This window comes from Gigantopelta aegis, chromosome 10 (genome assembly GCF_016097555.1).
Source record: "Gigantopelta aegis isolate Gae_Host chromosome 10, Gae_host_genome, whole genome shotgun sequence".
In the NCBI taxonomy this organism is placed as follows: Eukaryota; Metazoa; Mollusca; class Gastropoda; order Neomphalida; family Peltospiridae; genus Gigantopelta; species Gigantopelta aegis.
Window position 1 is genome coordinate 69,144,633 of NC_054708.1, and position 72,089 is coordinate 69,216,721.

The 72,089-nt window shown below is 37.2% G+C and overlaps 6 protein-coding genes across 6 annotated transcripts; all 6 read right to left on the reverse strand.

Annotated features, from left to right (window-relative positions):
• Nucleotides 1-195: 195 nt before the first annotated feature.
• LOC121382829 (neuropeptide-like protein 31) lies at nucleotides 196-1,970 on the reverse strand. Its single transcript, XM_041512455.1, has 2 exons — nucleotides 1,927-1,970; nucleotides 196-544 (listed from the first exon to the last, which is right to left on the reverse strand). Exon 2 carries the CDS (start codon nucleotides 534-536, stop codon nucleotides 207-209), a length of 330 nt encoding a protein of 109 aa, XP_041368389.1. The 5' UTR covers nucleotides 537-544; nucleotides 1,927-1,970; the 3' UTR covers nucleotides 196-206.
• Nucleotides 1,971-13,411: 11,441 nt separating this feature from the next.
• LOC121383775 (keratin-associated protein 19-2-like) lies at nucleotides 13,412-20,226 on the reverse strand. Its single transcript, XM_041513871.1, has 4 exons — nucleotides 20,159-20,226; nucleotides 16,527-16,594; nucleotides 14,451-14,824; nucleotides 13,412-13,513 (listed from the first exon to the last, which is right to left on the reverse strand). The coding sequence occupies exons 1-3, from the start codon at nucleotides 20,224-20,226 to the stop codon at nucleotides 14,472-14,474; spliced, it is 489 nt and encodes a 162-aa protein (XP_041369805.1). The 3' UTR covers nucleotides 13,412-13,513; nucleotides 14,451-14,471.
• A 19,787-nt stretch (nucleotides 20,227-40,013) lies between these two features.
• On the reverse strand, nucleotides 40,014-40,304 carry LOC121383776 (keratin-associated protein 19-2-like). The gene has a single exon (XM_041513872.1). The coding sequence runs from the start codon at nucleotides 40,302-40,304 to the stop codon at nucleotides 40,014-40,016; it is 291 nt and encodes a 96-aa protein (XP_041369806.1).
• Nucleotides 40,305-45,595: 5,291 nt separating this feature from the next.
• LOC121383067 (keratin-associated protein 19-2-like) lies at nucleotides 45,596-47,086 on the reverse strand. The gene is made up of 2 exons (XM_041512834.1): nucleotides 46,766-47,086; nucleotides 45,596-45,679 (listed from the first exon to the last, which is right to left on the reverse strand). Coding segments are annotated over exons 1-2 (318 nt in total). The 5' UTR covers nucleotides 47,083-47,086; the 3' UTR covers nucleotides 45,596-45,678.
• An 8,760-nt stretch (nucleotides 47,087-55,846) lies between these two features.
• LOC121382994 (keratin-associated protein 21-1-like) lies at nucleotides 55,847-57,788 on the reverse strand. The gene is made up of 3 exons (XM_041512716.1): nucleotides 57,767-57,788; nucleotides 56,841-57,156; nucleotides 55,847-55,977 (listed from the first exon to the last, which is right to left on the reverse strand). Coding segments are annotated over exons 2-3 (309 nt in total). The 5' UTR covers nucleotides 57,149-57,156; nucleotides 57,767-57,788; the 3' UTR covers nucleotides 55,847-55,976.
• A 7,652-nt stretch (nucleotides 57,789-65,440) lies between these two features.
• LOC121382547 (neuropeptide-like protein 30) lies at nucleotides 65,441-68,963 on the reverse strand. The gene is made up of 3 exons (XM_041512003.1): nucleotides 68,817-68,963; nucleotides 66,545-66,843; nucleotides 65,441-65,557 (listed from the first exon to the last, which is right to left on the reverse strand). Exon 2 carries the CDS (start codon nucleotides 66,833-66,835, stop codon nucleotides 66,545-66,547), a length of 291 nt encoding a protein of 96 aa, XP_041367937.1. The 5' UTR covers nucleotides 66,836-66,843; nucleotides 68,817-68,963; the 3' UTR covers nucleotides 65,441-65,557.
• Nucleotides 68,964-72,089: the final 3,126 nt, after the last annotated feature.

Below are 72,089 nucleotides of genomic sequence, written 5' to 3' on the forward strand. Positions count from 1 at the left end.
TTATATTTACACAGCAATGCATGCTTTAATGGTAGATCATGTTTATATTTAATAATATCTCGTTTTCATTTACCTAGTTGTACATCATTTTGTATTTACCTAATAGTACATCGCTTTTATATTTATCTAGTAGCAGTTCATTTTTATCTTAACCTAGAAATACATATTTGTATATATATATTTACCTAGTAGTACATCATCACTTTTCATTTGCCGTAACCGTAGCCCTTGCCGAATCCGCCTTTGCCGAAGCCCATTCCGTATCCACCATAGCCCATGCCGTATCCACCATAGCCCATATCCAATCCACCATAGCCCATGCCGTAACCGCCAAATCCGCCGAGTCCGCCATATCCCATCTCCATCCCATATCTGCCATATCCACCAAGACCGCCATATCCGAATCCGCCGTATCCCATGCCCATGCTATATCCACCGAAGCTCATACCGAGACCGCCATATTTGCCATACTTCATCATGGGAACGGCAGTTGCCAAGGCAAGACAAGCCAAAGCGAGGATTACGACTTTCATCATGTTGAAGGCTGAAATGGAAATTAATAGTCTGGCATCACTGTTACTATTAACATTCTTATAAATTTGGATACAACAAAGACCACCGTCGTGAAAACAATGTGCACTTTCATATGTAGGCAAATCAGTTAATATTTTAAAAACAATTCTGTCCATTTATGACACGAAATGTTTATGCTTGCACTACAAATCTAGCATGATCAATGCGTTCAAACAGAAGTTGCATAATTAGACCACAAATGTCCATGTATTTTATTAAACGAAGGAATGTAGTTATGTTTTTATAGGTTTTTATAGGTTAAATAAAGGACAGAGTCGTCTTTGTATAATATGGTTTTAACAGGCCTGAAACAGAGATCGCAGGGGTCATGGCCCCTACCCCTCCGGCACTCACGCACACACATATACAAACTGTCGACTGTCACTGTGCTTATAAGGTTGGAAATGCTGTATTTTTAAAACATGAAATTCGACATTTTCTCAGGAAAGCATACTCTGAAACCTCTAACCGGTATGAACCTTTAAATACATACATATCCATACCCCCACCCACCGCACCCCACCCTTCAAATACATTCCGCGGGCCGTTAGGGGTGGTATAGTAATTTCCAAAACCTCTGGTGAGGGCACTCTGATTGGAAAATATAAATTGATTCACATATAATATTTTTTTTGCCTAATATAGTTCCACTTTCATATTTTGTTTATTTGCAAGTCAACTTTAAGTTTAAATATCACATTACATTGATATAATACCGTTGCAGGTGCAATATCAAGCTTGCATAATGGCCCCTCCTCGCCACAATTAATTATTAATAAAAAAATATTACAACCATTTGCTCTCTAATGTGAAATCGCTCCTTCAACTATACGCCCTAAAATAAAAACATTTAACCAAATATTTTAATTCACTAGTATTATTTCAATATCCCGAGTGATTTATGCCACGATTGTGTGTGAGACTGAATAATTTGTAGTCTTTTGTCATAAACAGATAAAAAAAAATAGCGAAACTCAATGTAACAAAACTTTACGATCTTCAGTTCACTTGATTATATTGTTTTAAAAGTATGAACCGTAACGCTACTTCGCCACTTGCATAATCGTATGATGTTTCTGTCTAAAGTGTACTTTCTTTATTAAAATAGTAAACTATTCACGTCTACTACTAAAATGAATATTTTAAACACGAATAATACGATTAGAAGCGAAGTAAATACTATTTTCGCGATTAATAAATTTAAAACATAGTGAATACAATTTGCAATAATAATAAATTTAGAACAGCAGTAAAATACAATTCGAACGAACAGAACAGATGTACACCACAATGTTTTTGCTAACTTAATAATGTTATGTATCTTTATGAATGTTCTACAAATATTCCACTTACCTGGGAAGCTGTTACTGAAGCTACGGTAGGTGCTGAGATGTGGTGAATGGACACACACTCGGAGCAGGTTTTATATAAAATAATAAACTTTGATGGATAAGTCTTCCGGTTTGTAATTTAGAATATCACTAGTCGCACGCACCCTGTAGTTTCTGCTTTCATGTTATTTTTTCAATCCTGGGGCATTCTGATGACCAATTAATTAAATAACCGGTCGGGAATGTGTGGGTTGTGTTCATTAGGTAACACCTGTATTTAAATATATAGAGGTTGTTACCAGAGTGTTTTTCGGTATCGTCAATATCATATATTAGGAATACAAATCGTATTATGTGAGCCCTTGGCTCAAAATTAGATACATTAGTTAGTACACACGAATTTCGCATGATCCATACATTTGTATTGGCTATTAATATTTGCATGGCTGTATCTAGCATGGGTAATAGGAGCAGTAGCAAATCCTATTTAGTTTGATGACTATAAATACATACGTCAATAATGGCGTGTCACCCTAGTATGTTTGCTTAAATGTCAATAAAGGTAGTGCGGTGACCTCGATTAAACGTAGGGGCGGGACGTAGCGTAGTGGTAAAGTGTCCACTTGATGTGTGGTCCATTGGGCTATTTCTCGTTCCATCCAGTGCACCATGACCATGGTATATCAAAGGCCGTGGTATGTTGTATCCTGTCTTTGGGATGGTGCATATAACAGATCCCGTTCTGCTAATGGAAATATGTAGCGGGTTTCCTGCCTAAGACTATATATGTCAAAATTACCAAATGTTTGACATCCAATAGCTGATGATAGCGGTGTCGTTAAACGAAACAAACAACATAGATTAAACGTAGTGCAGTGACACCGATCAATTTGAAAGTTATCAAATTCTGAAAGTATTAGTCCAGGAACATTAGGTCAAATTAGTGTTTAGTGTTTAACCTGGAAATAAATAGTACAGAGCGGACTTTTTCAGAATAGTTACAGAATATCATTAGCAATAACATATCAAAAGTACCCAAGTTTCCGAGGTGTGCTTTACTACAGACCAAATGTATAATTATCGCACCGTAACCTGATTACGTCAATAACCTATTTTCGTCTTCACCCATTGAGAGCCCGTAATATTCCATAGGACCCCTATGGCACGCATATTTTAAACATTTGTGAGTTAAAACAAAAATAAAAATAAAAGTCTCTATTCCTATAAAATTCAGAAAAATAAGATTAAGAACATAAATGTTATTGTAAGGATGTCTATTTTTGCTGTTTGTTATGTCGAATTACGACGACAGTTTAAATTAATTAAATAATGTGTATTTAATTATTAAGATAAATCATTTAACAAAATATTTACGGACCTAAATGTGAAAAATACTTTAGCTGTTTTGAATGAAGACAACTAGGCTACGTTTGGTTAAAACTGACAATTGTTTTCATAAATCAAAACTGTTTTGTCAACTTTGACAGTAACATGATCTGTAAGTCATTGATAACATCATGTGCTATGGATATTGTTCATATATGTAGTCAAATAAGTTTTAATGGAAGTGTATATTTTTTGGACTGGGAAGGAAGCTGACGCAGTAATTATCACAATCAGATACTTTAGTTAGTACACACGGATTTCACATGATCCATACATTTGTATTGGCCATTAATATTTACATGGCTGTATCTAGCATGGGTAATAGGAACTGTTGCAAACCCTGAATGTACAAAAACCAAGTACCCTGTTTAGGTTTTTAAAAAAGTCGTTTTTGCCACTCTTTTTTGTCTACTTCAGGCTTTCAGTAAGAAAATAATTAGAGGTTACGTAATAAAAGCAAAACAGACTACCTCTACTAAGTTGTTATGAACTTAAAATGTTTTGAAACTGGATACTTTATTCCATGTACGTTTACAAATTTTAAAGAGAAGTTCCCTAGCAATATTCTTTCTAAAATATATATATATATCAATTTATTTCCATGATTTTAGGGTGCGTAATTTCAGCCTTCGTACCCTCAACTCAACACATCTGTAAATATGGGTGATGTGATGAGACATAAAGAACCAAGGCACAGTTCAGCTTGTAACTAACTGTCACAAGTCAAATGTATTTTGTAAATTATTATTATTATTTTTTGTATTGAGCTACATTGTCACTGTTCACTTTGTCAGTATGTTTTATGTAACTGAGGCAATGTAGCATTAGAAGTCAGAAATAGCTTGGTGTATAATTATTGACAGCCTTGTGCGTTACTATTAATGCAATAGAACAATAGAGCTGTAGCTTGGCTTGTAGTTGTTGAGAATGACTGTAGAGTGTGGGTATGAAATACTGTGTGGTGCATGCTTTGGGAGCTTGGGTGTGAGTAGTTTTGGTGAATAAAAGCAGTGTGGTGTAGTGTACTGGTCACTGGTAACACATTCTTTGGTAGAGACGTTTGGAAAAATATATTGGAACGAGATATGTGGGTGTACATTAAAAGCTGGTATAAGAGCGTGAGTAGAATCATGTGTATATGTTTTACATTAAGCTTAAATGTTAAAGCTTGTAAAATATGTGATATGAGATAAATGTTGGTTTGTGGATCTTTATGTATTTAAACATTGTATGCATATTATGAGTTTGTGTAAACGAAGAAAGGAATGGATTATTAATTGAATGTATTAATAACTGAACTAGTTTATGAGCGTGTAATACATGTATGTATGTATGTGAACTAGTACTGGGTATGTGGTTAAATATGGATGTGGTACAATGTAGTGATTTCAATAATCTTTTGTTGTAGTTTTTATGCTACGTGAGATGTGCCCCAGGTGCGGTGGAAGTTATAACAAGAGGTGCGTTACGGAGTCAGGGCTGTCTTTCGTGATGTTGAGGGGTCTCTTAGTTCGTAAGAGATGATGCAATGGAAAACTGGATGGAGAACTGAGAGAGGTGGTGAATTCGGTGTTTGGTGTATCTAAGTAGATACTATGTGCTCCGTGGACTGAGAACTGGTTACTTGTGTAATAACATGACTTTGCAACTTGTGTGATTCATTGATAGTTTGTTGGTGGACTATTATGCAATATTATGTGACGACATAATATAGTAAACTATTGTTGTGAATTGGGTGTGAATGGTATGCGGGAATGAATGATTGTGTTAAATATGAAATCGATGGGTGGTATGAAAGGGTATGGTGTGTTATATTTGTGAATATTTATGAGATTATAGTAAATTAAAATTATTGTTTATATCCTGAATTATGTTGTTCTTCATAGTTGCTAGTACGTGACACTAACAATATCATGTTGAGATACTGGCATCCTATACATATCCTTATTTTAAACACTATTGGTTGCGGTGGACTTGTAGTTAGGAAGAGCCTAGCACCTAACATTCATCTTAGTGGTCAGACTCAGTTTTGTCCATTAGCAGATGGACCATTTTCTGTTAATATAGCACAAACATGGTGCATGCAATCTCATCTATTTGACGTAATATTGGATAACATTAAGGGGGCGAGACTACCACATGATCATCATTCCAATGGGGAAGCTCTTGGTGTCCAGGCAATACAGACTTGAACACTGTACACAGATATAAATACCTATGTAGAGATAGACTGTTGAAGATAGGTGAAAACGAATTGCAGTAAAAAGGTCTATATTTTGTTATTGACATGGTACGTGCTTTGGACAATAATGTAGATATTAATATAAAGTGCACTCCGTTTCATATCAACATAATCAAATTATACTTTAGTAGATCTGATATTATTTGCTCATATACAGGTATACTTTTCGTCAACAATTTAGTGATTATTTAGTTCTTGGAGAATGACATTTCATCTTGTCCTAACAATTATACAAACAGAAATTATTTATGATGTACAGGTAGGTTAAGTGTAGAACGCAAAGCATGCATGTAGCCAACAACGAACAGTTACACAGCTTCTAAAGTAAATTCTAAAACCTTTAATGATACACGGACTTGATAATTCCTGAACTTTAGCCTAAGCCTAGGCAAGAAACTGTTATTAGTGTTGGGAAGTGCTCAAGACCACAAGAAGCCGAACCATATAATTTGTATATGATTTTACAACCTGGAATAATCAGGTAATTTGGTATGTCAAACTAGATTGTGACTTGCAGACAGTCAAAGGTATTAACTGGTACTACAACCAAATGTTTCAGGCCTTGTAAAATTATAATAAAATAGTATCTGTATGTATGTATGTATTTGTGTATGTATGTATGTGTATGTATGTATGTATGTATGTATGTATGTATGTATGTATGTATGTATGTATGTATGTATATGTGTATGTATATATATATATATATATATATATATATATATATATATATATATATATATATATGTGTGTGTGTGTGTGTGTGTGTGTGTGTGTGTGTGTGTGTGTGTGTGTGTGTGCGCGCGCGAACTTCAAAGGGACGACGAAATAGTTTTGTGTATGCTTTAAATATATGTAAAAAAACCAAAACAAATCTCACTTGAAAGTTAGCGGAACGTCACTAACAAATTAAAATACTGAATGCCGAATAGAATTAAGTACATATATATATATATAAATATATAAAAACAAACCACAATTGAAATTTGTTTAACACGATCCACTCGTTTGAGAGCAAAACCAGCGTTAACCATTATTACTACTATTCTTTGCTGGTAACCAGACTGCGTCTGTAATTATGTATTAAGTTACGAATCCCTCCGCCATGTACAAGCATCGACAACAAAACACATAGTCTTTGTTCCACTTAGACGGGGACCTATTATTCTGTAATTAACACATGAATCTTAGACAGCGAAGATCATCCACCCTTTAAGATACTATCAGCAACGATAGCTTGATCGATTCACATACTTCAAGTTTTGTAATTGCAATATATATTACATATCTGTGGTGGGACCAACAATTTACTTTTAGGGATCGAGTGTTCGAAGTTTGAATTTTCGAAGTCTGTTATTACTAGTTTATATATCAATTCGGTCGGGAACGTCGCTTCAGTTTGAGAGATCGAAGTTTTCGATAGGTCGAAGTTTGGGTTATCGTAGATTGACTATATATATAATAGGTAGCGTGTCCAATGCAATAAAGGTGTGTGACATTTTTCGAATAGCATACTTTCAGAATTTGATAATTATGCAAATTAGATTTAAATTAATCAGGTCAGATGACGGCACTACGGTTTTTGACATGTAAGCAAACGTACTATGACATCTCTGTATTTCAAACCAAGATGATTTAATATCATTAGCAAGGCCATGTCATTGCCAAGGCTATAGAAAGAAAGTACAGTGTCAATAAAAGACCAGGAAATGTAATCGAATATGTTTTTCAAATTCAACTAAATAAATTCATATAGTAATCTAATATTGTCGCTAATATAAGTCTTAGACAAAAAAACAGTTTGGTCACAGTTAATCAGTTTTGGAAGCACTTGCTTCATCCGTTCCGCAGTGGTGGAATATAGAATGTGACATGGACATCAGTGAAGGAGGATAGACGTTTAAGTGAACAACATTGATGGAAGATAGACGTTTTAACTGTGTAAGTGAACAGCAATGGTGGAAGATATAAGTATAAGTGAATAGCAACGATGGAATATAGATGTTTAAGTGAACAGCAATGATGTAATATAGCCGTTTAAGTGAACAGCAATGATGGAATATAAACGTTTAAGTGAAAGCAATGATGGAACATAGACGTTTAAGTGAACTGCAACGATGGAATATAGACGTTTAAGTGAACAGCAATGATGGAATATAAACGTTTAAGTGAAAGCAATGATGGAACATAGACGTTTAAGTGAACTGCAACGATGGAATATAGATGTTTAAGTGAACAGCAATGATGGAATATAGACGTTTAAGTGAACAGCAATGATGGAACATAAAGTAAATAGCAACGATAGAATATAGACGTTTAAGTGAACAGCAGTGATGGAATATAGACGTTTAAGTGAACAGCAATGATGGAATATAGACGTTTAAGTGAACATCAATGATGGAATATAGACGTTTAAGTGAACAGCAACTATGGAATATAGACGTTTAAGTGAACAGCAACGATGGAATATAGACGCCGAGTCACACAGTTTGCGGATGATTTTTTTCTTTGTTCACACCCCGATGACCTTAAAATATATAACAGCCAATCCTCAAGTAAAAATATCCAAAATGACGTCATGCTAAGTTGACGTCATTCCCATTTAAAAGGACACTACATAACAGATGTATCTGTCATTTGAATATCGAGTTATGGCTGACAGAAAGTTGCGAATACAGTTTACAAAAACACGTATTAAGTTTGAGGTTATATAATAAAGATATTATTACTCTCGTGTGATTCAATATCTTCAATATCATATTATATTAGGAATGCAAATAATGTAGTATCCGGCACGGCCGAAGCAAATAGATATAGCGGGGGGGGGGGGGGGGGGGGGGGGGACTGAGATCGTGAGCGTAAAGCAAAGTTTCTAGGGGGTTCGCGGGTATGCTCTCTCGTAAAACTTTGAAAACGGGATGTCCTGAAATGCAATGTTATGCATTCTACAAGTAAAATTGATCTCCGTCTTAAGATTTACTACCAATAATATTTTTGTTTCAGAATTGGACACACACCCCACACACCCCTCTGCTCCTTCGTGCCTGATTATGCTTGCTAGAGGCTCGCATAAATAGGACTACATGACGTCATTTTCTATAGCCTTACATAAATATAAACTAGTACTTTTTTTTTTTTTTTATAACTCACGGCTTTCCATGTAAAATTGCCTTTGAACCTTTTTGTTTGATAATTATGATTGCAATCGTCACTTCTGGAATGTCGACATATTCCTAGTAGGTTTGCTTAAATGTGAATAAACGTAGTGCCGCTGTAAAAGGAACGCATGTCCGTGGGAACCGAGGTCCTACGGACCTCAGTTCCTAGGAACAGTAATGCTATCGGACATCCATAGCTAAGGAACCATAGTCCTACCTGGGCTTTCATACCTGGTTTATTTTAAAGTATTTTGTGTTCCTAGGACTTGTATTGCTACCGGACTTAAATTCCTTCTACAGCAGTGACAGAAATACTACTCCGACAAATTAGATGTCCTTTTGTTATACTCTGCAATTTGCACGAGCTGCCAGAAAGACACGAGCAAAAAGTGAGGTTTTGGCAACCTTCCATCATAGTGTGATGGATAAGTGTATGATTCTCTTAAGATTATAATCTGTTCAAATGTCTATGTCAAACTTTTTTCTAAGTTTGAGTATCAACTTAATTATTTTTGTACGTCATAGACTTGTGGATCAGACATGTGGGTGATTTTTTGTAATCGTCTTACATTTTCCTTAGCATATTGAAAAAGTAAAGTTTGTTTTATTTAACGACGCCACTAGATTTTTTATCTTATCATCGGCTATTGGACGTCAAACATATGGTCATTCTGACACTGTTTTTTTAGAAGAAACCCGCTGTCGCCACATAGGCTACTCTTTTAGGACAGGCAGCAAGGGATCTTTTATTTGCGCTTCTCACAGGCAAGATACAGACCATGGCCTTTGTTGAACCAGTTATGGATAACTGGTCGGTGCCCATTGAGCCTTGCGGAGCACTCACTCAGGGTTTGGAGTCGGTATCTGGATTAAAATCCCATGCCTCGAATGTGATCCGAACCCAGTACCTACCAGCCTGTAGACCGATGGCCTAACCACGACGCCACCGAGGCCGGTCTAGCAGCAAGGGATTTTTATATGTACCATCCCACAGACAGGATAGCACATACTACGTTCTCTTTGTTACACCAGTTGTGGAGCACTGACTGGAACGTAAAATAACTTAATGGAGCTACCGACAGGGATCAATCCTAAACTGACCGCGCAACAAGCGAGCGCTGTACCATTGGGCTACGTCCTGCACCCCCCCCCCCCCCCCAAAAAAAAAAGAAAAAAAAAAGAAAAAAAAGAAAAGGGGAAGTCTGAATGTCTATTATGACCAAACCTGTTAAGTGTAAAAGTGTCATGAGTAGTTAGTCTGTTTAAAAGTATCTTTGTAAATTGTGTGTGCATATTTTTGACAGTAAAATAATTGTTCTGGGGTTACTATTTTGTTTTAGTCGGTGTAGTGACCTATTGAGCTGTTAAAACCCACTCTTAGTCATTGATATTTCTATTAATTGATAAACATTAAATTTAACATATATTTGTTTAGCGATGATATGGTTGGTTCGGACCAAGATATCATAGAGTCTGACATGTAATATGTTAGACCAATTTAATGTTTGAGGTCTAGCCGTGGCAAGTAGAATTTAGAACAGTATTTCTAAGGAATGTAAGTCCTAGGACTTGCATTCCTAGGTATATTAGACCTAGGACCTGCATTCCTAGGAGATTCCCCTGCGCGTGCTGTAACCTCACCGTGGTGCAGGGGTGTAACATTCTCTTTAAGAATGGCCAATACAGCACAAAATTAAAATGTTGAGTAAAATTCAGTATCTGTAAAATTCTGTGATATTTGTGTTTTTGCACTGTTTTTGTTTAAATCTTGAATTTTTATATTGATGTTGATCATCACTTTATTTATTTGCATTACCATAGTTTGGCACCCAATAGCCGATGTATTTTTCGTGCTGGGGTGTCGTTAAACATTCATTCATTCATTCATTACACTGTTTTTATTTATATCTTGAATTTTTCTATTGATGTTGATCATCACCCTATTTGTTTCCATTACCATAGTTTGACACCCAATAGCCGATGTATTTTTCGTGCTGGGGTGTCGTTAAACATTCATTCATTCATTCATTCATTCATTCATTCATTCCTAGGAGATTAAATCTGGGCAGACAACTGTTCCTACGGACTTGCATTCCATTTACACCGTGACCTGATTAATTTACATCTAATTTGCAAAGTTATAAAATTTTGAATGTATGTGATCTAAAAAATATCACATACTTTTATTACATTGAATACGCTATCGAAAAGAAACCCCGTTATATATTCAGCAATGGCTGACTGGAATTATAGTTAAGTATAAAGTATGCAAAAATGACTTATGGAGCTTGAAATCATAATATATGATAAACAAATTATTACCCTCGTGTCTTTCAGTATCGTCCGTTTATTTGTACTAGAAATATCAATGATGTATTATGCTCACCAGGGGCTCGCATACTACTATTTTTTATTCCTAATATACGATATTGACTACACAGAAACACTCTGTCAATAACCGCTATATACATAGATAGCGGCTACTTGTAAGAAGCGGCCATCTGTATAATGTGGTCATCGGCTACCTAAATTGGATCCCAAATCTCTCAACTGCCATATCCTATATTATACAGCACAGTACATTTTTACTGTTCTATAAAAGGGTTATTTTAAACAGTTCATTTTAAACAACAGCGATAAGGTGCAGCATCGGACTTAAGGCTGGTAGTCCAGCCAGTGCACCACGACTGGTAAATCAAAGGTCCTGGTAGGTTCTATCCTGTCTGGTGGATGGTGCATATAAAAGCTGTCTTGATACTAATGGAAACATGTAGCGGGTTTCTTCTCTAAGACTACATGTCAAAATTACCATATTTTTGACATCCAAGAGCCGATGATTAATATATCAATGTGTTCTAGTGGTGTCGTTAAACAAAACAAACTTTAACTTTTTAAGGCTGGTAGGTACTGGGTTCGCACCTCGATACCGGTCTCCATCCAGAACGAGTTTAATAACCCAGTGGGTAGGCGTAAGACCACCATACCGACTCTTCCCTCTCTGACCACTAACCAACTGTCCTGGAAGGACATCCCTAATAGCTGAGGTGTGTGCCTTGGACAGCTTGTTTGACCCTTAATTGGATATAAGCACGAAAATAATAATTATAAACAAACAAGGTCACACCTTTACAGATATTAGTTCCTATTCAGTCGTGACATCTCTACTGTGTATCAATTAAGAACGTATGACTCTGGAATGCATCTAATTGCCTATCCACCTGCGTGTGATGTAACCTCACCGTGGTGCTGGGGTGTTGTTAAACATTCTTTTATTCATTCATTCATTCTAATTGCCTATGGGTAGGCTACGCTTAACATTAGTAGATTCATATCCTACGACAATACACCGCATTAAGTAGTAATTCAATAGTTAACTGGAAAATGAAAACAACCTTGGCCCCGTTCCACAAAGCGATCCTAGCCCTAAGATCACCTTAAGTATATAGCTACATTGTGCACTAGGGTGATCTTAGTGCTAAGATCGCTTCGTGGAACGAGGCCCTGGTGTCTTAAGCAGTTGCATTTGTTTACTGTTTTGTGTGGTCGCTTGACACAGGTTTGCTTGCGTATATGTAGTATTGTTGGTATAAAGTATTCCAACTGGCAGTAGCTAGTAGGAATTTCCCTATTAGCTCAGCTGGTAGATCCCCGGACTCCCATACTGAGAATCTGTGGTTCGAATCCCCACAGTGAAGGTCTGTAACGTTTTGTAACTTTTAGTAGAAAAGTATTTTCTATGTGTACATAGTCACTGTGTAAATTTCTCAGTATCTATGAAAGGATTGTTTTTAATATTTAATCACGTTTTTCCTAACGGTACGGGGCGCAGATCACTTAAAAACGCTGCCTGGGTTGCTCTGTATCGATCGACCTCGTCCCTACTAGTGGCCCAAACTTGGTATATCAAACGTAGTGGTATGTACTGTCCTGCTAAAACTATAGGATTCATCTATTTGGCGGCAGTGGGTTTTCTTTATTTCTACATACTGATGGAAAGAACTAAGGGATCACACAAACTGTAATAGCAAATGGTGTCTGCAACCGACATCACCGGTTCATAGTGACACAATCTGACTATGTTACTGGCAGTCAGTCCGACACCAGTGACAGTCAGACTTACAACTTTATAACAAAGACAGACATTACTATGCTGGTAGCAAATACAAGTTGAAACCTTTACCGAGTAACTCGGAAGTCGTGCCCATGACAGACGTGTTTAAACCTCCAGTGGATGTAAGCACCTTTCAAAGGATTGATTGATTGATTGACAGATTCCATTCATTCATTTATATTTATTTCCATACGTATACCCAATTATGGTTCAAGGACGCTGCCTTGGGCTTACACCTCGGCCTTCTGGGCTGTATGTCCAGGACTGTGGGTTAGTGGTTAATGCAAGAGGGCCAGGTCAGGTGTCGTTCTTAAACCCACCCATTGAGTCGTTAGACTTGCTCTGGGTAACAGCCGCTACCGGGCCAGGTGTAGTTCTTAAACCCACCCACTGAGTCGTTAGACTTGCTCTGGGTAACAGCCGCTACCGGGTTTGTTATTTGTTAAATTCAAAGTGCCACTGCAATGGTAGGGATCTAACGTTCATCTGTTCTGATTTACATAGCACTTCCTGTTTCGTTTTTACACATAATATACAATAACTGTTTGCAACCCGGTAGCCGACATCTGTCGTTCGTGCTGGATTTCGTGTTTAAAATTAACTAACACAGTTTTGTATTGCAAATTTTATTGTGTAAACGCCTACATGAAATGAGGTTTTAAAATTCAGAAATACTGTAGTCTTTGGTGGATTGTCCTTTCAGAGTTAGCACCTGAAAAAAAAAAATGTAATGGAATTAATACAACATAATTAATTTAATAGAAAAAAGGAAATGTTTTATTTAACAACACACTTAGCAAATTTTAAATACTGTTATTTGGTGTTGGACATATGTGTAAGGGTCACAAAAATAGAGAGAATATTCGCTGACCTCTCTCAATGGGCTACTATTTTCGATTAGCAGCGTGGGATATGCATTATCCCAGATACAGGATAGTGCATACATGTACTTCGGCCTTTGTTAGACAAGATGTGGAGCACTGGCTCGAAAAAGAAATAGCCTAATGGGCCCACCGTCAGTGATCGATCCTAGATTGACCGCACATCAGGCGAGCACTTTACCACTGACAATGTCCCGTCCTAATATAACAAAAATACAAGCCTTTGGATAATAAAAAAACTAAACTTGTTTTTATGTTCATTGCTTCAAATTATATTACATGGGTTATTTATTACCTTCATAAATAATTAAATTGAAATATGTTGACAAATTACTCCAAAATCATATTACGTCAATTGTTTTGAAAGTTGCAGACCTGTTTAACGCAAAGTAGGGAAGTTGTATAGTCTAAGAGACAGACTGTCGTCCTAAAAAGGAAGCCCCTCAAAAGACCTCGTGGAAGGAAAGCAATACCGTCACAACCTTATCAAATATTTCGTTGTGTATAAAGATATATTTACTTCCAAATTGTATTCGGTTATATATATATATGCGTATTTACCTAGTAATAAATATTTTTTTTTTTTTTTATATTTACCTAGTTGTAAATCATGTTTATATTTAGCTGGTAATACATTTTTTTTTATGTTTACCTAGTTGTACATCGTTTATTTTTATATATTTACTGCGTTGCACATTGCTTTTATATTTACCTAGTAGTACTTCATGTTTTATCTTAACCTAGAAATACATAATTGTTTATATTTACCTAGTAGTACATCATCATTTTTCATTTGCCGTAACCGTAGCCTTTGCCGAAGCCCATGCCGAATCCGCCTTTGCCGAAGCCCATTCCGTATCCACCATAGCCCATGCCGTATCCACCAAAGCCCATGCCCAATCCACCATAGCCCATGCCGTAACCGCCAACTCCGCCAAATCCGCCGAGTCCGCCATATCCCATGCCCATGCCATATCCGCCATATCCGCCAAATCCGCCGAGTCCGCCGTATCCCATGCCCATGCCATATCCACCGAAGCCCATACCGAGACCGCCATATTTGCCATACTTCATCATGGGAACGGCAGTTGCCAAGGCGAGACAAGCCAAAGCGAGGATTACGACTTTCATCATGTTGAAGGCTGAAATGGAAATTAATATTTTGGCATCACTGTTACTATTAACATCCTCGTAAATTCGGATAAAGGTAGTCCACTATCGTGAAAAAAAAAGTGTACTTTCATTTTTAATTAATTTAATGTTTGTAATATTTTTTCCCTCCAGTTATGAAGCGAAACATTTATGCTTGCTTTACAAAACTGTCATAATCAACGTGGTCAAACAGTTGTTACATAGTTAAACCACTCATGTTCGTTGTTCCCTGTCACAGTGCTTATACGGTTGGTCATGCCGTATTTTAAAACATGGAATTCGAAATGTTTCAGGACAGCATGCGCCGAAACCTTTAAATACATGTTGTACTGACGGTCCCCCCCCCCCCCCCCCCCCCCCCCCCATCAATTTTCAAATACACTCCGCGGGCCGTGTGACATTGTTAGGGGGGTGGTTTAGTAATTTCCAAAACCTCTGGTGAGGGCATTCTGATGGAAAAAATATACATTGATTCACAAATATATATATTTATATATTATTTCGCCAAAAATAGTTCCATTTTCATGTTTTATTTGCAAGTCAACTTTAAGTTTAAACATGACATTACATTGCTATAATAATGTTAAAGGTGCACTGTCAAACTTGCATAATGGCTGCATCCTGCCAAAATTAATTATTAATTCTTGCTTTGAAAATACTCCCAACTATACTCCCATAAAAAAAATTACAACCAAATAACCGAGTTATTTATGCAACGATTGTGTGTAATAATTATTAATTTGTAGTCTTTGTCATTAACAGATGTGTGAGAATTATTAATGTGTAGTATTTTGTCATAAACAGATATAAAAGTAGCAAAAATCAAAATAACAAACGTTTATGATCTTCAGTTCACTTGATTAGATTTGAAAACAAAAGTATGAGTCTTAAAGCTACTTAGCCACTTAAAAACAATCATATGGTGTTTGTCTAAAGCGTACTTCTAGTATTATTCTACTGTTAAAATTAATATTCTACACACGAAAAATAAGATTAGAAGAGAAGTAAATACTATTTTCATGATTATTAAATTTCGAAAATAGTAAATACAATTTGCAATAGTAATGAATTTAGAACAGACGTAATATACAATTTGCACAAATAACACGCTCAGAGCAGAAGTATATCTCAATGTTTTTAGATGACTTAAAGGGACATGCCTGAGTTTGCTGCAATTTTTAAGATGTTGTCGACTAACAGAGACTTTTTAACCATTGTATTTACATATCACATATATTATTCTGCATAAAATATTAGCAGCTGTATATTAAACGTGTTTCTGATCATTCTAATATTTGTACTTGGTAAAATTTCATTTTATTTCCTAAAATATCTTTTTTCGTACATACGAATTTATTTTAAGACAAAATCCAGGTTGGGCTTCTTACAAATATTAAGACGACCAGAAACACATTGAATATACAAACACTGATATTATAAACAAGAAAATATATTTAATATGTAAGTTTAATCGTAGAAATATTTTATTAGTTGTAAAATTTTACAATCAGCCAACTCAGGACTGTCTCTTTAATGTGTCCTGACCTGGACGGAGGAGCCGACAAAAGTCGACACCTGCGCCCATGACAGGCGTGTACAACAGCCTGTTCTGAATGTGCACCTTAAAACCTATATCTTGATCTGACATAACTTAATCTGACTTTTAAAATGTTCTAGTAAGATTCCACTTACCTGGGCTTTTGCAACTGAAGCTATGGTAGGTGCTAAAGATGTGACTACTGGACAGAGACTCGGAGCAGCTTTTATAGAAAATAATAAAGTTTGATGGATAAGTCTTCCGGTTTCTAATTTAGATTAGTACTAGTCGCAACCTGTACCTTTTCCTATCCTGTTATTTGTGTTTTAATCCTGGGGCATTCTGATGACCAATTAATTAAATAACCGGTTGGGAATTTATGTGTATATATAAATATATACTAGTATATCGGTAGGTTGGTAGGTAGGTAGGTAGGTATGTATGTATGTAGGTAGGTAGGTAGGTAGGTAGGTAGGTAGGTAGGTAGACCGATATATAGATAGATAGATAGATAGATAGATAGATAAAATACATTTTTAAATCTCAATATGTAGGTACATATATATGGCAAAGTTTATAATTATTCATTTGCATGAAGGGGGAGAGGACTTAATTGTACAAAATGTTTTTTTTTTTCAAAAGCATTATATCAATACAGGGCTAACCGTCATACTATCATTGTGTGTACACAGGACAGTCAAGCATAAACTGGAATTTCTCTTTGAATAAATTCCATGTAACGCACTTACGATTCTCTGGTACAATTGGGTTAAGTGTCGCCCATCTTCTCGTTTCAATTAATAATCTGTGAGCAGCAATGCCCACAATATAAATTTACATGTCAAATTATATCGATTTAAATATATATATATATATGTGTGTGTATGTATGTGTGTGTGTGTGTGTGTGTGTGTGTGTGTGTGTTGTGTGTGTGTGTGTGTGTGTGTGTGTGTGCGTGCGTGTGTGTATGTGTACTGACAAACTATAAAAACGCAATTTGGTTTTAATGTGACACTAAAAAGTATCTAATGTATATCTATGAATGTATTACTATAATATGCTACGATGTTTTCCCGTATGTAAACATAGCTTCCGAGCTTATAAGGAGGATCTTTTCATGCAATTAACACAAACTGTGAAAACTCCAAATGTGGTGTGAAACTGAAAATGTGTGCAATTGTTGGATTCATTGTTGGATTCATTGTTGGATAAGTCAGTGTGAAACAATGCTACGACGTATCTGTCTGTCCTTTTCTGTCTGCCGTTTGTAACCGGAAGTTAGCCTGATCGGGGACGGTCACGAACACTTCCAGTCAGGTTATATCGCTCATTCAACCTTGAACTTGTTGAAGGATGCACTTGAAAATTACTAACTACCCGTTGTAGCAAAATTTCGCCATTCAGCATTTGTAACGCTTTCAGCATTTATATATATATATTATATATATATATGTATATATCATATATATACACACACATACATACATGCATACGTAGAGAGAGAGAGAGAGAGAGAGAGAGAGAGAGAGAGAGAGAGAGAGAGAGAGAGAGAGAGAGAGCCCTCCCTTTCCCCTATCAAACGATTTTTAATATAAATTCACTCGTAAGAAGCGGTCACCTGTCTAACGCGGTCCGCGGCCACCTTAACTGGATCCCAAATCGCTAATGTACCAGGTCCTGTATTATGCAGTCACAGTAAATGTTTACTGTTCTATGAAATGGTTATTTTAAACAGCATGAATTATATGCAGCAACCGGCCACTGTGGTGTAGTAGTTAAGACATCGGACACGATGCTGGTGGGTACTGGGTTCGCATATCTGTACTGTCTCCGACACAGAGCGAGTTTAACGACTCAGTGGGTAGGTGTAAGGCCACTACACCGACTTCTGTCTCATTAACCACTAACACACTGTCCTGGACATAGCCCAGATAGCTGAGATGAGTTATGTTTTGTTGCCGTGTTGGTCTGGCGTACTTGACATGACGGATGAAGTTTGTTTTGTTTAACGTGTCGTTAAAAAAAACCCACACCTTCATCTGTCATGTCAACTACGCCAGACCAACACGGCAACAAAACGTAACTAACTCACCTCGGTTATCCGGGCTCTGTCCAGGACAGCGAGAATGGAACACATTGATTAATTAATCATCTGCTGTTGGATGTTAGACATTTTGTAATTCTGACTCGTAGTCATTAGAGAAAACCCGGTACATTTTGCCTAACTTGAACTTGAAACCAGTTTTTACATGCCTATATCCACTAGGGTTCAGGCATACCCCCCCCCCCCCGGTCTCACCCCTGGCAAGGCCAGCGATTCGACCAGGGGGAGAGGGGTTGTAAAATAGGGGACTAATTTGGAAACTTACACTAAATCAGGGGCTTTAACATTTTTTAATGTGTCTGCCAAAAAACAAGAGATAGAATGATATTTTAAGTTAGGAATATTTAGTTGACACCATTTTTGATCGGGCTTTCTAAATTTATTTTTACTTATTATTAAATTATATTTAAGCCCTGGAGGAAAGGTTAACGATTGGGCAGGGCATCGCGCTCAATCCAGATTTGCGGTCCAACAACCGGGTGGAGATTTTTACCACCGATCCGGGCCGGACCCCCACGGCGAGTGGCAGGCGAGCAGGGGAGGCCAGACAAACCTAGCCCTAACCCTAACACCCAATCGCCAACGCCCTACCGCCCTATTTCTGGCATACCTGTCCCCCCTCGCTAAAGCCATTGGAGGCCATACCGGCCAGTGGTGAGAGGTTATATAATTGGGAGCTTTTTAGGGCTCAGTTACACACCTAGGTGTGTTTTGGTTATGACAACCATATGTGTAATAAGCCATAAGGTGATGGCTATGTCTTAAACCACAAGGTGGTGGTTGGAATTAGGGTCATAGGAGATGATCCCTTTTGTAGTTTTATTTTCAGCCGCCGAGCCCGTGTGGAGTGGTGAAACATATTCTGGATGAAGTTTTGGATAGGTAGTCCTCAAAGTCCTCCTCACATCCGACGCAGGTACATTTTTTTGTACCAAATGTGTCACTTATACGGATGGCCCAGACAAGCCATTAATGTACAAATACCCTGCGTGCACGACAGTACTATTTAGTACCGCAAGCACACAAGGGAGCGATCTGACCCTATGACCACTTTAATTGTGTAAAATAAAAACATGTTATACATTTAGTTAAAACAAGCAATACAAGGTTTAATACATCTTAAAACAACTAATTAATTATTAAAATTGTCTGTAATAAAAAACATGCAATTAATACAAAAATTAAAAAGGAACATCATACATACAGCCAGGGAACACTTCACATAGTAGTAAAAGATAAAACAGGAGCAAGCCATTCATATTAAGCATATATATAAAAATAGGTCGGCCTCCACCTTACCACTGGCCTTGATTATAATAATAATAAAATGGATTCTGCCAGGAGTCCGTATTATATATATTTATAAAAAGCAAACAAGGTTATTAAACAAGCCAGGCATTAAGAAGGGCCAACTCACAAAGGTCCTTTTGCATAATATAAAATATAACATAAATAATCCAATTTGGATTATATTAAAAGCATTCATGCAAATATAATTAAATTACCATATATCCAGGGAGATCTATTAAAAGAAAGAGAGGGAAACAGAAACCAATTAATAATTATTTGAAAAAAAAGAGAGAAAAGTTGGTCCAACTGCAAGATAAGAAAGATGGAAAAGAGCGTCATTATTATAACCCAAAGGGGAAACAGCTGTGGGTTAAACTAAATGCCCCGTCTAACCTCCGGGACAGCCCTGCCAGAGGCTGGGCCCGGTGTGTCGGTCCAATCCAGCAATGCACCTCTCCCATTTTCCCCATTGGTGACAGCTTGATCGATCCAATTTTCTCCTACATCATTTTGCCTAATGCAGCAAGGGATCTTTTATATGCACATTCCCACAGATAGAGAAGCACATACCACGGCTTTTGTTTAGTTGTGGTGCACTGGATGGAACGAGAGAAAACCAATCAGTTGATTGGCTGCATCAAACTGTCATGGTCCGAGGGCGTTAAGATATCATTACGCTCAGCCGCATGTTGAGGTAGCGCTCAGGCGCTTCATACGCATGTACACCAAACAACCCATAATATTACGAGATGTGCGCCTAGAACAACGTGCTTGAACCTTAATTGGATGTAAGCACGGGAGTAAGTATACACGAACAAACAGGGTGCAGCATATAAGTGATCTTCACACATTCACGAATATTAGTGTCCTTTTAGTCATGACATCTCTACTTCGTATCAGTCAAGAGCCTATGACTCTGGACTGAATCTAATTGCCTCCGGGCATAAGCGTACGAACCCTCAAATTCGGGCACAAATTATACAGATATTCGGACAAAATGTGCTAACCTGATACCTTTTTACCATGTATTTCCATCATTCTACCTTCAGAATTAGTTGTAATCCATGTAAAAATACGTAATGATTCGTTTGTAACCCTATATAGCTGTTTCATAGTAATGCTGATAAGAATAAATGTAGTCATCCAGATTCGTGCATTTTTAGTTTAATTCTGGCAAAACACATCCTGTCTCCCAACAAAAATGGGAGCCCGTACGCCTATGCCTATGGGTAGGCCAATGTTGGCATTAGTAGATACACCGCATGAAGTAATAATTAATTAAATAATTACATGGAAAACGAAAACAACCTTGTGAGAGAATGAATTCCAACTGGTTAAATTAATACATTCTAGTTACATTTCGTTATTTCTAACGTCATGTCTAAAGTTGATTTGTGGTAAACTATATAGAGCATACAATCATTAATTAATTAGCAGTACAGACGGTAAAAGAAAGAAACAAACAGTTTAGAGACTGTACATGTTATACATATGACAGCCTGTAATCAGCAGCTACCTGTCTTAGGGGTTGCATTTGTCTACTACTCTGTGTGACCGTTTAAGACAGGTTTGCATGTGCATATACAACAGAAAATGTTGGTTAACTCTCAGAAGGTAAGTGTTTATTTTATGCACATGTATTTAGTCGCTGTTTTCATATATGTTAGGAGAGAACGTTGTTTTGTGTTGGGGTTTGGGGTTTTGTTGGTGTGTGTGTGTGTTTTGTTTGTTGTTTGTTTTCGTTTGTTTTTGTTGTTGTTGTTTGGTTGTTTTTTGGGGGGAGTACTTTCTATGAAATGAATGTTTTAAACATGAGGTTAGTTTTAACTTTTAACATTACATTACGTATTTGGTAAAGAATGAATGAGTCTTTAACGACATTCCAGCACAAAAACGTAAGTATATAGAAACATTATATACAATAAGAATACAATTTATATAATAATGTAAAACAACAGTGTAAAGAGCTTTTGGGAAAATTTCATTACAACATACAAATATCAAGGTACATATATTGTAAAATTGTGTTCATAAAACAAAGTTTAGTTTTTTTCAAATTAATTAATTCTGGGTGGAATTTAAAACATTCTAAAACATATCTGTTGCCAAACATATCGTTTCTCGTTGGCTTCAGATGATGACACGCTGACAAAATGTGGCGCACTGACAATGTTGACACCGAGGAAGAGGGTCTTTCTTTGAAATAAGTGAATGCGTCAAATATGTATGGCCTATGCGGGCACGACACAATACTACTTCATCCTAACTGCACCACCTGTATATTTACTAAACGTGCGGGATGTAGATCACTAAAGAGCGCTCGCCTGAGGTGCGATGAGTATCTGGATGGATAGCCCTCGTCTCTATCACTGTCCCGAATTGGTGCATCAAAGGTCATGGTAGGTACTGTCCTGTCTATGAATAACATCCTACTATATCTGGAGGATTAGTCTTTGTGGTGACAGTGGGTTTTCTTTCTTTCTGTATAATGATGGAAAGAACGAAGGGTTCACACAAATAGCAACACCAAATAATGACAGCAACCAGAACCCTCAGTTTATTTTATCACAATCTGACCATGTTACTGGTAGTGAGTTCGACACCACTGACATTCAGTCTTGTATGAAAACTAGATATTACTATGCTGGTAGTAAGTAAAATGTGTTCTACAATTTCATGTGTTCCTTACTTCGTTCCATCGGATATTTATCAACCACCATCCTCAGCCCATAGTGTCAGAAGATGACCGTGTTACTGGCAGTCACTTCAACACTACTGACATTTAGTCCTACAAATATGTTTGTACAATCCCGTATTATGTGTGCATGTGGGAATGGCGTAGTGATCAAGTAATATATAGTTCAACCCACACTTTACGCGATGTATTGGTAAATATTTCTACAGTTTTAGTTGTGGGGCTTCTGAGGCAAAGCCGATGTTGTTCTCACGACCAAAACTGTTGGGATATTCACCGACACACCGAGTAAGTGTGGGTATAACTGACTTATTCCCCACTTTAGGTCGCGTTGATTATTATACCAGTTCTATGGCAACACGGTCAATAACTAGAAAGTAATAAATAATGAAACGAAAATAACGTGCACCAAATGTCATGACTCTCATATTTTGTTCTAGAGTATTCAGGGACGTAGTAGTACTTTTTCGGGATAAGAACGGTATGGGGAATTAAGTAGTAAAATCTCATTTCTGAACATACAAAATAGTGTGAAATGCGTTCACTACATGCTCAATCATGCTGCATGCAATGCACGTGAAATGCCAGTATGTGGACACATAAAATCCACGTAAGGGTGTCATATTCCTCGTCACAATAAGAATGCCATCACTCAGAGAAAAACAAATGGAGAGAGCGTTGGGCATGGCTCAAGGGGGGACTTCGCAAAGCCAAGTTGCTAGGACCTTCAGAGTCCATCCATCAACTATTGGACGACTTGTTGAACGTCATCAACAGACCTTGGAGTGTCCGTGATCGACCACGACCTGGTCAACGTCCCGTTACGACCCCACGCCAAGATCGGCAGATTCGACGACACCACATCCGTGACCGGTTCAGAACTACGACGATGACAGCAAGCAACACGATAGGACGTCATGGAAGGCATATCCACCCGATGACGGTTATCCGTCGACTCAGAACGGCTGGACTCAGATGCAGACGCCCGTACAACGGTAACATCATGACATCGCGACATCGTGCTGCGAGACTATAGTTTGATCTCCAGAATGGTAATCATCCACCAGCCTTTTACCGGAGCATTGTTTTCTCAGATGAGTCCCGTTTCTCTGTCTCATTTGCCGAAGGAAGAGCACGTGTGTACAGGAGACTCCATGAACGGTATGCTGACGGATCTGTGAGGGAACGTGATCGGTTTGGCGGCGGTTGTCTGATGGTATTGGGGGGGGGGGGGGGGGGTAATCAACTGTGATTTCAGGAGTGATCTCATCATTGTCCACGATGCCCTTACAGTCCAGCGTTATGTTAACGTTATTCTAAGACCAGTTCTCCAGCCACTTTTGCGCCGTCACCGAAGACCAGGATGTCCCTTTCTGTTTCAACAAGATAATGCCCGTCCACATACTGCAAGAATTACCCAGGCATTCCTGCAACAAGCCGGTATCACCGTTATGAACTGGCCCGCCGTTTCACCGGATTTGAACCCAATTGAATACATGTGAGATGGGTTAGGACGCCGTGTCGTTGAGCTTGTACATGCGTTGCAGGAGGAGTGGAGGAACATTCCTTTAGCTTATTTGAGATGTTTGTGCCAATCCTTTCCCCGTCGTCTTCACGCATGCTCACGGGCCAATGGTGGACACACCAGATATTGACCTTGATATGGGGGATTTACCTTTTCGATTACGAATGCAACTCGATTACTGATGATAACTGGCCATGTTTCCATGTGAATGTATCTCATGAATACCAGTCATTAATGGCATATTACATTATCCATCAATTCATTAATAACTTGTCGTTATTTGCAATGCAAAGTTGATTTTGCGTTTTCATTGTGTGTCAGCCACATATGTTACTATTGTCTTCTGGGGAATTTGATTTGGTAGTATGCACATGTTCAGTAAGCTATGCAGGGGGGAGTGGGTGTAAAGAACATGCCACCCCACCCCACACCCTGTGTACACGCGCCTGCAACATTATTGACAAAAAGGCACAAACTTAAAATTATATAATAACGAGATAATGTATATAAAGCAAATATCACATTTTTATAGTTAAATTATTACTACTACTACTACTACTACTACTACTACTACTACTACTACTACTACTACTACTACTACTACTACTACTACTACTACTACTAATATTATCAAATGTCAGTATATAATGTCTAACAGATAATTGTGTTGGTATGGTATGGGTATTTGCGAGTAGTAATAAGCTTCGAATTATGGAAAATGTTTTTGAGTTACTTTGGTTCTGCTCATGTAATAAGGTCAACTAAATGTGTACAAACTCACTTGTGTACGGACTTGCATTCCGTTTACACCGGTACCTGTGGACACAGCCTGGTGTTCGATGGCTTAACAACGACACCACCGAGCCGGTTTCGAACCACAATGCGTTGCAACCGAACATGGAAAGTGTGAACGTGACAGAATGTGTTAGTAACAGTGGTGCAATCATGCACTTCACTGAATCGTCGCGTGTTCATCAATAAAAGAGAAACAACGGATATACCTTCCAGATTTCAATGTAAGTTATGACAATAAAAAATCATTGTATTATTCATCATAATTTTCTTCTTTTTTTTTCTCTTTTTTTTCTCTTTTTGTTTCTTTAAAAAGTGTCATAATACACTTGCACGTTTTCTTAAAACGTTTAACAAAAGAAATCATGACAATGAGACCGGCGTGAAGTATAATATTTATTTAACACCCCACCAACCCCACCCCACCTACTCTCCAGCCTCATGTTTCAGACGGTTAGGCAGGGCTGTCTATGATACCATGCCCTTCCGAGTTCAAATGAGCATACCAGTGCGGTGTCATAATAAATATGATTGCCCTGTAAGATAAGGTTACAAGTCAGGAAGTATAAGCAATGACACTGCCACTTCTGTTTCAGATCTCACATTTATGTTGGTGTTTCAATGAATGTCGCTCAACTGACTTCTCCAAGAGTTTTACATTTGGTTCTCTTCTCTGCAACCAAGTCCAAATGTTTCTGATAATGTTTTGGACTGCGGTTTATTATTTCTATATTGACTTAGTATAATTTATTATTATGTTTTGTGATAGTAGTATGGTTTTTTCATCTTTTATTGTTTACTTGGTTAAGTATTAAAATTGCAACTTCCATATCCATTCTGTCTCATCATGCATTGGTGGAAACACTTTCTGGGTAACTCGGAAGGCGTGCTTGAACATCTAGTGTATATAAGCATCTGCCAAATGATTGATTGACTGAATGAATGACTGTCAGATTGATTGATGGATGGATGGATTGATGGATTGATCAGGTGTTCAAAATCGAAAATACCACAGCCATTTGTTTGCAAAATCGCAGTATGGTGGCGATCTTACATGTTATTTGTTACATTCAAAGTACCACTGCACTGGTACCACTGCAATGGATCTGTTAATCTGTTGTAGATTACATAGTACAGACATGATTGACTCACATCCATTTATACACATAGTATATCATAATTGTTTGCCACACAGTAGCCGAAGTTCGTCGTTCGTGCTAGGGTGTGGTTATGAAACGTAACTAACACAGGTTTGTATTGCAAATTTTATTGTGTAAACGTCTACATGATGTGAGGTCTTAGAGTCCAAAAATGCTGTAATCTATGGTGGAGGGTCCGTTCAGAGTCAGCACCTGAAATAAAACAGAAACAATTTAACGGAAAAAAACAAGGGGATGTTTTATTTAACGGCACACTCAACACATTTTAAATACGGTTATATGGCGTCGGACATATGGTTATAGACTACAGAGATAGAGAGGAAACCCGCTACTGCATCTTAATGGGCTTCTCGTTCCGATTAGCAGCAAGGGATCTTTTATATGCATTATCCCAGAAATAGGATAGTATATGCCACGACCTTTGTTACACCAGTTATAGAGCAGTAGAGGAATAGCCAAAATGAGCCCACCGACGGTGATCGATCCTAGACTGATCGCGCATCAGACGAGCACTTAACAACTGAGCTATGTCCCGCCCTAATATAACAAAATGACACAAACTGAGGTGTCGCTTTTGGGTGATAAAAAAACTAAACTTATTTTGTTTATATTGTGTTACTTTATATTACATTACATGAGTAATGTCTGTGTCATATATTACTTTCATAAATAATTAAACTATTACTGCAATGGTTTTAAAAATGGCAGGTCTCTTTCACCACTTCCGTGTGGAGAGATAAATATGTGTGCACATTGCATTTGTCCATACAATGTGTGCGTAATTCATAATGCATGGATTTATCGAATAAGCAGAGGCATACGGAAACACATAAATGGAATTTGCTCAACCTATTTGCGGATTACGCATTTTGAATTACGTACTAGTATATGTATATGTGTATGAATTTCGGACAAATAGAATTTGCGTCTAAAGGAGGAACCACATCGTATGGCTAATTAGAGAAATCAATAGATGGCAGAAATACCATTTTGAATACAGTTTACCTTCCTTTGTGTCTTTAGTAAGTCCCAATATGTTAACATTGCACTAAATTCGCAATAAACCTTTAATCATTTGAGTTTAGCATAGGGTGCATGAACCTTAGTTGACTAAAACAAAAATATGGGAATATATGAATACATGATCAAGCACAGGAATATCAACATAATACATAAGTTTTATATTTACCTATTAGTATATCATCATTTTTCCTTTGCCGTAACCGTAGCCCTTGCCGAAGCCCATGCCGCCGAAGCCCATTCCGTATCCACCATAGCCCATGCCGTATCCACCATAGCCCATGCCTAATCCACCATATCCCATGCCATAGCCCATGCCCATGCCATATCCACCATATCCCATGCCATATCCACCCATGCCCATGCCGAGACCACCATATTTGCCATACTTCATCATGGGAATGGCAGTTGCCAAAGCGAGACAAGCCAAAGCGAGGATTACGACTTTCATCATGTTGAAGGCTGAAATGAAAATAAATATTCTGGCATCAACATTCTCGTAATTTGGACACAGGAAACACCACTATTGTGAAAAAAAGTGTACTTTTGATAATCAGTTTGTTTGTAATATTTTGTCTCTCCACGTTTGGCCCCAAACTGTTATGTTTGCGCTACACGTTCAAACCAGACGTTGGCTACGTATAGTACACATTTCCAATTCTACATTTCTTTTATGGACAAGCAACATATTCATGAAAATTTATATATATATATATATATATATATATATATATATATATATATATATATATACACACACTTTCAAGCAACATATTTATGAAAGTTGATATATATATATATATATATATATATATATATATATATATATATATATATATATATATATATATATATATATACACTCGTAGGTTCAATAAAGAACAGAGACATCAATATGTATTATGTCTGGTTCTAACAGGCTTGAAACAGGGGCCGCCGAACAGGTAGCCGCGGGATGCCCCCCCCCCCCCCATCACACACACACACACACACACACACACACACACGTTTCTCCCAAACCGTCGAACTGACGGTGCTTCCCCCCACCCCTTTTTGAAATACACCCTGTGAAATTGTTAGGGGCACAATCATAGAAAATCATAAATTGACACAAAAATAATATTATTTCCCCTAATATATTTCCATTTTTATATTTGCGAGGCAACTTTAAGATTAGCACGAGTCACCTCTAGCCCTCCACTACAACATATCAGGCTAGAGGTGAATCGAGGTACTTTAAGATTAAATATCACATTGCATTCAAGTTATAACATTAAAGGTACAATGTCAAACTTGCATAATTGCTGCTTGTGACGGAACATGCTCTTAATTTTGTTTTCGCCTGTGGCGATATTAATTGTTTTAGAGGGCCGTGTGCAGTTCCAATATGCACTTAAGTCCAGGTGGCCAGTAGTTATGTAATACCTCCGCGAGTGCGGTTTTTACAACCGTGATTTTGGCGACTAGGCGTCATTGAGTCTGACCATCTGAGAAAAAAAATACCGCTTGGACGCGGTGGAAATAGCACTTGTAGGGATTCGGTGCCGCGATGTACCCCCTGGCGATATATGGATTTTTAAAAAATAGCTAGGGTTTTAGAAATATCGGGGAGAAACATAAGGAAGGCTCCAGGGGATCGCTGTCCGTCCGGACTGGTAATTATATATTTTCTGCTCTGAGTATAACCTTGATGTGATTGATGTGACTTTAAATATTTTAATACTGTATTATACCAATATTATTTAGACGGTGCTGCCGGTCATCTGACGCAGTAATCTGTAGGCTCACTGATCTAATATATATATAAAAAGCTTAACCAGTCATCCTAGAGGACCTAGGTAAACTGTAGGTTAGTGTCTTTATTGTGATAGGTACCAGTATTAAGTCTGTATTACAAGGTTATTGAATGAGTAGTTAGGGTTAATTAAAAATTAACCAGATAGGAATAGAGTTGTAATTCCTTTATTAATTAAGTTCCCCTGGCAGCGTTTCTCCATTATCACACGTGTGTGTGTTAGCGTTTCTCAATTATCACACGTGTGGGTGTTGTGTCACGGTGAAGTGATTAGCATATTGTGTAAACTAGACACCTAGAGATTAACTAATTAAGTGATCAGTTCTGGGTTGTTATTATTTGTTGTTGTTAATTAACTACTGCGGCAGTACATTTGTCAGCGTAGGTTAATACAGATTCCAAAGTGTTTTGTGTTTTTGTTGTGTTTTCTAGTGAACTAAACGTGCTATATTACATATACTTTATATAAGATCGTATCTCTGATCCTAGACGAGCCACAAGCGGGTATAACTGCCTATTACAGAGAGATCTAATAGATATACAGTTAGGAGAGATATTTGGACAATCGTGTTTCATTCAGTTACGGGTATTATAGAATCCCCGTGACACTGCTACTCTTCAAAATTATTTATTAATGTTTTGCTTTGAAAATACTCCATACTATGCTCCCACAGAATATTACAACTAAATAATTTAATTTACTGATATTGATTTTTTTACTAAAAAATTAAAACAATTATACCCGCACTTGTACGCCTATCAAAAATATAACTAACTAATTTAATTGAATAGAAAAAAATGTTTTATTGGAGAATCTATTGAGCATATTCAGTCAAACCTTCCGTAATATTATATGGACCGTTTGCTGTCTTTGTGTAACTCGTTTGTCGCTGAGAGCCCTATATATCGGCCAACAGTCAACTTGCCAGGTTTGTTTACGACGTGATTATGACAGGAATATAGTCGTACTGAATGCGACTATGTATACACGGCGTGCAAACACGCTACTAATTCCATAGCCCCCAGTTATTTATGCATAGATGATATGTGAGATCGATTAATTTCTAGTCTTTGGTGACAAATAGGTGTAACAATAGAATATAATAGATGGATGACAGCACCAAAAATGTATCGGCTATTGGCTGTCAAACTATGGTAAATTGAAAACAGTATGTGATGATCAGCATAGGTGTAACAAAAGCGAAATTCAAAGTAACAGAAGGTTATGATATTTAGTTCACTTGATTAGATTTGAAGAAACAAGTATGTATTTTAAATGTACTTGTCCACGTACAAAATCGTACGGTGTTTTGTCTAAAGTGTATTTTCTTTATGTAACGGTAATATGTTAAGGATTACTACATTAATGAATATTCTGCACACGAATAACAAGTTTAGAAGAGAAGTAAGTAATATTTTCACGAATAATAAATTTAGAAAATAGTAAAACCAATTTTTACTAATCATAAATTTAGAACAGAAGTACAACACAATTTTAAATGAATAATAAGCTTAGAACATAAGTCCACCGCAATGTTTTAGGTGGTTTAATATGAACCCTCATGAATGTTCTACAAATATTCCATCTGGGAAGCTGTTACTGAAGCTACGGTAGGTGCTGAAGATGTGGTGACTGGACACACACTCGGAGCACGTTTTATAGAAAATAATAAACTTTGATGGATAAGTCTTCCGGTTTCTAATTTAAAATATCCCTGTTCCCACCATGTACCTTTTTGCTATCATGTTATTTTGTTAAAATCCTGGGGCATTCTGACGACCAATTAATTAAGCAACCGGTCAGGAATGTATTTTCAATAGGTAACACCTACACACACCGTGTAATAATTCTGCTTTATTTGCACAAAAATATCCATCAGACCGCAGGCTATAACGGAATAATTAGACAGGTTAGCCAGGCATTAATATAATTAGTCCAGTTTCTTACCCGAGTAACACAATTCGTGACTGACGCGTCACACTTGTGATTTTGCTGCATTTTACCTGAAAAGGAACGAAAAGGAATGTGCGTTTTAAGACACACCAGTACATGAGACTTTGTGTTGTCTAACATGTGTTTGGCAGCGAGAGAGAAGGGGTGAGTAAAACAGACAGACAAACACAGAGACCGACCATGTAAGACAGAGAGAGAGAGAGAGAGAGAGAGAGAGAGAGAGAGAGAGAGAGAGAGAGAGAGAGAGAGAGAGAGAGAGAGAGAGAGACAGACAGACAGACAGACAGACAGACAGAGAGAGAGAGAGAGAGATAGACAGAGAGAGAGAGAGACAGAGAGAGAGACCGACAGTGTAAGACAGAGAGAGAGAGACAGACAGACAGACAGACAGAGAGAGAGAGAGAGACAGATAGACAGAGAGAGAGAGAGACAGATGTAGAGACCGACAGTGTAAGACAGAGAGAGAGAGAGAGAGAGAGAGAGAGAGAGAGAGAGAGAGAGAGAGAGAGAGAGAGAGAGAGAGAGAGAGAGAGAGAGAGAGAGAGAGAGAGGGCGGTGAACGTGAGGGTGAGGGAGAGACAGACAGCCAGACGGGGAAGGGGGGGGGGGGGGGGGGGGGGGGGGGCCACTGCCGCCACATAGTACGTATCCCCTACCCCAAAAAAGCAGCTAGATATATTGTGTATGTCATAGGCAGGATATTAGGCCTCTACAAACCGCAGCTTTACCAGTCATGAAAGCACCGGTTGGAACGAGAATAATGAAGTTCATCGAGGGCCATCGATAATGCGACTCACCGGAATCATGGACGTCAATTCTCCGATTGTATTACACACCGGGGTATGTTCAGCCAACCACTTGTCGCAAAAGGCCACCGCAGACATTTCCAACATTGTCGCATGCAATTGAAATTGCATGACTCCAAGCAACATTTTTCTCGTTCCACTGATCTGCACACAATGTGACAACCAGCAATTTTGGTCTAGCAGTGATGACGTGACAGTCAAAATGGCGGTTTTCTGACCCTATTTGTTTGGACGGTGGTTATCGAGACATGTTCTACACCATATTAAATGTTTTGTTATGACGTAGAAGAGTGAATTTACATAAAGTAGCACTGAAGTCGTCCTGCATATGATATGACCACACAACTTGTGTATAAAACCTATATAAACATACGTGGTATTCCAAGCGCAGATTTCATCTCTGCAAGACACATCTCCATTTTAGCCATGTTGCTATATTCATAGGATGCTGTGTCAAAACGACATGGTATTCTCTACCACATTACCACCAATTCATCCTCTTTTTCTGAAGACCATATGCTGCTGGAGGCTGCCATTTGAGTCATGTGATCACTATCTATCCGTTCATTGGCAGTTTAAATTATTGTGGTAACGTTTTGTTGCATTGAAGGCGCACGCGTTTGCGACAGCGTGCAATTAGATGCAATTGCATGCAATAAAATGAAACATGTTTGATAGGAGCAATTTTAGTTGCATGCAACAAAAATTGTATTGCAGGCTAGCGCACACGATGCAACGAGTACCATTTTTGTTGCATGCAACAAAAAGTGCACCTTTTTGCAAAGGTCTGCGGTGGCCTTAACGTAAGCTAGACAAGTTTCTGCACTCATTTTAAGTCAGTTTTTATTCCTTTCTCCTTTTTGTCGATATCTGGTTCAAGCCCGCCATTCTAGGCACACATCACAGCTATCCAGGACAGGAGGTTTGGTTAGTGGAATATCTATAATATTATTGTATTATATCATCGGTCGTTAGATACCATTTATGTTGTTCACTGAAAGCAAGTTATATACGTTTTCCAACAAGAAGTTGCAAGATAAATAGTATATTTTTATTTCTTTATTTCTTTATTTTAGTTTATATATCCTCAAGTTTGCGTTGTACCAAATCAGAACGTCACATGTCAAAGTTCAAATATTTACGCAGTAAAGACAGCTGCGAAACTGATTGGTGGTAATATGTGACATTGGTTATTTGAACAAATACTATTATCTGTTGTCAAGAAATTAATACATTTTTATTCAGTATATATATATATATATATATATATATATATATATATATATATATATATATATATATATATATATATACATATATATATATATATATATATATATATATATATATATATATATATATACATATATATATAATGAAGAGTTCAGGCACAAAACCCGATATAAACCATTTTCTTTCTTTTTTTAGTTAAAGCCATTATTGTATGTCAGTAAGGGCTAATCGTAAGCCCGCTGATTTGCCGCAAAACGCGATTGATCCTCATGAAATTGTATTGGGTAAATCCCGGTTGTTTTTTTATTTATCAAAACGCGATATGCTCCAATTAAAAACAAATCACTTTTACTGAAAATGAAAACAATGGATATATCGCGTTTTGCGCCTAAAGTCTTCATATATATATATATATATATATATATATATATATATATATATATATATTTATATATATATATATATATGATCCGTCACACGCGAAAACCTACAACTTAGCATGACGTCAGAAACTGAATAAACGCGGCTCAAAGTTTGACGTCACCTGTAAACGCGGAAGTAAAAGTTGACATGCTGTTTGCATTGTTTGTTTTGAAGAATTTAAAAGATGACATCTTCTTCTTTACATGAAGATCAGTTTGAAGTAAACATGCATCTTTATGTGCAATAGTGTTTGGTTACTATTTTGTATTTTGTACCTGAGAACATTGGTTGAGATCGTTAGCGATACCATCTGAACGTTGATACATTTACAAGCATAGGGAGAAGTCCTATATATGGCATGCAAGTATTACACGTTTTTATAACGTACATGATTATACATAACATAAAGTTCAGCAGCTTTTCCAGACATACAATATTCATAAGTTAGATCAAAAATTAAATTAGGATCGTATCAGGTTGCATGGGTCTACCACTCGGTTACGCCTACCTGTTCTGTGGACTACAATCAACACCACTATTTCAACTCCTATTTCAACTCCTATTTCTATTTATAATCTAAATACTGAAAACTAAATCATTTCCTACAACAACAAAAAAAAAAAAAAAAAAAAAAAAAAAAAAATATATATATATATATATATATATATATATATATATATATATATATATATATATATATATATATATATATCTGTAACAATACTACATTATTATTTATTTTACCATCGTTTGGAAACAAATACATTTTCTGTCGTCTGCACACACATTGCGGTACGGTAACAGAAACGTTTCATTTATATACCTTTATTATACGTCATGATGTCATTGCATACGTTGGTCTAGAGATTAACATGCGGAGGTATAGTAGATCAATTCTCCCTCAACCAATTGTATTATTATTATTATTGCTGTGTGTGTATGTGCGTGCGTGCATGCGTGTGATAATTATTAAATTATTGTAATAACTGTTCACTTTACTCATTTCACATCATTTGTATAGAAGGAGTTGGTTTTCTTTCCTTACAGATGTATATTTTAATTTTACAAGAGCCTGAAGCACATTTTGGAATTCAAAATAGAAGACCAAGACTAAGAACAGTGGAAACAGAAAAAACAGTATCTGTATTAGATGATGAGCGGGACGTAGTCCAGTGGTAAAGCGCCCGCCTGATGCGTGGTGGGTCTGGGATTGATCCCTGTCGTGGGCTATTTCTCGTCCCATCCAGTGCACAACGACTAGCATATCAAAGGCTGTGGTATGTGCTATCCTGTCTGTGGGATGGTGCATATAAAACATCCGTTGCTACTAATAGAAAAATGTAGCGGGTTTCCACTTTAAGACATAGGTCAATATTACCAAATGTTTGACATCCAATAGCCGATGATTAATAAATCAATTTTCTCTAACTAACTGCAACTGTATTGGATGAATATGATAAATACAGTCCAGTAGATGTTGACAATAATATTGAACACAGAATCAAACACTTATTCGATGATAACACCTGTGTGCAGAATGACACTGAACCTGATCCAATTAGCACAAGTTACAGAAAGGATGCAGTGGATTGTCTTTTTGAAAATAATATAAAAATCAAATTTATGACCATATTTTGAAGTTGTTTAGCGACACCTCTAGACCACATTAATTAATTAATCATCGGCTATTGGATGTTAAACAATTGGTAATTTTGACATGAAGTCTTGAGAGGAAACCTGTCACAAATTTCCATTAGCAGCTACACCCTGCTTCGAATGGACGAATGGATGCATGCTTGTTTTGTTTGTTCATGGGTGCCTGTAAGTGTATCTAGTTAAGTAAATGTGTTTGGTTGTGCATATTTGGACAGTTTCCAGCTTTGGCGATCAATTATTGTTGACTTTCTCTTATATTTAATCGTCGTACTTTTCTTACAGTCAGCGTATTTCCCACTACTCAGTCCACATGATGATATCCCGGTTCTTTGAAAAAAAAAATTGTTTTGGTCACTGTATATTTGTGTTATATCTCCCTTCCTCATTTTGATCTCTCTCTCTCTCTCTCTCTCTCTCTCTCTCTCTCTCTCTCTCTCTCTCTCTCTCTCTCTCTCTCTCTCTCTCTCTCTCTCTCTCTCTCTCTCTCTCTCTCTCTCTCTCTCTTCTCTCTCTCTCTCTCTCTCTCTCTCTCATACATACATACATACATACTAGAGGTTGAAACAGTGCAACAATGGAACTTAGATTTTTTTTTTTAGCAAAATAAAAGGTTTTTGTTGTTGTTGTTGAGGTGTTTTTCTAACTTGTTCCAGAAACGTAGGTAATGTAGGTCCTGAATCTTTACCGTACAAATGATAACTGTTTACCAGTTTGATATACATACCTAACAACCAAACAAAACACACAAAGTCTATGGAACAAATATTTAAACAATTATAAAAAAAACAAAAAAACAACAACAAAACAAACAAACAAATTACTACTACTACTACTACTACTGCTGCAGGTGCTACTACTATTATTACACTACTACTACTACTATTACTAATACTACTACTTGTATTATTACTACTACTACTACTACTACTACTACTGCCACTACTACTACTACTACTATTACTACTACTATTACTACTACTACTACTACTACTACTACTACTACTACTACTACTACTACTAATAATAATAATAATAATAATAATAATAATAATGTTGTATTTTATTTGCCTCCGTCTTTTAAGTGATCCTGTTAATAAGATTTATTCATTTTGGAATTATAGCAGCTACTGTGCTTTTTTTTAAACAACAGACGTATAGAAAACCGGTGGATTTGTCCTTTAAATGTGTTTTTAATTTGTGATTGTATATATTGCAGGTATATTGTGTGTTTATATCCATATACTGCTATTCTTGTTTTGGATTTGCGACAAAGCTCTCGCTCGGAACATGATAACGGACACGATCATCTATTGATAACGATTGATGGATGATTATGAACACATGTGCTTATCAACAGTATAACATAATATTAATATAATATTAACAAAAACCTACCACGTTTTCCAGTCTTTTGACCCAGAATATACTACAGTATATTACACACCAGTGTAAGATATTGCTCGTCATAACCATAAATCTATATCTATTTAGTGTAATATTGGCGACCCGTGAGTGTGACGTAGTAGATCACTTGCTGACCCAATTCTTAGAAAAATAACGTGTATTAGGTATTAGTTTACTTCTGCGTTGCGAGTTGTTTGTAGTTGGTTTGCAATAAATAAAATACAAACGTTGCTTGCCTGTTATACCATTTTTATAAAACTCGTGAACAGTGTTGGTATCTGATTCGTTTTCGCTCGTCAGATCCCAAAACTGTTCACTCATTTCATAACAATGGTAAGACTGGCAAGCTCAGTTAGTATTCTATATTTATCTCTGTCTTTAGAGCGAGGTTATAAATATGTCATGGCTAGTGAAAGTAATGGAACTTGTAACATTTATTAAAGTGAATCTTTAACATTTATTGGGGAGAGGTATACTTGGCTGCTTTGCTCAGAGCTGGTTAACTCCCCCACGTTATCGTTATATTGTGAATTTAAACCAGGTTACCACTGTATTTGAGCATTTTTATATTGTGCTCTATAACCTGGAGCGCAAAAAAAAAAAGTATTATTGCTTCAGATATTGTCACTTTAAGATGGGGTAAAAACGTCTTAATCACTGATGTTGTGGTTAGCTGCTGTTCATAGGGTCTGTTGACTCATTATTTGATTTTTCCTTTTATTGAATACTAGAATATATGAGGGGCCGCTGTTCGCAAGGCTCCTCGACTCTTGTTTTCATTTTGTTTGATTTTGATCATTCGAATTTATTGTTTGTTTTGCGTATCATTTTGTCTTTTATAGTCGGCAGCAAATTAATAATCTAAAATGTAAATAGTCGCCATTGTTTGTCATTTTGTCAGTAGTAGTGTCTAGAATACACGTATGTTATCGACATCATTGACACTTCATCAAACTCGTCTTCAGTCTCCTATCGAGCTTTAATAGATAAGTGTCGATATTTTCGTTCCACGAAGACATCCTTTCTTAAATAGTCGTGTGCGTTTTAATCATTTACGAGAAACAATGCGCAAATTAAAACAAAAACCATTCTCATTCTCTGCATATATTATTTTGCCTTTAAAATGTTATTTCTTGAATATATATGTATTATTTTAATATGTTGTTGTCTCTATCTCGTCTTCGGAAAATGTTGTTTCTACATTCACAAAATTTAGTTTTTATATTGACCAAATTTAATTTATTTATTGACGCATTTTTATAATCCTATTTTATATACAAGTTCTTCTCAAGGACTATTTTGTTCAAACGTTTTCAAGCATACGAAAAATTGCAATCAATTGAAAATATTACGTTTATTAATAAAGCTGTTTTCACATTTAGTCATTTTTTAATTAACTGCAGGTGTGTTTTAAAGTGACTGTCTTGAGTTTGTTGCCATTGTAACATGTTTACGATATACGAAGCCGTTTTGGTGACACAAATTACCTATTAAAGACATTGTCTTCTTTAGAATATCAATATCTGTATAAACAAGGTCTTAAAGGTCCTAATGTTTGTAGTAGCCCCAAACGGATTTTACCTTCCATTAATGTGGCATGTACGAAACAATATATATTACGAATTAAAATGAACATTGACTACACACGACCGCAAATGTATTGAATATATTTGTATTCCAAACAAGAAAACGTATTTAATATGTAAGTCTTGTCGCCAAAAAGACTGTTAGTACGAAACGTCTTACAATGGATGCTCTCTGAGGATAGTCACTTTAATGTGTTTGTACCGGCCTCGGTGGTGTCGTGGTTAAGCCACAAGACATATGGCTGGATGGTACTGGGTTCGCATCCCGGTACCGGCTCCCATCCAGAGCGAGTTTTAACGATTCAATGGGTAAGTGTAAGACCACTACACACTCTTCTTTCTCACTAACCACTAACAACTAACCAATTGTCCTAGACAGACAGCCCAGATAGCTGAGACATGTGCCAAGGACAGCGTGCTTGAACCTCAATTGGATATGAACACGAACAGAATGAATGAATTAATGTTTAACGACACCCCAGCACGAAAAATACATCGGCTATTGGGTGTCAAACTATGGTAATGCAAATAAATAAAGAGATGATCAACATCAATATAAAAATTCAAGGTTTAAACAAAACCAGTGTAAAGAACTGCAAAAATACAAATACAAATATCACAGAATTTTACGGACACTGAATTTTACTCTAAACTTCATTTTGTGCTGTATTGGCCATTCTCAAAGAGAATGTTACACCCCTGCACCACGGTGAGGTTACAGCACGCGCAGGGGTGAGCACGAACATAACTTGAATCAAATATATATATGTATGTAAGCATGTAAGCATGACTTCAGCTTAACAACATCAGCTGGAATACTTTGTTGAAATAATAACATTGAATTGTGTTGAAATGAAAATTTTATTTCTCTATACACGAATTTAGCTGTCAGTCTCCAGATGTGGCTTGATGTCTTTAGCTGTCACGTGACGTATGTAGATCTTCTTTGCATCAGTGTCAGAGATAAGATCTGAAACAAGAACTCGGTCAAACTAGAATAGTTGTATCCGCAAGACATACATTTTAAAAACAGATGTTATTAAATTCTAATGACTGAAATTTCAAAAATATTTAATTGACTTAATATTTAAGTTGCATTTAAAATAAGTGTTCATTTCAAGCATTGCTTTATATAGTGTCATTGCAGTAGCATGTTAATATATTAATGGAAATACCTGTATATTATATATAAATATAATTAGGGCTATTTTTAGCTTACTAAATTATTTTACTAAGAACATAAACATGATACGAAATTGTAGCGAGTTTACCATTCTATTTATTACCCATAATAGATTTTAATTAAATATCACTGAATTCGTTTGACTGGCGTTCCGGTAAGTTCTAGTCGGACGTACCACTTTGACTTGATATATGCAACGATATGGTAATAAAGAGTACATATGGTTCTTGGTGTCTATCATATTTTCAAACACGTATGAAGAGAGATTGGAAGATAGTGGTGGGCAGGAACCGCCATATTGGCTACACCTACTACAACATCAGCAATGGATCTTCAGTATATATTTAGCCAGACAGGATAGTACTAACCAGGACCTTTCATGTCCTTGTTGTGGGCCACCTATTTCATTACATCTCAGAAAAGAGCTCTAGCATCAAGTCATATCATACGCCGCTATTTTCAGTTTCCCGAAAGGACAAACTCAGTTTTAGACTTTTCTATGTGTTGTACAATTAATGTTTATTGCGGGAAGATCATTTTATGTCAACACTTTGATCGTTTAAAAGGGAAGAGCGATGAATTGGCCCTGTACTTAGGCATATTAGATTTACAGACATCAAAAAGTAACAGGAAGGATATGTTTTATTTAACGACGCACTCAACACATTTTATGTACGGTTATATGGCGTCAGACATATGGTTAAGGACCACACAGATATTGAGAGAGAAAACCCACTGTCGCCATGTCATGGGCTACTCTTTTCGGTTAGCAGCAAGGGATTTTTTATATGCACCATCCCACAGACAAAGTAGTACATACTACGGGCTTTGATACACCAGTTGTGGATCACTGGCTTGAACGAGAAATAGCCCAATGGGTCCACCGACGGGGATCGATCCTAGGCCGACCATGCATCAAGCGAATGCTTTACCACTGGGCTACGTACCGCCCCTCAAAAAGTAACACAGCCACAGACAGACAGACAGACAGACAAAGAGGTTAATAGTTGTACTTACTAGTACATCATCTTCTTGCCGTATCCGTAGCCAAAACCCATACCCAGTCCGTAACCGCCATAGCCCATTCCGTATCCACCATATCCCATTCCCAATCCGTATCCCAGGCCACCAAAGCCCATTCCGTATCCGATGCCGCCATAGCCCATGCCCAATCCATATCCAATGCCACCATAGCCCATGCCCATTCCGTATCCGATGCCGCCATAGCCAATGCCGTAGCCGTATCCCTTCATGATGGCAGATGTCATGGACAGACAAACCAAGGCGATGATTATGATTTTCATCATCTTGAAGGCTGAAATGGAAATTAATATTCTTACAGGCGTTTATTGGTTGTACTATAACTTCAGTGAACTGCCATCCACATAAATATAATAGTGACAGTTCTGGTCTGCTGATGGACCACTTGGGTTTAAAATACAAAACATTTTAAATTAGAGTTAGGCAATATTGGAATGTTGTACGATATTTTTGTTGTTTTGTTAATGTGTTACACTATGCAGTTAATCAATTATATTTGTGAATACAGGAACTAAAATAACCAGTGGATATAATGAACTAGATCGGGGCGGGAGTTGCATAAAACTTAAGGCAATGTTTCAACCGTACCTCATTTTTTGCGAAACAAAAGTCATCGATCTCAAAATCTAGGTTCAGCTACATTAAATAATATCTAAGTGTTCATTTACCTATGTCGTTGCAGTGGTAGCTACGGAAGATGCTGAAGATATGGTGAAGATAACTGAAAGGCTGGACACTTTTATAGGAAACAAGTGGTCAGTTTGATGGATAAGTCTTCCGCCTTTAACGTACATCTCACTCCCTGATCCTTTATTTCTTTATCCCAAGGCTTTTTTTTATTTCCAGATAATTAATGTTGTATAAAGATGCGTGCCACTACATTTAGTACTTTGTCATTAATGATTACATTAATAGAAAAGATATCTTATTGTATATACACATTTATTTGGAGTTAAGCTATTTTATTTGTATTATTGTGCTGGGTATGAAGCACGTGCTTCACCTATTAGAGGTGTGAATGCCTGTGTCCTGTTCAGTTTGAAAAGCTGACACAACCAACAGTCGATTGTCACACATGACCAATTAAAGCATATCAGCTATGACAATTGATTTAATGTGCGTCCGCGATGTCAGAGCGCTTACTTCCACACCTAAAGCGTAGTGGCTCGCTACGCTATATGCCTTCGAGGGGAAATCCTTGCTCGGTAATGGAGGGTCATCTCCCCCTAAATAGACATATTATTGATTTCTCGTTCGGGTCAGTGTTCCATATTATTATACGCGACCAACTACTTATAAATTTGGAGAACTAATGGAGAATAAACGATTTAGTACCCTAAAGAAATTAGCATGTTCCATAAATATAATAATTAATTAATTGGAACGCCCTTGACTACAAGCATCATCAAAACCAAAACTATTTTAGAAAATATTACCATTGTATACTGCACCACATATACGTTTAATAATATATTCGTTTATAAATATTTGGATACGCGTATATCTGTATTAAATATCTGTATTATTACATAATATATTGATATGTGTGATTGTTTGTGTATGTGTTTGTGTATGTATTGTAATTAATGTATTTACTCTCAACCATCTTGTCACGTGTATATAACAAAATGTTTATGTATATATTCCTCCTGTACCGTGAGTGTAAATAAAGTCTCGTCTTGTCTTGCCGCTATATCAAAAACTAGACATGCACTGCTACCAATAGGAAAGTCTTGCCGCGTGTTAAAAGGAATAGCATATGTGGATGTAGCAAATGTATTCAGTAGTCATAATATTTGTGGCCGATGATTAATACTATTATGTAGCATACGACAATTGTATAATCATGAATAACTCTATGTCAGTATCTGTTGAAAGAGATCTCCAACTAAGGGTTTTTATCCCAAGGATATTGATATTGGTGACAAACACTACTTATTGGGGGTTTTCGTACTATGAAATCAGTTTTGGATCATTTAAATTAGAAGTAGTATTATTTAGAATATTAATTTGCGTACACCTGACGTGCTTCTGGTCATCCACAGTTTTTCCAGAAATTTTGGAGGGGCGTACAATCCCGTACGCCTGTCAAAAAAACTGCATAACGAATGTATTACCTCTTAGATCTTTGTTTTATAATTAAACTAACATTACACTAACAGTCAAACTTTTAAATAAAGTACACACACATTTTGAGTTTAAGTTTAATAATAACATAACATGACATGTAGTGTCCATTTCCACAATCTGAAACTAGGATCTGCACCTTTAATAACTTTCAATCGTCTCTCCACTCTAGGCAATAGCATGTAATATATTTTATATGACGAATGTGAATCTCCTATTAGCTTATTCAATCTCGTCACTGTACAAGGCTGAGTCCAAACGGAGTTTTGAACTTAACAGCCACGAATCACGATGAGATTCGTTTATAGGATTATTTGTCCTCATCACAATACATTATGCATGGTTGCCGTTCCTTTATGTAGGACTGTCACTTTTAAAACAAATGTCAGTACTGGAGCCAAACGTCGGGTTTTTTTTCTATAGCTTCTGTAAGAAATAGAACATCTGAATGCGTGCATTGGTGTACACAGAGAAATATTTTAATTAATGAACTGTACGTATTTGATTAAAACAAATAGTGCACACATTTTATAGAGTGAGAAATCCCTTTAATTTAAGTCCACGTTCGTTTTACAAATATGTTTATGTGTATATGGATTGCCGATACATTTTCCCACCGTGTTCCATACGTGTTACATTGTGTTGCATACACAAAAACACGCATATAATTAATTAACATTAATGATAAAAGTGAATGTGAAATTAGGTGGTAGAGTAAATGACAACTCTTGTCAACTTAAGTATGAACTAGTATACAACATATTATATCTTGTATCGTTATCTGAGCATTGACTATAAACACAATCATTTCTAATCGAGAGATTTAGCATTAAAAAATATAATTTAATTTCATCTTGGATGGCAATCTTTTATGTATAGTTGTTTTTAATTAGTATATATTGTAAATGCGTGTTTCTTAATTCATGAGATGTGTTGCAGTTCAGTAGAAATTGCATTTGTCTGAATAATATTTAGAAAAGTGGGGCAGTATATTTCTTCTCTTGGAATGTGGGGATTTTTATATCTTCTCGTTTCAATTAAAATATTTAAATTATATGAACTTATTCTTACTTTTGTTTTTACAGAATGTTTATGTGGTTGAAACATTCAAGGGACATAACTCTGTTAACAATGGGTAAATCTTGTTAAACTTGATCTGAAACAGTACTTTATAAAACTACATACACAATTCCATCTCAATACCTTCAAGCATTACAAAACAAAATATCTTATCTTATCTACTAAGTTCAAGGGTCATATGAAAGTCAAACTTGATCTGTAACAGTACATGATAAAATTGTATACAATATGTCAGCTCAATATCTATAGGCATTCTAAAAACAGCATACGGAAAAACTATATGTGTAACCAACGGACGGAGAGACAAACACACAGAAGATATAGATGAAACCTGCAGTCCCCTCTGGTTGGACAGGTACAGGACTAATAAGGAACCTTTGAACAGTTATTATTATTATTATTATTATCATTATTATATATATATATATATATATATATATATATATATATATATATATATATTATAGATATAGATATAGATATAGATAGATAGATAGATAGATAGATAGATAGATAGAGAGAGAGAGAGAGAGAGAGAGAGAGAGAGAGAGAGAGAGAGAGAGAGAGAGAGAGAGAGAGAGAGAGAGAGACAGAGAGAGAGATGTATGTGTATATGTATGTCTGTGTGTGTATATATATATACATATATACATACATACATATACATCTCTCTCTCTCTCTCTCTCTCTCTCTCTCTCTCTCTCTCTCTCTCTCTCTCTCTCTCTCTCTCTCTCTCTATTCATGTAATGTATTGCATAACTCTAATTCAAGAGCATTTCAATGAAGGGTCACTCATATTGTTAGTACTACACATGTTAACGTTGCCCGTCCAACACACTAATTATGAAAGAAGGAATGTATGGCATATATATATATATATATATATATATATATATATATATATATATATATATATATACTCAGCGTCACTATTGAAGGGTCACTCATATTGTTAGTACTACACATGTTAACGTTGCCCGTCCAACACACTAATTATGAAAGAAGGAATGTATGGCATTCGTGGATTAGGCCCAGAGTGAGGTTTCCTAAGTAGCATTTGGTTTTCATTATGAGTAATGGTACTTCCGCTTAGAGGCCACAACAAAGTGGTAAAACATGCAAACACATGTACATCTCAACAAATGGGTTGTCTCAGCGCACCCATGTCTGAAATTCTGTATGATGTGCCCGTGCAGTGCGTTCGCGCCATGGGTATAAAAGTGTGCATGATTCCCATCCACATATTCATGTAATTTATTGCATAACTCTAATTCAAGAGCATTTCAATGTCATATATTTACATTAAGCATTAGATATAATTAGATATATTCACATTACGACACTAGATGTGCAAGTAATTGTGGAAAAAATGACACGTTGGTAAGAATTGTAACTGAAAGAGGATATTAAAGTTTGATTTGTTTAACGACACCACTGGAACACATTGATTTATTAACCATCGGCTCTTGGATGTCAAACATTTGTCGATTTTTGACATATGTCTTGGAGAGGAAACCTGCTACATTTTTCCATTAGTAGTATGGAATCTTTTATATGCACTATCCCACATACATGACATCACATACAACTGCCTTTCGTATACCAGTCGTAGTGCACTGGTTGGAACGAGAAATAGCCGGATGGGCCTACCCACGGGAATCGATCCCAAACCAACCGTGTATCAAGCGAGCGCTTTACCACTGGGCCCGAAAGAGGATATTGTCCAAATCGAAAAAAAAGAGGAATAAAACGTCCCTCCCAAACTCTTTATTGTGATATGTAATATATACTGCCTGCTTTAGTGGCATTGTTCCAGTCTGTCCAACAACCTACCTCCAGCAATGTATCTGGAGTGTTAATCAATTAACGTATTGACATTAACACAGTATTGTTTTTATTGCACAGTGCCTGTTTTGTGATACAAATGTGTCCTTGAATGCAGCTGAAGATGTCTTAACATCACTGATATATGCTACATGTTCCCGTTAGTAGTAAGGGCTTTTCTACCAAGAAAACAGCAAGGAATCATTTGTATGTAGTTTCCAATAGACAAGGCGGTGCATACCGCGGTCTTTGGTAAACCAGTCGTGGGACACTGGATGAAAACAAACAGCTTAATGGCACCTAGGTCAACCCAGGAGGTTCGATCTTGCGACCCAAGCACCTCAGTCGAGTGCATTAAGTAGCACTTCTTAAATACATACAAATAGATGTATGGTATGCAATCCACGTTAGTGGAAGTTAAATGTAAGCTTGAGTTGTGTCTTTTCTAGAATAAACTGTTGAAATAATAACATATAATTATTTTGGAATGCAAATTTTATTTCACTAAGGATATACACGAATGTTGCTGCGGGAGTCCATAATGGCATGGTGTCTTCAGCTGTCACGTGACGTCTGTAGATATTCCGTATGTCAGTGTCATAGATACGATCTGAAAACAAATTCAGTCAAGCTAGAATGGATGTATCCGCAAGATATACATTTATTGACTTGTTAAATAAATAAATATTTATGTTACTTTTCAAATAATTGTTCATTTCAAACATTACTTAGTATTTCGTCACTGCATTAGCATGTGAATATATTAATGGCAATATCTGTAAATACAATTAGGGATATTTATAGCTTATTAAACGAGCTTCCATTTCGTAACATGTTTCTCCCGATTGCAATAATGTTCAGTTGTCACGAGATTTATCTAGAGACGATGACAATTATTTGACTAAAGACATAAACGTGATACAAAATGGTAGTGACTTTACTATCCTATTTATTACCCATAATCGATGTTAATCTATATCATTGAACTCGTTTGACTGACGGTCTGTAAGCTCGTAGTGCGCCATTCGTATGACGTCGAGGTGTTACTCCCACTTTACGTTCTAGTGGGATGTAACTATTTGAAATGAACCAAGATATTTCAACCATATGGGCTACAAAGCGTGCATACGGCCCTTGGTGTCTAACATATATTTCCAACAAGGTATGGAAAGAGATTGGAAGAGAGAGACAGCGAGGGGATGGACCGAAGCGACATTGGCTAGACCTACTACAAAAGCAGCAAAGGATGTTTATATATATATATGGTTACCCCACAGCGTGTATATCAAAAGTCTTTGGATATATATATATATATATATATATATATATATATATATATATATATATATATATATATGATGGTACTAACAATGACTTTTGATATACACGCTGTGGGTCACGATTTTGACGGGATGAAAGGTAGGCTTCATCACATCTCAGGCATGAGCACTACCACCAAGACATATCCTGCCCATATATTTTCAGATTCCAGAATGGGCAAATTCAGTTTCAGAATATTCTGTCTGTTGTACAGTTAATGTTTATTGTGGAAAGATCATTTTATATCCACACTTTGTACATTTAAAGGGGAAGAGTGGTCCGAGCGATGAACTAGTATTAGATTTGCAGACATTAAAAAGTAACAAAGACACAGACGTACAGACAGACAGACAAATAGGTTAATAGTTGTACTCACTAGTACATCATCTTCTTGCCGTATCCGTAGCCAAAGCCCATACCCAGTCCGTAACCGCCATAGCCCATTCCGTAGCCACCATAGCCCATTCCGTAGCCACCGTATCCCATTCCCAATCCGTATCCCAGGCCACCGAAGCCCATTCCGTATCCGATGCCGCCATAGCCCATGCCCAGTCCGTATCCAATGCCACCATAGCCCATGCCCATTCCGTATCCGATGCCGCCATAGCCCATGCCCAGGCCGTAGCCGTATCCCTTCATGACGGCAGATGTCATGGACAGACAAACCAAGGCGAGGATTATGATTTTCATCATCTTGAAGGCTGAAATAGAAATTAATGTTCTTACAGGCGTTTCGGGGGATGTACTGTACTATAACATCATTGGGTTACCGTTCACATAACCCTAGATCTGTTGGTGAAAGTTTGGTGATGAAGGAAGGTCCTGGGTTTAAAATACAAAACAGAGTTAGGCTTCACTGGAAAGGTCTAGCAGATTGTTGTTTGTTAATATCCTTAAATAAGCGGTTAAAACATTATATACATAGATATGAATAGATGAAATAAAATAACCATTAGATGTAATGCACTGGATTGTGACGAAGGTTATATTTTAAACATTAAAATTAAGGCAACGTTTTAATCGTACATAAACATTTGTTTTATACTAAACAAAAGAGGCACCTACCTCGAAATAATCTAGGTTCAGCTATTAAAGAGAAATCTAAGTGTTCACTTACCTAGGTCGTTGCAGTGGTAGCTACGGAAGATGCTGAGGATATGGTGAAGATAACTGGAAAGCTGGACGCTTATATAGGAAATAAGTGGTCAGTTTGATGGATACGTCTTCCGCTTTTAAAGTAAATCCCACTCCCTGATCCAGTATCTCTTTATCCCAAGGCTTTTTTACATCCATATAATTAATTTTGTATTAAGATGCGTGTCACTACCTTCAGTACTTTTTCATTAATTATTACATCGATAGAAAAGATATCTTATTGTATAACAAATACATATGTGGTATTAAACATCTTATTTGACACCCGATAACCTATGTATTTTGTGCTGGGGCGTCGTTTAACATTACAATACATATGTATTTGGTACAGTACGTGATTAGCCAGGGTCGTAACATCGCACAAATTGTCTCATGGCGTTGTTGGGACACGAACCTGTGGCACCGAATCGCCCGCACCTTGCAGCCTTGCCAAGATGTGCTCTCAGCTATCGAGACAATTTTATAAAGAATGTTCTTTAAAGGTACATTTCTGAGTTTGCTGCATTGTAAGATGTTTCCGTCTAATAAAATATTTCTACGATTAAACCTACATATTAAATATATTTAATATTTGTAAGAAGCCAAAACTGGGTTTTGTCGTCAAATAATTTCGTACGTACAAAACAAATGAATAAATTAGGAAATAAAATGAACTTTAACCTAATACAAATACTAGAACGATCAGAAACACGTTTAATATATGTAACATTCATTATTGTATTCATTTATTCGGTCAATTATTCATTCATTCATTCATTCATCCATCATCCATTCATCCATCCATCGATTCATTCACTCATTAAACCATTAACTGTTGTAAACAATCACCTTAAATATACGTATACCTGTTTATCACCCATTAATAAATGTTTGTAACGTTCATACTGAGGTCTGTGTAATGTGAACGACAAAACCGAAATACATGATGTGAGGTCGAATGAGCATTTCGCGAAATAGTGGTTGATTCCATGAATCTCTACCACGTCTCTAAGAAAACAGTTACTCCAGAGGAGATCCTTTCCTAGAGACTGCATCGTTCATGCACCACAACAAAGAGGACTGCCGCTCCAGACTAATTTACTAAATTATAACTAGCACCGGACAGAGCTCAAAGGGACATTCCCGAGTTTGCTGCATTGTAAGATGTTTCCAACTAATAAAATATTTCTACGATTAAACTTACATATTAAATATATTTTGTTGTTTAGAATATCAGTGTCCGCATATTCAATGTGTTTCTGGTCGTCTTAATATGTGTAAGAAGCCCAAACTGATTTTGTCTTCAATAATTAATTTCAATTAAAATATTTTTTAGGAAATAAAATGAAATTTAACCTAGTACAAATATTAGAACGATCAGAAACACGTCTAATATAAGGCCACTAATATTTTATGCAGAAAAATATATTTGATATGTTATTACAGTCGTCAAAAAGTGTCTGTTAGTCGACAACATCTTAAAAATTGCAGGAATGTCCCTTCAATAGAATAAGTACATATGTGATGACATGCACTCATAAATCACTATCAAAACAGTGATGCTATCAGGTGTTCGCTAAAGATGAGCATATCCTGCCCCACCCGTCATGAATACTGCAATCACAGCTGTCAAGTCTGTCACTTCATCTAAAAGATTGGAAAAATAATAAATGTGCAATAGTTTCACCAAAGAGATGAAACAGTATGTACAAGTTCAAAATATGGAATAGCATGAGCCATCATTTTGGTCAGTGTTTACTAAATATAGCCTCCAAAGGTCTACCATAACACTGTTTGGAAACACCCAGTTCCTGGACAGCATAACCTGATTGCACAACTTGTGTGCCAGAATAATATGGCGTTATTGGAGATCTGCATACAATGAGCGTCCCCTTAGACGTTGTAATATGTAGACACCAAAAGCTGGAGCAGATGTTATATTGCTTCACATAAAAGGAAAGATGACTATTAGGAAACTGAAGACATACAGTTTAATTTGGAAACCATTGTCGTTTTGCATAGATTGGGATCGGAAACTGTTAATACCTGCAGAATATTCTTATATAAGATCATCAAAATAGCGCAGGTGCGAATCAAGGGGGGGGGGGGGGAATCATAGAGGTACTATGACCCCTCATTTGGAGAAAGTTAAATATTTTTGCATTCATGTTGCAAAGTAGCTACATAATATTAAAATGCATTAAAACACCTAAATTAGGAATTCCTTTACAATTATGCTAAATCTACATTATTTTTCTTGTATATTTCATAACAAATCATAGCCTCTTGCCGGTGTAGACGAAACGCTTTGTCTATTATAAATGGTTAAATAATATATATAAATCCCAAGAATGCAGCTTTAAGATACATTCTCTTAGAGCTCCATGACTAAAATATTAATTTTTCTTGCGAAATGTAATGATTTTACCTTTAATTAAATGTACCTATCCCCCCCCCACACCCCCAAAATTAAAAAAACAACAAGAAAAACAACAACATCCCAATAATTGTATTTACTATTGTATTTGTATCCTGTAACCACTGATTCTATTTACCGATTGTGATGACCGATTAAAGCAAAGTCATAAACATATACCTGCAGAATATAATTTGTTTCTACGTCGCATACATAAATACATTACAAAATCGCTCGACTTCTAGGTCATCGTACAATATAGCTAAAACAAAGAAGAAATAATAGCTTTTCCCTTTAATTTGTATGGACTGCATGATAAAAATAATAACTAGTTAATACCGTAGGATATCGGCTTTAACCTGTTCAGGCCCAATGGGAAATTTTCAATGTTTACCTTCAGAGGATAAAGCCGATACCCTACGTCATTAAGGGGGCGGGACGTAGCCCAGTGGTAAAGTGTTCGCTTGATGCGCGGTCGGTCTTGGATCGATCCCCGTCGGTGTGCCCATTGGGCTATTTCACGCTCCAGCCAATGCACCCCAATTGGTATATTAAGGGCCGTGGTATGTGTTATCCTGTCTGTGGGATAAAAGATCCCTTGCTGCTAATCGAAAATGTAGTGGCGACAGCGGGTTTTCTCTCTCAATATCTGTGTGGTCCATAACCATATGTCCGACGTCATATAACCGTAAATAAAATGTGTTGAGTGCGTCGTTAAATACAACATATTCTATCCTATCCTACGTCATTAACTAGTTATTTCCTATACTAAAACATCCAATAAGGATGAGCGAACGTCTACAATTTGAATTTGACAAAGAATTGGATCATAGTTTTAGTGCACGCATTTTTTATGTACTCCATATTTTGTTGCATCATCAATCCTGCCGGTGATGGACAATGGATTACTACTGTACCTAGTTCTGCGCTACCTTTATTCCCCGTCAGGCGCGGATCCAGTGGAAGGGTCTGGGTGTGCGCATTCCAATGGGTTTTTGACAGTTTCCCTTAAGTGACGAAAATTGCCGAGAACGTTACTATAAAACGTCAAAATCCTTTGACGTGACGTCAACAATGCTTATTGATTTGAAAACGATACTACGTACATTCTTCAGAAATTAGTTTAACTTCAGAAATGTGCGAACAGAATCGTTCTTTGACATTTATAAGCAGATTTATTATAAGTGTATAGAAATGTAAAATATCTGTGCATGGATCTAATACTACCTAATGACATCTAACTATTGTGCTGTCCTGTTGCATTATTTTCTTCAAATGTTGAGTGGATATAAAGGTAAGTGTTTGATCGCTTCTTTATTCTTTTATTTGTTTGTTTGTTCATCATGACTGATGAAGTTGGAGGTTGCGTGCGTAGGAATTATTTTCTTCAAATGTTGAGTGGACATTCAATAGCTTGTTCGTTCGTTTGTTTGTTTGTTCGTTCGTTTGTTTATCAGATACTGTAGGAGGTGGGGTGAGTAGGCATTTGTGTAGCCAGGGTTATATATTGGAGGAGGCACCCGCACTGTCCGCAAGTTGTGTTGTGGGGTGACAGGCACACATAAAATATGTTGGGGTGGGTGATTAGGGGTATGGCTCTATGTATATTAATAAACAATACAAGAAATGTACGCGAGGTTAATTCAGTTCATTGATCGTGTCAAGTCAGTTTTGTTCTATCAATATAAGCGTGAGAACTGCTCCCGAAGTAAGAGGACGACGTTCGAAATTCTCCCAAAAATCAAGTGTTTAGTGGATGAATATAATGCATTTATTGGTTTTAGCCGGGAACATGTTTACAATGGTCAGCTTGATATTTCGGTGGAATATTTAAATATATATTTATTACATGTTAGTGTACTTTTGAATACTGCAGGCGTCATTTTAAGGTATCTCACCACTATTGATTATACATTGGTGACAGTACAAATATAAAGCCAAGCACTGACTAAATTATTAACAGTAGGTGCTATATACCACCTGACATGAAGAGAACAGCCTCTGTGACAGGATTTAAGCAAATAAAATTGATACTTCGCCCCCTGCAATTTTAATTATCCACTCTCCTAAGCACATGGGCTAATGGAGGGGAGGCTACTCTCGTTAAATATATGTACCACAGGCATAGCAAACAATGGTCTTGCCTGTAGCTAAGCAGATATGCATCTGTCAGTTTGATATGCCAAAATCAAGAGGCAATGTTACCCTTCCAATATTTCATAAGCATACTGTCAAGTCTGTTCAGACACCAACATAATAAAATAAAGAAAAGAGGTACTCTTTTTCATGGAACTAAATTGGATGAAATTGCACTACTACTAAGTGAAAACCCTGCATTTGTCATTGCCAGTTATGATATTTAAAATTTACCAAATTACCACCACACAACTCCCTTCCCCATCACCAGTTTCACAGTCTCGTTGTGACCCTTCATCGATTTTGAATACTGTAGGTGCCATTTTAAGTGCTCACTCCTGCCTACAAAAACACCAAGTATTTGCCCCTGTCAGTTATGATATTTTAAAATAGCAAAATTAAACACCACCCCTTCAGCATCGACAGCTTCCTTATGACCCCTGCTCGGTTTTACGCTAGATCTGCCACTGTAGCGGAAAGTCAAGTTAAAAGTTTTAGCGCTATTCCTTTGTTATGATTTAACCAGATTAGTCAGATATATATATATCCAGAGAGAGAGAGAGAGAGAGAGAGAGAGAGAGAGAGAGAGAGAGAGAGAGAGAGAGAGAGAGAGAGAGAGAGAGAGAGAGAGAGAGAGAGAGAGAGAGAGAGAGAGAGAGAGAGAGAGAGAGAGAGAGAGAGAGAGAGAGAGAGAGAGAGAGAGAGAGAGAGAGAGAGAGATCGAGAGAGAGAGAGAGAGTAGTGGAGCATAGTTGGTGGTCATATAAATTCCTAGTTCCTGCCTATATGTCGTATCCCCATTTTGTTTTTCATTACAAGCATGGATGATGATGATGATTATTATGATGATGATGAGATGAATGGTGAAGCCGCGATATTTCCATTTTGATATGGGAATACTTGATATGGCCGTTCTACAAGTTTGCTGTTAGTTGAGCTATCTCGGTATCACCCGAGCCTGGGATACACGGAACCTGCAGTGTATGCCGGGTATTCATCGCCATTGTGTGGTCATACACTCGGGAGACGCCCATAACGAAGTGGGTGTATGTGGTTATACATCTACCCATTGTGCTTAGAGGTGCACTGAGTCTGGTTTGGAGCCGGTACTGGCATGAAAAATACCCCCAATGCCTCAGGTAGGATACGAACCCAGTATTATCTACCAGTCTGAAGTCCGGTAACATAACCACAACACCACAGAGGATGGTTCTTATCCCCAAATTTGACCTACATGTTGTCAGTGTCCAGCATATGATATACGTCTGTCTCAGTATACTTTAGTCTGGATTCACTCTCGGTCTTTACGAATTGTTCAGATCCGTGAATGATAGTTATATATTTATATCTTCGTTCCCCTTTCTTTGTACTAAATGCACCATTGATTAAGGAATGAAATTTTCCTTAAGACTTCTGTGTATAATGCTGAAAAATTAAATGTTTTAATATTAGTAAACTTGATAAGGATTGAGAGTGAATGATTTTAAGTAAATCTTTGGAACTCTTGAGAATCCACGTGTCATTAATACCACTTGTCTCGAAGACTGTTTGGCAATACCTAAAACGACACCACTAGTGAACATTTATTTATTTCATCGGCTATTGGATGTCAAACATTTGGTAATTTTTACATATTATTTTAGAGAGGAAACCCTCTACATTTGCCGGTGGCTTAAAATCTAAGACATTAGGATGACACCTCGACACTGACTTCTACTCCTTTAACGGCTCAGTGAGTAAGCGTAGCAAGTTACAAGTACTAAACTAAATAACATCCGGCTGGGTCCAAGTTCCAGGTGCACCTAACATTTATAGAGCAGTCCTGCCATTGGTGATACATGTGACAGTGTTGGTTATTAAAACAATTAGTTTGATCTGGACAATAAATATAATTTAATTTTATTTAATCAAGTACCATTGTAGCCGTGTGCTTGAAACATGCATCATAGAATTACAATTGTGTGCGAGACATCCCGTTTTATCGAAAATGAGCCATGCAAGGTTCCACTTTATTCAGTTAAAGGAATTTTCCTGAGTTTGCTGCATTGCAAGATGTTTCCGACTAATAGAATATTTCTACGATTAAACATATTAAATATATTTTCTTGTTTAGTATCTCTGTATATTCAATGTGTTTCTTGTCCTCTTAATATTTGTAAGAAGCCTAAATAAATACTAAGTACGATTTTTAAAAAAATATATTTTAGGAAATAAATATTTGATCGATCAGAAACACGTTTAATATACAGCCACTGATATTTTATGCAGAAAAAATATATTTGATATGTAATTACAATCGTTAAAGTCTCTATTAGTCGGTAACATCTTAACAATTGCAGCAAACTCAGGAATGTCCCTTTAATACTTTGAGGGATGGATTGCAGTACTGATATTTATGGGTAATAGTTTGGTTCATACATTGCATATAGTGTTTTTCACCACATGCGTTAACATTGGATTCAGTCTCGGTCTTTACGAATCGGCCGGATCAACGGAAGATAAGAATTGACATATATCATATTTCGTTCCGCGTTTTTTGTAACAAACGTTCCGTTGATTAAGGAATGGAGTTTTTCTTTCAGTTTGTCATGGGAGATTGTTGTGTATAATCTTGAAAAATTAAATGTTTTAATATTAGTGAACTTGATCTGGATTGAGAGTGAATGATTTCAAGTAAATCTGTGGAATTCTTGAGAATCCACATATGATTAATACCACTTGTCTCGAAGAATGTTTGACAAAAACCCAATGAGACCATCCTTATTAGTGGTTAGCATAATGGTCACTCCTTGTATGGTTTCTTATGAAGTTTGGAATCCAGTACAGAATAGGAGTGAACATTTTAAATGTCGGACGGACGGGTTCATGGTGTTTGCATATAGAATAAACCATTCTTTCGCCAAATGCCCACTCGACTCTACATTGTACAGGGATACGGCCGTGATCACGTATTACTGTTTCTAACTTCTGTTTTATAAGTTTTGTATTGATGCTGACTCCCAATAGCTGATGTGTAGGGGTTGTGTGTGTGCGTGTGTGTGTGTGTGTGTGTGCGTGTGTGTGTGTGTGTGTGTGTGTGTGTGTGTGCGAGTGTTTGCGTGTGTGTGAGCGTATGCGTGTGCGAAAGTGTGTTTATGTGCGTGTATCTGTGAGCATGGGCGTACGACCCGGGGGAGCAGGGGGGCAATCCCCCCCCCCCAAATTCGGGCAGTTTTTATCTGTAAAATTTCGGGCAAATCAACCCATCCAGCCCCCCTAAATCAATGAGTCCCCATACACACATGTCTGTGAGTATGTGTGTGCGTGTTTGTGCGTGTGCCATATATATATATTCTATCTTAGATTTATATACATAAATGTATGGTATACAAAAGTTCAGTTTGATTGTTTTGTTTAACGACACCACTAGAGCACATGGATTTATTGATTATCAGCTATTGGATGTCAAACATTAGGTAATTTAGCACATAGTCTTAGAGCGGAAACCCGTTGCATTTTTCCATTAGAAGCAATGGATATTTTATATTAACCATCCCAAAGACAGAGGTAGCACATGTCACACACGGCCTTTGATAGACCAGTTATGGTGTCAGGCTGAAACGTGAAATTGCCCAAATGGGCCTACTGACGGATATCGATCCTAGATCGACTGCGCATCAGACGAGCGCTTTACCATTGGGTTACCTCCGCCTCCATACCGTTTGCAATGCACGCTTTCGGAAGATACCAGCTGGATACAAAATAGTCTGTTGAAATAATAGCATATAGTTATTTTAGAATGCAAATTTTATTTCTATGAGGAAATACACGAATTTTACTGTTAGAGTCCATACATGGTATGATTTCTTCAGCTGTCACGCGACGTCTGTAGATCTTCCATATATCAGTGTCATAGATGAGATCTGAAAAACAACAACAAAGAAACAAATCAGTCAAGCTAGAATGGATGTATCCGCAGGACATACATTTACTGACTTCTTAAATAAATATTTATGTTACTTTTCGAATTTATGTTCATTTCAAACATTGCTTAGTATGTGAATTTAGTGAGTATATTTTTATCTTATAAGCTATATATTAAACGAACTTCCATTTCGTATCATGGTTGTCCCGAGCGAAATAATGTTCAATTGTTACAAGATTTAGCGAGGGACAATGAACATTATTTTACTAAGGATATAAACATGATACGAAATGGCAGCGAGTTTACTATCCTATTTATAACCCATACTCCATGCTAATTTATATCACTGAACACGTTTGACTGACGTTCCGGTAAAGTAGTAATGTGCCATTCGTATGACGTCGAGGTGTTACTCCCAAGTTACGTTCAAGATATGTTAACCATTTGGGTAATAAAGACTACATTCGGCCATTGGTGAGAGATTGGGAGAGATCGGAGGACCGGAGCCGACGCATTGTCTATAGCTACTACAAAAGCAGCAAAGGATGGGTTTGTTTATAGGTAGGATGGCACTAACCAGAGTGTTGATATACACGCTGTGGGGTAATGGTTTTGTGGGGATGAAAGATAGGATTGACCACATCCCAGGGCGAGCTCTACCAGTAGTTTCCGAACTTTCTATCTGTTCTACAATTAATGAAGATCTTTTTTTGTGTGTGTCCACACTTTGTACATTTGAATGGGACGCTGGGCCCGAACGATAAACTAGCTCTGTAACGATGGATATTAGATTTGCAGATAACAAAAAGGAACAGAGACACAGACGTACAAACAGACAAAGAAATTAATAGCTGTACTTACTAGTACATCATCTTCTTTCCGTATCCGTAGCCAAAGCCGCCCATACCCAGTCCGTAACCGCCAAAGCCCATTCCGTAACCGCCAAAGCCCATTCCGTAACCGCCATAGCCCATTCCGTAACCACCATAGCCCATTCCGTAACCGCCATAGCCCATTCCGTATCCGATGCCACCAAAGCCCATGCCCATTCCGTATCCCATGCCACCATAGCCCATGCCCAGGCCGTATCCAATGCCGTAGCCGTATCCCTTCATGATGGCAGATGTCATGGACAGACAAACCAAGGCGAGGATTATGATTTTCATCATCTTGAAGGCTGAAATGGAAATTAATACTCTGACGAGTGTTTCATGGTTGTACTATAACAACTATTGGGCTTCCGTCCAAATAAATCTTAGTAACAGTTTTGCTCTGTTTTGGGTTTAAAATACAAAACATTTTAAATCATAGTTAGGCACCTTTGGAAAGCTCTAGAAATTGTTTTGTTATAATGTAAAACTAAGCTGTTAAACAATTATATACAGGAAATAAATGACTAGTAGATGTCATGAACTGGATTAAGGCGGGGGTTACATCTTAAACATAAAAGTCCGGGCGTTAGATTGTACCAAAGCTGAGGCGATAAAGCCTGTGTCCAAAATATAAGTATGCCCAAAATACGCAAGTTTAAATTAAGTACAAACATACTAATCTTTTACCTCAAAATCAATGAAATGTTAAGTTGTAATTAAATAAAAATAACTTGAACTGCATTTCTTTATCAGCTAGTATTGTTTTACTGCACTAAGAGAGGACCCTGTTGTGCTCAGAACAGACAAAAAGCCCGTTGCGCCCAAATTAGTGAGATTTAAAGCTATGCAAGTTAAGACATTTTAACCGTACCTCAAAATTTGTTTTATTAAAGAGAAATCTAAGTGTTCACTTACCTAGGTCGTTGCAGTGGTAGCTACGGAAGATGCTGAAGATATGGTGAAGATAACTGGAAGGCTGGACACTTTTATAGGAAACAAGTGGTCAGTTTGATGGATAAGTTTTCCGTGATCCATGATCTCAGTATTTATTTATCCCAAGGCTTTTTTACATCCATATAATTAATTTTGTATTACGATATGTGTCACTACCTTTAGTACTATGTCATTAATTATTACATCGATAAAAAAAAAAAAAATCTTATTGTGCAGGTGATGCGCCAGTTTCGGATCGGTCCTTGTGTCCTTTTCTCACTAGTCCTTCCTCCAACCCCCCTCCCCTCCCCTCAATAAAAAAATAAATAACTAATAAAAAAATTCCCTGGATCCGCCCCTACTTTAAACAATATTTTCAACGACGGTTTAAAAGTTTAAAATGCTGTCTGGTGTCCACGTGTGTAGCCTCGTTAAGGTTGTTAAGGTGCACAGCTGGTAGAGCCAGAATGGGTTGCATCTTGCCAAGAAAAAAACCCATTAAGAGTACAGATCCGTTCGAACAAGACTAGGATTTTAATCCAGTGGTCATGGTTGATACGATACAGTGGTGAGCACTTGCCCAGTTCCGGAAGGTACGTGCGTGTACTATTAATGAAAATGTAAACTCACGATTTTAAGAGTGAAAAAAGATCGACCCCGCTTCTCATTTCTTCTTGCAGTAGCGTAATCACTTTTCCAGTGCTAGGACAAACTAAATGAGAACAACAGTGGCGTTCGTGCCGTCATACTACAGACATTAATGAGATAAATAACCATGGCAAATACTTCTTACAGTCGAACAAAATGAGGGATATGCTATTACTACAAACAACTAAATATACCTATATTTGTTCCTATTTCTGTGACTCATATTCCTGATTGTCGATTATATATATATATATATATATATATATATATATATATATATATATAGAGAGAGAGAGAGAGAGAGAGAGAGAGAGAGAGAGAGAGAGAGAGAGGGGGGGGGGGGGTTATTACCAGTGTTTTAGGGTATCGTCAATATCATATATTAGGAATAAAAATTGTATTATGCGAGCCTCTGGCGAGCATAATACATTATTTTTATTCCTAATATATGATATCGACGATACCGAAATACACGAGGGTAATAATTTCTTTATCATATAAGCTCAAGCTTAATACGTGTTTTTGTAAACTGTACACGCAACTTTAATTCCAGTCCCCCATTACTAGATATTCAAATGACGTAAGAATATGTGGCACTGTGTATTTTTCAATGGAAATGACGTCAAACTCGAATGACCTAGTTATGCCTAACGTTTTTTGCTGGACAGCTTTCAGTGTCAAATTGCCATTGAAATGTTTTTATTTGATGACTATGAATGCATACGTCAATCATGGAGTGTCATTAATTTTCATCTAATATGTAAAGTTATCAAATTCTTAAAGTATGTAATCTGAAATATATCACATACTTTGATTGCACTGAAAATGTAAGATATTATATGATATATATATATATATATATATATATATATATATATATATATATATATATATATATATATATATATATATGTATGTATGTATGTATGTACATATAGATAGATAGATAGATAGATAGTGAGAGAGATATAGAGATTGATAGATATACATATAGATTTATAGTTTTTGACGGTATATGTGTATGTATTTTTATCTCGCCTTCATGTAAAATTCTTTAATCTCATTGGTTGTTTGCCGTTGGACAAATCCCTTATACCCCTGTGGGCGGAGCCAAATTCTCTTATACCCAGTCTGTAATTTCCAACAGTTTCCAGCCACCCCAGTTAATGCTAAAGGAATAATCAGATTATAAATAGCATTGATAATCAATCACGTATACATAATTAATTTTATTTTTACTATAACATACACTATTTCAATACTTTTAAAAGCTGCAATGTTGAACTCGGCCACCTAATTACGGTCGTGGTTTTATTGTATTAATGCGCTATTAGCAACAGTTGGGTTTTTTTGTTTTTATTTTTTATTTTTTTATTTTTTTACTACATACATTTCTGATAAAAAAAAAAGTTTATTTTTTATTTTTTATTATTAATATCTGTTTCAGACAATTTCATATTACAAACATTTGAAGTTAAAAATTCGTTTATCGATGGAACTATTTTTCGTCACTGGCAAGTGGTTTCGTTCGCGTCCGCGTGGTACGGCTCCGTTAATAAATTGTTAACAATTATTGTCTGGCGTTATTTTGATTATTTGGCTATATGGTTTAACATGTCGGCAAGATAAATTCGTTGTAGAAGCATCTCTCGGGATATATGGCTTTTGATGTACCCTCTGTGTGCTCTTTTACCCCCTCGCCTTCGGCTCGGAGTAAAAGAACACACAAAGGGTACATAAAAAGCCATATACCCCTCGTGATGCTTCTACAACTTATAATGTAAGTCACTATCCACCATTGGGGGGACGTAGCCCAGTGGTAAAGCGCTCGCCTAATGCGCGGTCGGTTTGGGTTCGATCCCTGTCAGTGGCCCAATTGGGATATTTCTCTCTCCAGCCAGTGCACCATGACTGGTACATCAAAGGTTGTGGTATGTGCTATCCTGTTTATGGGATGGTGCATATAAAAGATCCCTTGCACATGAAGTGGCGACAGCGGGTTTCCTCTCTCAATATCTGTGTGGTCCTTAACCATATGTCTGACGTCATATAACCGTAAATAAAATATGTCGAGTGCGTCGTTAAACAAAACATTTCCTTACTTCTGCACCATTTTTCTGCACTATTGTACATAATATTGTATTCCATTGTTATAATGCTGATAATTTGCAAAATTTAACGCAATAAAGAACTTGAACTTGTCCTAGTCGCCGAACAGTTCGACTAAAATTAGTCGGAAAAAATAACGTGGAGGCAAAGAATCCTACTGAAAAAGAATCCACTTTAGTACTGCAGGCTTTTGAAATTAGAAGAAGCATCGCTAGCATAACTTAGCTTAATAACTAGTTTAACATGTCTATATACCACTAGGGTTTCGAACACGCCCATCGCAAGTCCGGCCTCCGATAGGATCGGGCGTCTGACTCTGGATAGGGGCTAGCATAACAACAAACTAGAGGGTCATCACGTGGAGCAGTCAAGCATGCGAAATGCATGTTCAATGGTACCGGCGAAACAGACCATTGGCGGAGCCAGGATTTTAGATTGGGGATACCTTACTGCTTACATACTTATAAACATTTGACGTGCCTATATCCAATTAGGTGTCAAGCACGCTGTCCTGGGGACACCGACCAGCATCCTCGATTGCATCTCCAGGAACAGAAGTGTGTGTGTGTGTGGGGGGGGGGGGGGGCATATGCCAAAAGTTGTATGTGCAATGGTAGTTTCAGTTTATAAAAGACAGCGTAACACAAATCTAATACTAATACTTTCAATATCAAAGAAATGACAATTTATTTCTTTAAGAATAATGCACAATCTGCATATGTTTACCCTACACGTAGAACCGGTTTAAGGATCCGCGGGGCCTGTAGCACAAATAACAGCGAGACCTCCTTCCCAGGATATTTATTTTGCTGCCCCCTCAGGGAGAGGGGAAAAATTACCTGGGGAAAATAAATGTACACATCACCGCAGATCCCCCTGAATCGCGGGGCCCATAGCACGTGCTATATGTGCTACTAGGATAAACCGGCTCTGCCTACACGTACTATAAACTTACAAAGGAAATACAAATGGAAACGCCCCAGTTATCGATACGTGTTCTACCTTCGGCCAGATTGAGATTAATCCAAATTTTAAACATCTCATGGCATTTAAGACCATCCCTGGTATCTACCAGTTTTGTCGTTTGTGTGTTGGTCTCAAAGTAGTACCTCTTGCTTTTCAGAGAATGATGTATCTCTTGGTTCGTAGCGTATCCTCTTGTCAGATGATGGTCTACTTGGATGACTTTCGCATCCATATAGCTAAATTGGACGAGCATTTGAAATGTTTTAAAATTGTGCTGGATACATTCTAATCGTCTAATCTTACCAATGAATCAGAAACGTTTTGGGGGTGTGTTTTTTCATAGAAGAAGTAAATTATGTAGGATGCCCAAGGTGTGATGCAGATGTTCCACTTTACATCGTACACACTGATGCAAGCAATTATACTGGTCTAGCAGTGCTCTACTTCAACGCGATGATAATCGTTTGGAGCAGTCAATTATGTATGCTTCAAAACAATTGTCAGACTTACAGTAACTATTCAACAATTCACAGACAAGCATGAATAACGTGCGTCAAAAAATAATCTAACTTGACAACCTGATTGCTTGATATAGTCAAGCCACACTCTTGCACGTACTTCTGTCGACAACATTTAAAACGGTTGCACGACACTTATTGTATTATCCCTCGTAGCAATGAGAAAATAACGTTCCTGATATTCATAAGTGAGTAGAGTTAGATCATAATCAGAATCTTAACTGAATATAATAACCAAGGAAAATATGAAAAGATAGACAGACTGAAAACCAGGAACGCTACAAGTATATAAAGGCTAAAGAAACCTGAACTAGTTTGGATATTTAGAATTGGTTGAATAACAGTACCAGGTTGATTATATAAAGGCTAAAGAAACCTGAACTAGTTTGGATGTTTAGAATTGGTTGAATAACAGTACCAGGTTGAGTATATAAAGGCTAATGAAACCTGAACAAGTTTGGATGTTTAGAATTGGTTGAATAACAGTACCAGGTTGAGTATATAAAGGCTAAAGAAACCTGAACTAGTTTGGATGTTTAGAATTGGTTGAGTAACAGTACCAGGTTGAGTATATAAAGGCTAAAGAAACCTGAACTAGTTTGGATGTTTAGAATTGGTTGAGTAACAGTACCAGGTTGAGTATATAAAGGCTAAAGAAACCTGAACTAGTTTGGATGTTTAGAATTGGTTGAATACAGTACCAGGTTGAGTATATAAAGGCTAAAGAAACCTGAACTAGTTTGGACATTCAGAATTGGTTGAATAACAGTACCAGGTTGAGTATATAAAGGCTAAAGAAACCTGAACTAGTTTGGATGTTTAGAATTGGTTGAATAACAGTACCAGGTTGAGTATATAAAGGCTAATGAAACCTGAACTAGTTTGGACATTCAGAATTGGTTGAATAACAGTACTAGGTTGAGTATATAAAGGCTAAAGAAACCTGAACTTGTTTGGATGTTTAGAATTGGTTGAATAACAGTACCAGGTTGAGTATATAAAGGCTAATGAAACCTGAACTAGTTTGGATGTTTAGAATTGGTTGAATAACAGTACCAGGTTGAGTATATAAAGGCTAAAGAAACCTGAACTAGTTTGGATGTTTAGAATTGGTTGAATACAGTACCAGGTTGAGTATATAAAGGCTAAAGAAACCTGAACTAGTTTGGACATTCAGAATTGGTTGAATAACAGTATCAGGTTGAGTATATAAAGGCTAAAGAAACCTGAACTAGTTTGGATGTTTAGAATTGGTTGAATAACAGTACCAGGTTGAGTATATAAAGGCTAATGAAACCTGAACTAGTTTGGACATTCAGAATTGGTTGAATAACAGTACTAGGTTGAGTATATAAAGGCTAAAGAAACCTGAACTTGTTTGGATGTTTAGAATTGGTTGAATAACAGTACCAGGTTGAGTATATAAAGGCTAACGAAACCTGAACTAGTTTGGATGTTTAGAATTGGTTGAATAACAGTACCAGGTTGAGTATATAAAGGCTAAAGAAACCTGAACTAGTTTGGATGTTTAGAACTGGTTGAATAACAGTACCAGGTTGAGTATATAAAGGCTAATGAAACCTAAACCAATTTGGGTGTTTAGAATTGCTTCAATAACAGTACCAGGTTGAGTATGTAAAGAGTCGTGATTATGTGGTTACTGACTGGTTTAGTCGAGATGCAATTCATGTTGATGACATTGGTTAAGCTGATCAGAAAGAGGTCATAAATAGAGCTTGGACATTTTAGTTCTGCATTTACACATAGATACGTCTTGTTGATGGCAATATATCTTTTCGAGACGTTCAAGAACATGTTTTCAAATGCAAAGTATGTGTAGAAGGACAACGAGCTATTCCTAAGACGATATTTGGAATAACTAACACAGCTACACGACCATGGGAGATTTTGTCGTCCTCTTCCACGAATCCCTTCTGGGTATGAGTACATTTTACATGCAAAAGTGATCTGACTCGATTCATTATAGCATGGCTTTTTCGTGCTGCAACTCGTGTTACAACGTTAAAATTATTGGATAGTGTTCTATCGCTGTTTAGCCCACTACTTATTTTGCACAGTGACAATGGATCCGTCTTCACATCAGAAGACAGTGTTTGCTATTGTAGGGGATAGAACATCCAAAACCACCTTTACTCCACTTGCTCGTCCACAGGCTAAGCGGATCATAATCTGAAAGCATCTTTGGTGAACACGGCTAGCACAGAACAAGACTGGGACACAGTTTTGCCTGAAATAGTTCTTGCTCATAATGCAGTTCAATATTGAACTATTGAATTGCCACAGCATTATGTCATGTTTGACAAATCCAGTACCATTGATCATCTTTAATTCAGTGATTCTGTTTATGGGGTGGATGAGCCTGGAGTGCATGGGTTGTGGGATATTTTCCGCAAATGACAGATAGAGGCTAAGGAAATCAAACAAGAGACTTCAGATCGAGGAATTGTACGTATTTTCTGTGTAGGACAAACAGTTTTTCTGAATGTGAAAAAATAATAGTATAAATAGTTGTCAGTCAATAATCGTCAGCAAGGATATTGTTCCCAATACACCTGGATGACTAATTCTTAGCATACGAGGGGAGGAGGCGATGTCAGTAGTCAAACCGGCCTTGGTGGTGTCGTGGTTAAGACACCGGACATAAGGATGGTAAATACTAGATACGCAACCTAGTACCGGCTTCCACCCAGAGCGAGTTTTTACGACTCTGTGGGTAGGTGTAAGACCACTACACTCTCTTCTCTCTCACTAACCACTAACCCACTATCTGAAGTATGTGCCCAGTACAGCGTGCTTGAACCATAATTGGATATAAGCATGAAAATAAGTTGAAATGAAATGTGAGCAATCATACTCGGAACCTACATGTAGAGTTGGCTCCCTTGGTGCAGTGTTCTAGCTAGGATTTTAATAGGGCAGGGTGCCAATTTAATTGTAGGGCATGTTTGCTGTTGTTGATTTGTTGTTGCCCAGTTGATGTTGGCTCTGGTGAAGGAGACGGCTAAAATCAAGTGTGTTTGAGTGTGTTTAAATTTCCATTAACTTCTTATTGTGCTTTACGGTCACACAGACAGATGGTTGGATGGACGGCTGGACGGCTGGACTGGTGTACATGTGTGGACGTCTTATCTTCCGATATTAAATAAAGCTTTACACTATGGTGTGTGGTGTGCGTTCTGTGTTAACTAATTTGACAGATGTGTAATAGGCTACATTGAAGCTGTCATCATATTCTCTCTCACTAACCAATAACCCACGTTTCCTGGACAGATGGCTGAGGTGTGTGTCCAGACAGTACGCTTAAATATGAGCACAATAAATGCGTTCAAGTGGAATGAAGTGTGAGCACAACTACCCGATTTCACTCCTGGTAATAAAAATAACATACACTATGTTTGGAATGCAAATTTTAATTTAAAAGTGAGTTAAGTGAGCTCAGATTAAAACACAATTGTATTTCCATTTTCAAAAGGTCGTCAGGGTAGCCATAGGCGAACGTTTCAGAAAAGATCTGAAATGAAAGGTAAAAACAGAGATAAATAAGAGGAAGATATGGGTATGTCAATGTATGTTTTTAATGATTTAAACATTGTTTGCTTTGTACATTAGTAGTTTTAGTCTTTATAAATATTAGACGCTAAAATGTCACAAGATCTGGGAGTTTCGATTTTATGGCCAAACCTAAAGACACAAGTACAAACAACTCAACACACACAATTGCAGGGGCAGGATCTAAGTTCAGTTGGTAGATCTCTCGCCTGAGAGGGTTCTGGTCGGAGAATCGAACCACTTCAATAGAGCCAGGTAAACGTTGTGGCTATGTACTGAATGTGGCAAAGTGCAAATAAAATAGCCCTTGCTGCTACTGAACAAAATGTAGCGGGCTTCGTCTACGGTTGAAAAATAACCAAATAGTTTATATCCGATGATTAATACACATGTGAAAACACACACACACACACACACACACACACACACACACACACACACACACACACACACACACACGCGCGCGCGCGCGCGCGCGCACACGCATACACACACACACACACACACACACTCACTCACTTTCATACTGACACACACAGACGCAACCATGTGAATTAAGAAAATGGTCATGGCATTAAAATATGTTCTGGGAAAAATAGTTCATGACAGTTCGCGGTTAATATGTAAGAAAGTGTTTAATGTGTCAGTATTAGGAAAATAATTATTATCTAAGAAAAGTAACATAGAATTATACAAATAAATTATTATCTAAGAAAAGTAACATAGTATCACAAAAATAAATTACTATTTAAGGAAAGTAACATACATGTAGTATTATAAACATAAATTATTATCAAAAAAATAAAAAGTAACAGTATTATAAACATAAATTAGTATCTAAAAAACGTTCCACGGACAGACGGACATATACCCAGACATGTATACAAACATACGTACGCACGGGCACGCGCACGCACACACACACACATTTGAATGTTAACTGTCTTACCTAATAGTACATCATTTTCTTGCCGTAGCCATAGCCTCCGTATCCGCCGTAACCTCCCATGCCTCCGAATCCTCCCCAGCCTCCCATGCCTCCCCAGCCGCCGTATCCCATGCCTCCCCAGCCGCCGTATCCTCCCAAACCTCCCCAGCCTCCGAATCCTCCCCAGCCGCCGCCATATCCGCCATATCCTCCACCATATCCTCCGTAACCATAGCCGTATGAAGGCTTCACGATGATGCCAGCACTTGCCAGAGTCAGGCAGGCCAGGGCGAGGATCACGAGTTTCATCATCTTGAAAACTGAAATGGAAATAGATACAAATGGGAGCATCTCCAGAGAGATATTGGATGTCATGAATGGGAGCATTTAAGAACAAAATAAGTAAAAGAGAAATGGACCGAATTTACACAGCCTGATTGTATTTTTATTTAAATTACGTATATTTAACACCTGTTTTTTCTTTTTTTAAAAACCCCGTAGAAACAGCCTTTGTAAATTCTACCCAGTTAGTTTAGGTTCATGCAAACATTTACACATTTGTGAAAAAGGACTTGGAATGAGAGAGAACTTGGGAGCATTCACCAACTTGTTTTCTTCACCCCAGTTTTATAATAATTTAAAAACAAACCTTAACTTTTCCATTTGATCGCCAGCCCGTTCGACGAAGCGGCGTAGCTTACTGTCGTCGATGATTACGGTAAAAATGTACAGTTGGTAGTTAAATGTGTTAGATAATGATTTGGTGATTTTCTAAGACGGGTACAAACTAAGTTGTGTTAATATAATGTGCACATAATATGTTTATGAAATTTGGCATTCCATGAAAAATAGTTTAAGCCATGCGGCCTTCACACGAAGATATGGGAGTTAACTCTCATGTCTTATGCATTAAGCAATTATCGGTTCGTAGATAAACTGATGAAGTTACTTCGTCGATGCCTGATTCCAACAAATGCATCCGGGATGTTCCGAATAGTTGGTAACCAACGTATTATTTAATTTAATCGCACAGAAAATCTTAATCGTTAAGGGAATATTTACGACTACCGTACTTTGTGGAACGGTTATAAAGTTTACGTGTACCAGCCGTAAAACTCATTGTATGCCACTAGTTAACCTTAACTAAGATAATTTCGTGGAACGGGGTCCTGGAACCATAAATCCTTCGTCAACGTATGCTATTTCCTTTAAGCATTTTAGATATATTTCCAACATTGACCTTTATTTGTATTTATTTATTGGTCAATGTTAAATCACCTAAATCCTTTGGCAAAGCTGTCAGTTATTTCTTTATTTTTTGTTATTTCCTAATGGGTTTTTCTCTACATACGAGCATTTTTATAGGCGTTTTACTAAATGTTTATCCCAAATTGTGTCTGTTTCAAGACGTGCGCCCCCCCCCCCCCCCTCTCCTCCCCCAAGTGTTTGTCCTGTAGTTAGTAGGGATTATGGCCGGGCTGGACGTCACTGATCCTTAAATGGAAATATACATGTTAATAGTTGTTCAATTGCAATTCAAAGGTCAATATTAAAAATGTTAATTCACAGAGTATCGGGTTCCAGCCAGTTCACCACGACTGGTATACCAAAGGTCGTGGTATGTGCTATCCAGTTTGTGGGATGGTACATGTAAAATATCCCTTGCTACTAATGGAAATATGTAGCAGGTTTCCTCTCTACGACTGTACATTTATGTCGCAATTACCGAATATTTGACATCCAATAGCCGATGATTAATAAATCAATGTGCTCTAGTGGTGTCGTAAAAAAAGTTTTTCACACGAGTATTATCTGCTTCTGGTTCCCTTGGACAAGGGAGGGGTGGGGCGTAGCGCAGTTGTAACGCTCTGTTTCTATTGGGCTATTTCACGTTCCAGGCAGTACTCCACAACTGGTATAACAAATACAGTGGTATGTACTATCCTGGCTATGGAATAATACTTATAAAAAGGTTCCCTTGCTGCTAATTAATAAAAAAAGTAGGCCTAACCAATGGAATGGCGGCAGCGGGTTTTATCTCTAATTATCTCTGTGACCCTTAACCATATACCCGATGCCATATTACCATAACTAAAATGGGTTGAGTGCGTCGTTAGTAAAACATTCCTTCCATCCTTCCTTCCTTCCGTCTTTCTGAACAAGGGAAGGAGGAGACTTGGCAAACAGAAACAATCACAGCAGCAGAAGCAGTCATAATAAGAAGTAACCTGGCGTAATCAGAACATATCGACGAGAAGTAACTGTTATACAATTATAAATGTATTTTACTTACCTTGGTCGGAACGACTGTAGATTGGGAAGAAGGCGAAGGCGAGAGTGTTAAACAGGATTTCTGAGCCATTTTTATAGAGCAAATTTGATAACTTTGATGGATTTATGCTTCCTATTTGCAATTTTATTTTATTTTTAAATTATTACCCAATTATTAGTCATATCCAGTGGCGGATCCAGAAAATCCATTGGGGGGGGGGGGGGGGGAATGACATGAGGGGAAATGCCAAGGGAAGTTTGAGGGAGGTTTGGAGGGGGGTCGTAAAAAAATGAAATTAATATATAATAAAATATATAAATGTCGCAAATTTAGATCCGCCTCTGACATCTTGATTCTCTACTGTTCCATTTTTCATACCTGTTTTTTTATTTTTTTTATTTTACACAGTAAATTAATTTAATTTGTTTAATGAGAAATGTCACTAATCCATGTTTACGGAAGATTAATTAAGTATTTGATTGATTGAAAGCAGAATATTCTGCAATAAAATTCACAGCTCGAGGCTATTATTTGTGGTAACTCAGTACCGATTTTGAGGTGCAAAACAGTTACGTCAGTCCAAATTCATGCCCATAGGGCCTGGGTGGCTCGGGGGTGAAAATATACCATATGTGGATATACGGAACCACAGGGACCCCCCCCCCCCCCCCCCCCCCCCCGAAAAACATTAGGGTTTATAAGACTTTGTTCTTTGCTGTGTTCCCTAAATATATTTTGTTCTGTTCATGTAAGCAGAATAGTTACATATATTACTTTGAAATAAATACTGTATATCAACCGAGGCTCAACAAATTGAACAAACAATTTAGGAATCCCTTTACAACCATGATAAATCAATTATTTCACCTCTTTCTAGTATATTTCATAACACATTATAGACACTCGCCAAAGACGATGATAACCATCATCCGTTAAATATTATACACTTGGCCACAGTACGTACCACGGCTTTTTGGTGTATCAGGCGTGAGGTAGTCGTGGGCTAGGGAGCGGAATTTCGCTCAGTCGGTTGAGTGCTCGTCTGAGGTGCTTGAGTCGCAGGATCGAACCACCTCGGTGGAATCAGTGCACCACAACTAGACAAAGGCCGTGGTATGTGCTTTCCTGTCTGTGGGAAAATGCATATAAAAGATCGCTTGCTACTAATGGAGAAAATGTAGAGTGTTTCCTCTGGAGATTACGAGTTAGAATTACCAAATGTTTGACATCCAATAGCCGATGATTAATTAATCGATGTGCTCTAGTGGTGTTGTTAAACAAAACAAACTTTAACTTCCGTAGGGTAGTGAAAATACAACAATAACGAGAGGATCATGGGACCACTACTTTTGAGAGTACTCTCTCTTGACAAGTACCTTGCAAAAAATCAACATATTATGTAGACTATGACTATTATCATTTAGCCACCCTCATTCCAGAGCACCGCCTACTATTTTTAACATACATGTAGCGGGTTTCCTCTTATGACTACGTATCAGGATTACCAATAGCCGATGATAAATTAATCAGTGTGCTCTAGTGGTGTCGTTAAACAAAACAAACTTCCTCTCTTAGTGCATGTATGGGCGCATCCTTAATAGCTGAATACGGGGCGGGTCGTAGCCCAGTGGTAAAGCGCTCGCTTGATGTGCGGTCGGTTTGGGATCGATCCCAGTCGTTGGGCCTAATCGGTCGTGGTGTGTGGCAGTATACCACTTACACACCTGTTATCCGTTAATACTAAATGTAATAAGTAATTTCAAACCAATGGGTTATCTAAATACCACAGAGGTCAACATATTTCTAATCATCAAAGAAAGAGTGCAAAATGCATTTGACAATTTTGTATTATTTTTATGAGGAACTATTTGTTAAACCGGATTATAGTAAGCTGCTATAACAAATAACACGACAAATGGTGGTGGTGCTTTTAGTACAGATAGACAGCATACAAATATTAAAGAAAGTGTGTTTTGTTTAACGACATCACTACAGAACATTGATTTAGTAATCATCGGCTATTGGATGTCACACATTTGGTAATTTTGACATATAGTCTCAGAGTGGAAACCCGCTACATTTTCCCCATTAGTAGGCAGGGATCTTTTTATATACACCATCCCACAGACAGGATACCACATACCACGGCCTTTGATATACCCAGTCATGGTGCACTGGCTGGAACGAGAAATAGCCCAATAGGCTCACCGACGGGGATCGATCCCAAACCGACCGCACATCATACGAGCGCTTTACCACTGGGCTACGACCCGCCCCGCATACAGATATTAAGGATGCGTCCATACATTCACTAAGAGAGGAAGTTTGTTTTGTTTAACGACACCACTAGAGCACACTGATTAATTAATTGCTATTGGTCATCCTGATACGTAATAGAGGAAACCCGCTACATTTTTTCATTAGTAGCAAAGACTCGTTTATATGCACTTTTCCACAGACAGGAAAACACATACCACGGCCTTTGTCCAGTTGTGGTGCAATGGTTGGAACGAGAAAAAATAAGCTGAATGGATCCACCGAGTTAGGTCAATCCTGCGACGCAAGCACCTCAATCGAGTACTCAAACTGCACCAAGAGAGTATAAGCACAGTACACATATAGTACAAACAGGAATGGTTTGCCAACATAAGACATAACACACCAACACTGTGCCAGCGCTATAAGACATAATATTATATTGAATCATCAAGTAAAACTTTATTTAAAACTTCAAACAAAAGAGTTAATTATGTGCATCCAATGACCGATACTTAATTAATCAATGTTGTCTAGTGGTGTCGTTTAACTGATGTGTGCCTTACATTCCACAGTGTAATATATACATAGTTTCGTTCCTTAACTCTATCTAATATGGTGTCGGTAAACAAAGCAAACTTTAACTTTCTATTTAATATATACTTTCCGGTACGTCAGATTAATGCAAGCATGTACATTTGGGGGATAACACATATTGTTAGCGTACGTGCTTTATGGATGGCAGCAATGTAACATGATAAGATCGAGACAAAACAATCGTGACAGTCACAATCACAAGTATCATAAATATATGTATTAATTAAAAAATACTCGTGTCATTACGAGTAATCGATTATTTTTGCTTGTGATCTAAGCATTCTAGTAACTAGGCCGACATATGTTCTATGTACTTTATATTTTTTTAGGTAATTTTTATTTGTTGCATTATCAATACTGCCTGTTAAGGACTTCAGAACTGTGAGTTACAAAATATCGAATTAAAATTTCATTATTGAAGTGTTAAGTATAAGCCGAATT

Bases quoted from the DNA above. Each gene is read 5' to 3' on its own strand.
- LOC121382829 (XM_041512455.1), bottom strand. From the start codon at position 536: ATGATGAAAGTCGTAATCCTCGCTTTGGCTTGTCTTGCCTTGGCAACT.
- LOC121383775 (XM_041513871.1), bottom strand. From the start codon at position 20,226: ATGGGAGAGGTGCATTGCTGGATTGGACCGACACACCGGGCCCAGCCT. The intron at 16,595-20,158 runs GTTAGACGGGGC...TTTCTATAAAAG, and splicing joins CTGGCAGGGCTGTCCCGGAG to CTGCTCCGAGTCTCTGTCCA. The intron at 14,825-16,526 runs GTAAGTGGAATC...TTTCCATTTCAG, and splicing joins CTTCAGTTGCAAAAGCCCAG to CCTTCAACATGATGAAAGTC.
- LOC121383776 (XM_041513872.1), bottom strand. From the start codon at position 40,304: ATGATGAAAATCATAATCATCGCCTTGGTTTGTCTGTCCATGACATCT.
- LOC121383067 (XM_041512834.1), bottom strand. From the start codon at position 47,082: ATGATGAAAATCATAATCCTCGCCTTGGTTTGTCTGTCCATGACATCT.
- LOC121382994 (XM_041512716.1), bottom strand. From the start codon at position 57,148: ATGATGAAAATCATAATCCTCGCCTTGGTTTGTCTGTCCATGACATCT.
- LOC121382547 (XM_041512003.1), bottom strand. From the start codon at position 66,835: ATGATGAAACTCGTGATCCTCGCCCTGGCCTGCCTGACTCTGGCAAGT.